General features: G+C 46.1%; 3 protein-coding genes across 3 annotated transcripts in view; 1 reads left to right on the forward strand and 2 right to left on the reverse strand.

The window, feature by feature from the left end:
* LOC144670067 (sorting nexin-24-like) overlaps positions 1–11,516 on the reverse strand; it is a 12,726-nt gene extending 1,210 nt beyond the window's left edge. Inside the window, exons 1-5 of the mRNA XM_078532453.1 lie at positions 11,075–11,516; positions 8,955–9,038; positions 4,726–4,830; positions 3,063–3,157; positions 1,307–1,339 (exon numbers count right to left, since the gene is read on the reverse strand). Coding sequence (XP_078388579.1) covers positions 1,307–1,339; positions 3,063–3,157; positions 4,726–4,830; positions 8,955–9,038; positions 11,075–11,140 — 383 coding nt within the window. The 5' untranslated portion in view covers positions 11,141–11,516. The remainder of the gene's footprint in view (positions 1–1,306; positions 1,340–3,062; positions 3,158–4,725; positions 4,831–8,954; positions 9,039–11,074) is intronic.
* A 10,765-nt stretch (positions 11,517–22,281) lies between these two features.
* On the reverse strand, positions 22,282–53,876 carry LOC144670063 (sorting nexin-1-like). The gene is made up of 15 exons (XM_078532446.1): positions 53,744–53,876; positions 42,078–42,174; positions 40,468–40,595; positions 39,519–39,594; positions 37,209–37,252; positions 36,704–36,845; positions 35,840–35,918; positions 32,229–32,304; positions 30,918–31,031; positions 30,082–30,175; positions 28,249–28,454; positions 27,437–27,580; positions 25,722–25,802; positions 25,498–25,569; positions 22,282–24,189 (listed from the first exon to the last, which is right to left on the reverse strand). The coding sequence occupies exons 1-15, from the start codon at positions 53,831–53,833 to the stop codon at positions 24,139–24,141; spliced, it is 1,494 nt and encodes a 497-aa protein (XP_078388572.1). The 5' UTR covers positions 53,834–53,876; the 3' UTR covers positions 22,282–24,138.
* Positions 53,877–58,932: 5,056 nt separating this feature from the next.
* snx33 (sorting nexin 33) overlaps positions 58,933–71,918 on the forward strand; it is a 22,971-nt gene continuing 9,985 nt past the window's right edge. The window contains exon 1 of the mRNA XM_078532442.1: positions 58,933–60,771. Coding sequence (XP_078388568.1) covers positions 59,319–60,771 — 1,453 coding nt within the window. The 5' untranslated portion in view covers positions 58,933–59,318. The remainder of the gene's footprint in view (positions 60,772–71,918) is intronic.

Raw genomic sequence — 71,918 nt, forward strand, 5'->3', positions numbered from 1 at the left:
CCGTGCTGTACCCGTCCTGGGAGTGTTTGATGGGGACAGTGTAGAGGGAGCTTTACTCTGTATCTAACCCCGTGCTGTACCTGTCCTGAGAGTGTTTGATGGGGACAGTGTAGAGGGAGCTTTACTCTGTATCTAACCCCGTACTGTACCTGTCCTGGGAGTGTTTGATGGGGACAGTGTAGAGGGGGTTTTACTCTGTATCTAACCCTGTGCTGTACCTGTCCTGGGAATGTTTGATGGGGACAGTGTAGAGGGAGCTTTACTCTGTATCTAACCCTGTGCTGTACCTGTCCTGGGAATGTTTGATGGGGGCAGTGTAGAGGGAGCTTTACTCTGTATCTAAACCCGTGCTGTACCTGTCCAGGGAGTGTTTGATGGGGACAGTGTAGAGGGAGCTTTACTCTCTATCTAGCCCTGTGCTGTACCTGTCCTGGGAGTGTTTGATGGGGACAGTGCAGAGGGAGCTTTACTCTGTATCTAACCCTGTGCTGTACCTGTCCTGGGAGTGTTTGATGGGGGACAGTGTAGAGGGAGCTTTACTCTGTATCTAACCCCGTGCTGTACCTGTCCTGGGAGTGTTTGATGGGGACGGTGTAGAGGGAGCTTTACTCTGTATCTAACCCCGTGCTGTACCTGTCCTGGGAGTGTTTGATGGGGGCAGTGTAGAGGGAGCTTTACTCTGTATCTAACCCCATGTTGTACCTGTCCTGGGAGTGTTTGATGGGGACAGTGTAGAGGGAGCTTTACTCTGTATCTAACCCCATGCTGTACCTGTCCTGGGAGTGTTTGATGGGGACAGTGTAGAGGGAGCTTTACTCTGTATCTAACCCCATGCTGTACCTGCCCTGGGAGTGTTTGATGGCGACAGTGTAGAGAGAACTTTAAACTGACAGGGAGCTAAAGTGGTAGATGTTAAGATGGATGACCAAAAGCTCAATCAAAGTAGTTAGTTTTACTCAGTGCTTGATGAGAGCACCGTGAGGTTTCGGAATGAATTCTAGGGTTCGGGGCCGAGGCAGCTAAAGGCACAGTCGCCAATGATGCTCCAATAAAAATGGGAGGCGTACATCAGGCCTGAATTAGAGATCCCAAAGGGTTGTCAAGCCGGAGGAGGTTACAGAGGAGGGGCCACGGGAGGGATTTGAACATTGATAAGAATTTTATAAATTTTAAATGAGGTGTTGCCAAACCAGGAGCCAACGTGAGCAGTGAAGTGACTGGATTGGGTGCAGGTTAGAATACTAGTTCACAGAGGGTGAAATTCAGGAGGTCGGTGAGGAGAGCTGCAGGCCTTTCTGGTGCTCACCTGTAGTTTTGCAAGTCAAGTTGTTCCAGGATACTAAAGAAAAGGAATGACATTAGATCAGAACAAAGCGGGAGAAACAGAGCAAGACTGAAATTTCTATCACACCGCGTCCTCTCGAGCTCCATCAATGTCACCTTAGTTAGTGTGCCCCTCATCGGTTCCTCCATCATGCCTTGATTCTCAAATCCCTATCCTATAAAATCACCTAAAATTAAACAATTGTGCAGTGTAGGCCGAATCAGAGCTTTGTAAAAAGGTTTGGATAGAACTTTTGTTTTGGCATCCAATTCCTCAATTAAAAAAAATAATCACCTGGGATCTTGGACTTTAACCCTGCTAAATTTTAAGTTTTGTTTCCTTACACCCCACCCAGCTCTCTCTGTTCCTGCAATTTGCCTCACCTCCCTTCTTCTGTCCTTTAACTGAGCTTTAGCCCTATCCATCAATCAAAGAACAGGCTCCTGAGAGAACTCCTCAGAACGTGGAAAAACTGCACTCAAAACGCTGGAGCAAAAATGTTCTCATGTATAAATATCAAGCCAGGAAGGAGCAGAGCATCATTCCAACGTGGAGGCTGTTGCCATGGCATTGACCTGTGCGATGGCCGTGGAAGATGCACGGATATATTCATGTTAGGAATCCTAAGACTTTGGCACTGACCCCGACCCATCATTCCAGGGAACTGGGAGCTGCCATTCTTTATCATAACCACCAGGTGGAGGATTCAGACAGAGAGAGACGGGGGACATTTCCCTTGCTAAGAATTTGAATAGCCAGATTCCAAATTAAAGATGTTTAGAGTTATAACATCTGTGACTATCTAACAATCCCTTCCAAAATTTCTCTATGATGGTAAAAGACAAGGACGAAGCCATTCAGCCCCTCAAGCCTGTTCCGTTATTCTAGTAGATTCTGGCTGATCTGATTTTAACTCCATTGACTTATCCCCATGTTACTCAATATCCACAACCCAACCTCTGTCTTGAACATACTCAATGATGGAACGTTCACAAACCTCCGGGATAGAGAATTCCCAAGATTCACAGCCTTCTGGGATAGAAAATTCCCAAGATCCACAGCCCTCCAGGATAGAGAATTCCCAAGACTCTCAGCCCTCCAGGGTAGAGAATTCCCAAGACTCTCAGCCCTCCAGGATAGAGAATTCCCAAGACTCTCAGCCCTCCAGGATAGAGAACTCCCAAGACTCACAGCCCTCCAGGATAGAGAATTCCCAAGACTCACAGCCCTCTGGAATAGAGAATTCCCAAGATTCTCAGCCCTCCGGGATAGAGAATTCCCAAGATTCTCAGCCCTCCGGGATAGAGAATTCCCAAGATTCTCAGCCCTCCGGGATAGAGAATTCCCAAGATTCTCAGCCCTCAAGGATAGAGAATTCCTAAGACTCTCAGCCCTCCGGGATAGAGAATTCCCAAGACTCTCAGCCCTCCGGGATAGAGAATTCCCAAGACTCACAGCCCTCCGGGATAGAGAATTCCCAAGGTTCACAATCCCAGAGTGAAGAAATTTCTCCTTAACTCATTCTGAAATGGACGAGCCCATATCCTGAGACTGGGACCCCCAGTTCGAGACTCCCCATTTCTCCTTGTTTAATCTTGAGAAACACCCCAAATCTTCTAACCTCAGGAATACAAGCTGACTCTCTGTGACTGGTTTACTTGTGACTCCTGCAATCAAAAACAAGCCCAGGAGTAGCGGGGAGTGAAACATAAAGAGCCCCTGAGGATGAGAGACTGACCTCAATGTATTCGTCTGCTTTCCAGCTGGGATATGTTTGATGTTGAGGAAGTCTAGGATTTCCCGGGACAGATGCTGATTGTCACACACGAGACCCTGTGTCAGAAAGAGAGAAAACCCAGTCTGTCTAAAGTGTAAACTCCTGCTCCTCTGCAAACTGTTAAACCCTCAGCCTGGTCACCTTGCTCAAAAGCCCTTTGACCCCAACCCAAACCAAACTATCCAACCTGACCCCTGCCCCCGTGACCCCACACCCCAGCCCCCATGACCCCACACCCCAGACCTCGCCCCCGTGACGCCCCCCCACAAATGATCCCACATCCCAGCCCCCCATACCCGCAACCCCACACCCTCCGACAGTGCAACTCTCCCTCAGTACTGACCCTCCGACAGTGCAGCTCTCCCTCAGTACTGACCCTCCGACAGTGCAGCTCTCCCTCAGTACTGACCCTCCGACAGCGCAACTCTCCCTCAGTACTGACCCTCCGACAGTGCAGCACTCCCTCAGTACTGACCCTCCGACAGCGCAGCTCTCCCTCAGTACTGACCCTCCGACAGTGCAACTCTCCCTCAGTACTGACCCTCCGACAGTGCAACTCTCCCTCAGTACTGACCCTCCGACAGTGCAACTCTCCCTCAGTATTGACCCTCCGACAGTGCAACTCTCCCTCAGTACTGACCCTCCGACAGTGCAGCTCTCCCTCAGTACTGACCCTCCGACAGTGCAGCTCTCCCTCAGTACTGACCCTCCGACAGCGCAACTCTCCCTCAGTACTGACCCTCCGACAGTGCAGCACTCCCTCAGTACTGACCCTCCGACAGCGCAGCTCTCCCTCAGTACTGACCCTCCGACAGTGCAACTCTCCCTCAGTACTGACCCTCCGACAGTGCAACTCTCCCTCAGTACTGACCCTCCGACAGTGCAACTCTCCCTCAGTATTGACCCTCCGACAGTGCAACTCTCCCTCAGTACTGACCCTCCGACAGTGCAACTCTCCCTCAGTACTGACCCTCCGAAAGTGCAACTCTCCCTCAGTACTGACCCTCCGACAGTGCAACTCTCCCTCAGTACTGACCCTCCGACAGTGCAACTCTCCCTCAGTACTGACCCTCCGACAGTGCAACTCTCCCTCAGTAGTGACCCTCCGACAGTGCAACTCTCCCTCAGTACTGACCCTCCGACAGTGCAACTCTCCCTCAGTACTGACCCTCCGACAGTGCAACTCTCCCTCAGTACTGACCCTCCGACAGTGCAACTCTCCCTCAGTACTGACCCTCCGACAGTGCAGCACTCCCTCAGTACTGACCCTCCGACAGTGCAACTCTCCCTCAGTACTGACCCTCCGACAGTGCAACTCTCCCTCAGTACTGACCCTCCGACAGTGCAACTCTCCCTCAGTACTGACCCTCCGACAGTGCAGCACTCCCTCAGTGCTGACCCTCCGACAGTGCAGCACTCCCTTGGTATTGCGTTGAGGCACTCAGACTAGATTCTAGATAATTCTCAGGGTTTCCGGCCAAATCTCGGGGTCAGACACAAGTGGTAGCCACTGATACGACGTTATTAAATCTTATTTAATAATTTTTCATGAAAAGAAACTCAAGATTCTGAAGGATTGCTGTCTAGGTGTAAAACTCAGCTTCAGTCTCTCCTTGTGCCTGACCTGTAAATACGCCTCCAATCCAGTCCTCTTCTGCTCTAGGGCTTTGGGTCTTCGGTTCAGGCCTCGTTTTGGTGGGAAGTCTGGCGTCTTTGTCGTTTTTTTTAACTGTTGGAAAGAAACAAGGGAAACAGGTCAGACCGTGAACTGGGAGCCGGGAAAATCCCCCTCACCCCGGAGTTTGGGAGAGGGTGGAGTGTTCTACATTGTGAGGGGTGGGGGCAGTGATAGGCAGACCGGGTCAAGGACTATATTCCTCCTGCTATTACCCGCGCCAAGTGGGTGGATTGGACGCGACCACAAACCCATCCATTGCCCCTCCACATCTGCACTGATTGGGTGACGGTGGGGACAGTCTGGATGATTCTCTTGTGTCCTGAGATGTCAGCGCTTTCACTGACCGGCTGTGCTGTGTTATCAGGAGCGCTGCAATGTCAAGCACGCATTCAAATCAAGCAGTAACTCAATCTCACTGACATCATCGGACTGTAATTAGCTCTTACTTCCTCGGCGTCCCTTCACTGGCACGAGCCTCCTGCTCAGCCTCGTCAAATATCTGTTGGCAGCAAATGTCAGGATTATTCTAAACAGGATGGGCAGTGACATAGGAGTCTGTCCGGGGACCCCGAGACAGATTACAGACCAGTGACCTCCCGAGAACGCACACACACCAGAAATACCAGCAGCATGTCCAACAAAAGGGATTAGACGGAGAAATGAAGATGGGACACTTCCCCAATTTGGGCACAGTTTCATTACTGAGCATTCCCAGGGCAGGTACAGCACAGGGTTAGATACAGAGTAAAGCTCCCTCTACACTGTCCCCATCAAACACTCCCAGGGCAGGTACAGCACGGGGTTAAATACAGAGTAAAGCTCCCTCTACACTGTCCCCATCAAACACTCCCAGGGCAGGTACAGCATGGGGTAGATACAGAGTAAAGCTCCCTCTACACTGTCCCCATCAAACACTCCAAGGGCAGGTACAGCACAGGGTCAGATACAGAGTAAAGCTCCCTCTACACTGTCCTCATCAAACACTCCCAGGACAGGGACAGCACGGGGTTAGATACAGAGTAAAGCTCCCTCTACACTGTCCCCATCAAACATTCCCAGGACAGGTACAGCACAGGGTTAGATACAGAGTAAAGCTCCCTCTACACTGTCCCCATCAAACACTCCCAGGGCAGGTACAGCACGGGGTTAGATACAGAGTAAAGCTCCCTCTACGCTGTCCCCATCAAACACTCCCAGGACAGGTACAGCACGGAGTTAGATACAGAATAAAGCTCCCTCTACACTGTCCCCATCAAACATTCCCAGGACAGGTACAGCATGGGGTTAGATACAGAGTAAAGCTCCCTCTACACTGTCCCCATCAAACACTCCCAGGACAGGTACAGCACAGGGTTAGATACAGAGTAAAGCTCCCTCTGCACTGTCCCCATCAAACACTACCAGGACAGGTACAGCATGGGGTTAGATACAGAGTAAAGCTCCCTTTACACTGTCCCCATCAAACACTCCCAGGACAGGTACAGCACAGGGTTAGATACAGAATAAAGCTCCCTCTACACTGTCCCCATCAAACACTCCCAAGACAGGTACAGCACGGAGTTAGATACAGAATAAAGCTCCCTCTACACTGTCCCCATCAAACACTCCCAGGACAGGTGCAGCATAGGGTTAGACACAGAGTAAAGCTCCCTCTACACTGTCCCCATCAAACACTCCCAGGACAGGTACAGCATGGGGTTAGATACAGAGTAAAGCTCCCTCTACACTGTCCCCATCAAACACTCCCAGGGCAGGTACAGCCATGATCTATTCTCAGAAACTGTTTCAAATACATTCTATGAACTAATCTTCAAAACTACTTTTGCCAATTTAATTTGTACCGTCGACTTGAAGATTAAAGCCCCCACAATTATTGAATTGATTTTGTTATAAGCCCCTCTTATTTCTTGATTAATGCTCTGTCCAACAGTATAGCTACTGTTAAGGTGCCTATAAACTATTCCCAGCTGCATTTCTGACACTTGCTAATTTTTACATCTACCTGCATTGATTCTATTTCCTGTTCTTCCAAGTCAGGATCCTTCCTCATTACTGCCCGTATGTCATCCTTTAATATCAGGGTTATTGTCTGCTCCATTCACCCTCTTTTCAAAACATCAAGTACTCTGGAATGTTTAATCCCAGCCTTGGTCACTGTGTAACTATGTCTCTGTAACGGAGATTAGACCTAACCCATTTAATTCTATTTGTGTCATTAATTCCCCCGCCGTCCCCACACTGGCTCAGCCATCCCCGCCATTCCTGCACTGGCCCCACTGGCCCTGCACTGGCCCCACTGTCCCTACCGTCCCCACCAACCCCGCACTGGCCCCGCCGTCCCCGCACTGGCCCCGCCGTTCCCGCACTGGCCCCGCCGTCCCCGCACTGGCCCCGCCAGCCCGGCACTGGCCCCGCACTGGCCCCGCCAGCCCTGCAGGTTTATTTCCCTCGAGTGACCATCCAATTTCCTTTTGAAATGACTCTTCCCTGTTTCTGTTTCCACCACCCTCTTTGGCAGTGAGTTCCAGGTCTTTATCATTCACTTTCTAAAAAAAATTCTTCCTCACATTCCCTCTGCACCTCTTACCCCAAAATCTTAACTCTGGTTCCTGGTGTAGTTTTACCATTAAACATTTGGTTCTCTTTCTCAGACTCTGCTTCTCTTTATTACACAGCTTTGGGGGCCTTGACTTTTCTCTGTAGAGTTATGAAATTCCCCCTTCGTGAACACTCTCCCCCTTTTTTCTTTTGGTTTAAATCCCTATCTGCAACCTAGTTATGCCGGGTTATAGGCCCCAGCTTGGTTTAAGTGGAGTCTGTCCCATTGGGACAGCTCCCCCTTTCCTTAGTACTGGTGCTGCATGAATCAAAACTGTTGTCACCTACACCACCCTTTGAGCGATGCATTCCCTCCACCACCAACGCACAGTGGCAGCAGTGTGTGTACCATCTACAGGATGCACTGCAGGAATTCACCAAGGCTCCATAGACAGCACTTTCCAAACCCACAATCCAAGGGCAGCAGGAAGTTGCCCTGGAAGTTCCCCTCCAAGCCACTCACCATCCTGACTTGGAAATATATTGGCCGTTCCTTCACTGTCGCTGGGTCAAAATCCCAGAATTCCCTCCCTAACGGCACTGTGGATGTACCTACACCACATGGACTGCAGCGGTTCAAGAAGGCAGCTCACCACCACCTTCTCAAGGGGCAACTAGGGATGGGCAATAAGTGCTGGCCCAGCCGGCGAAGCCCACATCCCATAAAATAATAAAAAAACAAATCTGAGAGCTGAAGGATCAGTGATGGAGCTGCGATACCCTCAGTCCTCTGAAGCTACCTTAATAGTCATACTGGTGAAGTTATCACAAAGACCCCACCAAAAAGTCATAGAGGTCTACAGCATAGAAAAAGGCCCTTCGGCCCATCGAGTTTGTGCCGGTCAAACAAGACCCTAACTATTCTAATCACATTTTCCAGCACTAGGCCCATAGCCTTGTATGCTATGGCATCGCAAGTGCACATCCAAATACTTCTTAAATGTTATGAGGATTTCTGCCTCTACCACCCTTTCAGGCAGTGATTTCCAGATTCCCACCACCCTCTGGGTGAAAAAAGTCTTCCTCACATCCCCTCTAAACCTATCCTAACCTTCCTGAATGAGCCATGATGGGTCTTTGTTGCTGAATTTTTGTTTGTTGGAATTTATTTTTGTTGAACATTTTGAATTGTTTCTTTAAATGTTTCCCACTGTTTATTTACTGCCACACCTTTTGGTCTATTTATCCCATCAACCCTGGCTAGTTCTCCTCTCATGTCTAAGTAATTGGCTTTGTTTAAATTGAAGATGGTCATGGGACACCCCCCCACCCGCCCCCCCCAGAATGCCAGCAATATCTTCCCAAGGTAAAGATGGGCTTGCCAGGGCAGCCAGTTATTCCACTATTGGGAGCCACACAGAGTCCTGTCCAAAACCCAATCCCATTGGTCACTGCAGGGGTTGGAGCCTGGAACCTGGGCTGGTTTCTCCCATCCCTAGCCCGAGGCCGGAGATCCCAGCAGATGTTAACCACAGCAGCAGGGTCTGGGTATTGGATGTGGATTAACATGAGGCGCACACTGACTCATTGGGGAGAAGGCACCAGGCCAGGGGTCAGCGAGGAGCCAGCGATCTGACCTTTTTGTGCAGAGCTTGGAAGTCTCGGTATCTCCGCTCCACCAAGTGTTTCCTGCCATTGTTGAGAACTTCAATTTGGAAAACCTGTAACAAGAAACAGCGTCAATAGAAACATAGAAACTAGGAGCAGGCCATTCGGCCCTTCGAGCCTTCTCCGACATTCAATATGATCATGGCTGATCATCCAACTCAATAGCCTGCTCCCGCTTTCTCCCCATACCCTTTGATCCCTTTTGCCCCAAGAGCTAAGATTCCAGCCTCGAGGAAACTGACCACCTCCAGCCTTGGACACAGGGAGCCCTCTGACCACCCCCCCACCCCCCACCGCAAGTCCTGGGATCACCCGCAGCCCAAGTCTGAATCTCCTGCACTAATTATCACCTCCCACCTCCCCCCCACACTCCCCAGTGTCACTCCAAGAATGGCTCAAACAGTCAGATAATCAAATCGCCCATCAAATCAGCTCCATTCAAAACACAGGTCCTGCTTTATAACTCAAATACAGCACATCGTGTTGCCATGGTTATTGGCAATGTCTTACAATGTGGTGTTGCTATGGTTACGTGCTATATCTGCGCAAATAGAGATTCTTAACCAAACAAGCTCTATATATCTGTGTGTTCAGGGGGCCATTTGAACATCTGCTGATGATCAGCAGGTTTGTCGGTTTAGTCCTCCATTTGGGTTTTTCAGACCTGTGCAAATTTCACTAAAACATTTCAAACTCTTGAGGACAAGAGCAAATTTCAGGAGCCCAGCCATGAAAAAGCTTGTCCCCTTTAACTGGATCCCCGATTATTCCCTTTCAGTCTCTCTCCTCACAAACAAATCCAATGCTCTCTTTAGCCCATGACCCCTCTCCTTCAACCAACATTTCACAAGGAGCTCTCTTTTTTAATTAATTCATGGGATGTGGACGTCACTGGCCAGGCCAGCATTTATTGCCCTTGTTCAGAGGGCCTTTTAAGAGTCAACCACATTGCTGTGGGTCTGGAGTCACATGTAGGCCAGACCAGGTAAGGACAGCAGATTTCCTTCCTCACCTCCATTTTTAATCTACATCCTCTTGGATTCTGAAGTCTTCATGAACAGGTCGTCTGTAGCAGTGTTGCAAATTATATTAATAATCATAAAAATTTTGATTCGATCCCCTCCTCAGGACCAACAGTGGGAGCCTAGGCACTATGACTATTCCATCACGTGAGGCATCACAACCAACCTGATCAGGTCCTCACCAAATCTCCGCACTTTCTAAAAAGAAGCACTAGATAGAGGTCATTCCTGGCCGATCTTAAAACCCCCTCTCCATCCAGGGCACTGAGGCCAACTCTCCAGTCCCGAGTTCAGGAGCCTCAGCACCAGACAGGGATTGTGATCAGAGTCACAAGGCACATCTCACACTCACACACAGCCCAGAAACTTAGATACAGAATCCAAATCCCACACATGTCACACCACACAACAGAGCACAGCCAACCCTGGGCACACACACACACACATAGAGGGGCAGAGTGGGGTGGGGAATGAGGCAGAGACAGGGGAAGACAAAGAGAGAGAGAGAGAGAGAAACAGAGACACAGGGTCAGGGACACACGGGGAATTCCCTCTCGGATACTGGGGATAAGGGGAGAGGGAGCCCGGGCTCCCCGGGGTGGGGGGGGGGAGGTGCAGAATCAGAGGTGATGCTGTCACAGTTGAATAGGAACAGTGTAGGCTCTCCAGAGAATCTGCACCGTGTTTAAATGGCCAAACCGGACGGCCCCATTAACAGAAGCTGCAGGGAATCAGCCCCAGAATAGAGGCCGGGACGACCCCCCACCCCAGGGGCCTCTCCCCCCCCCCCCCCGGGTCTGTCTCCCCCCCCCCCCGGTCTGTCTCTCCCCCCCCCCCGGGTCTGTCTCTCCCCCCCCCCCCCGGGTCTGTCTCTCCCCCCCCCCCCCGGGTCTGTCTCTCCCCCCCCCCCGGGTCTGTCTCTCCCCCCCCCCCCCGGGTCTGTCTCTCCCCCCCCCCCCCGGGTCTGTCTCTCCCCCCCCCCCCCGGGTCTGTCTCTCCCCCCCCCCCCCGGGTCTGTCTCTCCCCCCCCCCCCCCGGGTCTGTCTCTCCCCCCCCCCCGGACTCACCGTGTGAACTTTCTCCGAGTCTGTAGCCGCCTCTTGGCCGATGGACGGGATCCGGATCTGGATCATCCCGAGCGGCTCCGGGACTCAATGTTTCCAAGTCGGAGAAAGAAAAACCAGCCCCGCCTCCTGGAGCCGGGCCAAACCCGGACTGAATGTGAGCGAGAGCCGGACTGGACTCGGGCTGGAGCCGGACTGGACCCGGGCTGGAGCCGGACTGGAGCCGGGCTGGACCCGGACTGGACCCGGGCTGAACCCGGACTGGACCCGGGCTGAACCCGGACTGGACCCGGGCCAAACCTGGACTGAATGTGAGCGAGAGCCGGACTGGAGCCGGACTGGACTCGGGCTGGAGCCGGACTGGACCCGGGCTAGAGCCGGACTGAACCCGGGCCAAACCCGGACTCAATGTGAGCGAGTGCCGGACTGGAGCCGGACTGGACTCGGGCTGGAGCCGGACTGGAGCCGGACTGGACTCGGGCTGGAGCCGGACTGGACCCGGGCTAGAGCCGGACTGAACCCGGGCCAAACCCGGACTGAATGTGAGCGAGAGCCGGACTGGAGCCGGACTGGACCCGGGCTGGAGCCGGACTGGACCCGGGCTGAACCCGGACTGGACCCGGGCCAAACCCGGACTCAATGTGAGCTAGAGCCGGACTGGAGCCGGACTGGACCCGGGCCAAACCCGGACTGAATGTGAGCGAGAGCCGGACTGGACCCGGACTGGACTCGGGCTGGAGCCGGACTGGACCCGGGCTAGAGCCGGACTGGAGCCGGACTGGACTCGGGCTGGAGCCGGACTGGACCCGGGCTAGAGCCGGACTGGAGCCGGACTGGACTCGGGCTGGAGCCGGACTGGACCCGGGCTAGAGCCGGACTGGAGCTGGGCTAGAGCCGGACTGGACCCGGACTGGACCTGGGCTAGAGCCGGACTGGACCCGGACTGGACCCGGACTAGAGCTGGACTGGACCCGGACTGGACCCGGACTGGAGCCGGGCTAGAGCCGGACTGGAGCCGGGCTAGAGCCGGACTGGACCCGGGCTGGAGCCGGACTGAACCCGGACTGGACCCGGACTGAACCCGGACTGGACCCGGGCTAGAGCCGGACTGGACCCGGACTGGACCCGGGCTGGAGCCGGACTGGACCCGGGCTAGAGCCGGACTGGACCCGGACTGAACCCGGACTGGACCCGGGCTAGAGCCGGACTGGAGCCGGACTAGAACCGGACTGGAACCGGGCTAGAGCCGGACTGAACCCGGACTGAACCCGGACTGGACCCGGACTGGACCCGGGCTAGAGCCGGACTGGACCCGGACTGAACCCGGACTGGACCTGGGCTAGAGCCGGACTGAACCCGGACTGGATCCGGACTAGAGCCGGACTGAACCCGGGCTAGAGCCGGACTGGACCCGGACTGGACCCGGGCTAGAGCCGGACTGAACCCGGACTGGACCCGGACTAGAGCCGGACTGAACCCGGGCTAGAGCCGGACTGGACCCGGGCTAGAGCCGGACTGAACCCGGACTGGACCCGGGCTAGAGCCGGACTGGACCCGGACTAGAGCCGGACTGGACCCGGGCTAGAGCCGGACTGGACCCAGACTGGACCCGGACTAGAGCCGGACTGGACCCGGACTGGACCCGGGCTAGAGCCGGACTGAACCCAGACTGAACCCGGGCTAGAGCCGGACTGAACCCGGGCTAGAGCCGGACTGAACCCAAACCCGGACTGGACCCGGGCTAGAGCCGGACTGAACCCGGACTGAACCTGGGCTAGAGCCGGACTGAACCCGGACTGAACCCGGACTGGAGCCGGACTGAACCCGGACTGAACCCGGACTGAACCCGGACTGGAGCCGGACTGAACCCGGACCCGGACCCGGACCAGGCTGGTATCCAGCAGCGCAGAAAGTTTCCAAACTCCAGGCAAAAATTGATTGGAAGTTGCAGGATCCAGTCTCCTGCTGTGAAATTTCAGCCTCTGGTGGTTCAAAACTTTAAATATTCTGGCTCACCAAAACCGGGTCCATTACATTATTGAAGAGAGAGAGCAGCAATGTTTATGCTGAGGGTCAGTTCAAACTGTCCAGACTGGCAGAGATTGATGGTGGGAAGGAGCGTGGTGGTGGGGTACAGTAGTTGCTCGAATAGAAAGCCTGAATGGTCTCCCCCTTGTTCCTGTGAATGTCTCTGCTCCTGTCTCTGTCCTGTGGTCAAATCACTGCCCAAATCTACTCATCATGTGACGCCTGTGTCCTGGTCAAGTATCCTGCAAACACTTGCTACCACATCTGAGACTGGAAGAACTTTGATCGGAGGAGGAGTGTCTGCTGTTTGTACAAGGAACCCAACGAGAGTCAATGTGTTCCGGAGAAACAGAAGTTCCCTTCTTAAAACTAAAGACAGGTGAAACTTACAGGGGGCGCGAACGCTGTGTTTTCTGGGAATAAGAGGATGGGGTGGAGATAGGGAAAGGCTTCACTATTATTTCTAAGAATCAATATAAAGTGTTTTCACACAGTGATCAGCGAGTATATCCCTATATGCCTTAATACCTTTGTTAACAAAAATCTATCAATCACAGATTTAAAATTAACAGATGATTTAGCATCAATTGCTATTAACTGATAAGAGTTCCAAACTACCACCCTTCATGGGAAGATTTCACTCCTGAAAGTCTGGCTCTAATTCTTAGGCTGTACCCCTTTTCCCCTTAGTCCTAGACTCCCCAACCAGCAGAAGTTTGTTTCTCTCTAGCTATCAGTTTCCCTCAGTATCTTGAAAACTTTGATCAAATCACCCCCTTAACCTTCTAAATTTCCTGGGAATATAATCCTAGTTTATGTAATCGCTGCTCATAATTTAATCCTTGGTCTCCAGGTATCATTCTGATAAATCTGCACTGCACTGCACTGCACTGCACTCCAAGGCCACTTTATATCCTTCCTAAAATGTGACCCTATGCTTGCTCTAACCACAGTTTTGTATAAGTTCATCATGATTTCTACTCACTTGTATTACAATGCCCCAGGTATAAAAACAAGCATTCAATTATCCTTTTTGATTTTTTTTCCCCCCTGTATCTGTTCATCACATTTTAATGGTCTCCTGTTCTACCCTTTTTAGTTCCAAACTGGATGACCTCGCAATTGCTCACACTGAAATCCATTTGCCACAGTTTTGCCCATTCATTTAATCTATCACTGTCCCTTTGGAATCCCGAGCTTCCATCTACAATGCCGCCTATCTTTTTGTCATTAGCAAATTGGATATGTGGCTTTCTATCCCCATCATCTAAGATGGTTGTTAATAAATATGGAAAACAGTTGAGGTCATTGTGGGACAACACATGCTACCCATTAGAATACCTGCCAATTATCCTTACTCTGCAGCAGCCGGTGAAACATGGCCAATTTGGCTGTGTCTCAATCACCTCAGGACTGGTGTCCACTTCTACAAAGCCCTTATACAGAAGTGGGGATATAGTCACGAGAAATTCTGTTGACTGTGCCCGTGCAGTGGCATCCCAAATGATGAAACAGCCCCTAGAATTACCAGAGCCACGTAGCCCTGAAGATCTCAACTCTCAGCCAGAGCCTGTGTGGAACAATAGCGAGGGAGGTGGAGCGACATGACAAGGAGACTCTCCTTCTGCTCAGCCAATTTCCTAACTAGGTCAATAATTTTCTTCAATTCTGTGACCTTTAACTAACAGTCTCTTTTGGGGGGTTTTGTCAACTGCCTTCTGGGCATCCACATAAATAGCGTCCATAGTCATTTAGTTCTGATGAAGAGTCATATGGACCCGAAACGTTAACTCTGTCTTCCTCCTCACAGATGCTGTCAGACCTGCTGAGTTTTTCAGGCAATTTTTGTTTTTGTTTCAGATTTCCAGCATCCACAGTATTTTGCTTTTATTTTTTTTCCATAGTCATTTCCCTGTCCACTACTTTAATCACCTCTCCAAAAATTCAGCCACATTCATTAAGCATGAGCTACCCAAATCTGCACTGGCTCTCTCAGATCAGCTAAAAAAATTTAAAGATGTTCAGTCACCCTATCCTAATCAATCCTTAAGCTGCCTGAGGCCCAAGCTCTGGAATTCCCTCCCTAAACCTCCACCTCTCTACTTTCCTCCTTTTAACACACTCCTTAAAAACATTACTCCTTGACCAGGCTTTTGGTCATCTACCTTAATATCTGCTCATGTGGCTCAGTGTCATATCTTGTTTTATAATGCTCCTGTGAAGCACCTTGGGGTACTTCATTCTATTAAAGGCACTATATAAATACAAGTTGTTGTTGATTATACACTCCAGTAGTTTCCCTAAAACAGATGTTAGCTTTACTGGTTTATAATTCCCTGGTTTCCCTCCCTCACTTCTGTCGCCAACTGTCTGCTTTTGTTTCTGCTTTGACTTGTTTGAAGGGGGAGAAATGAGGGGATGGCAATAGGGCTTGGTACTATAGGCAGAAGGGAGAGAGAGAGAGAGAGAGAGAGAGGAGGGGGGGACAGCGCAAAAAACAGACTGCAGAAGTGGAGAGAGGGTATATCTTTTTTTATTCATTCACGGGATGTGGGCTTCACTGAGAAGGTGGTGGTGAGCTGCATTCTTGAACCGCTGCTGTCCAAGTGGTGTACATCTCCACAGAGATGTTAGGGAGGGAGTTCCAGGATTTTGACCCAACAACAGTGAAGGAACGGCGATATATTTCCAAGTCAGGATGGTGAATGACTTGAGGGGAACTTCCAGGTGGTGGTGTTCCTATCTATCTGCTGCCCTTGTCCTTCTAGATGGTAGTGGTTGTGGGTTTGGAAGGTGCTGTCGAAGGACCCTTGGTGAATTCCTGCAGTGCATTTTGTAGATGGTACACACTACTGCTACTGTGCGTCGGTGGTGGAGGAAGTGAATGTTTGTGGATGTGGTGCCAATCAAGCAGGCTGTTTTGTCCTGGACGGTGTCAAACTTCTTGAGTGTTGTGGGAGCTGCACTCATCCAGGCAAGTGGGGACTATTCCATCACACTCCTGACTTGTGCCTTGTAGATGGTGGATGGGCTTTGGGGAGTCAGGAAGTGAGTTACTCATCGCATGATTCCTAGGCTCTGACCTGCTCTTGTAGCCACAGCATTTGTATGGCTAGTCCAGCTCAGTTTCTGGTCAATGGTAACCTTCAGGATGTTGATAGTGGGGGATTCAGTGATGGTAATGCCATTGAACATCAAGGGGTGATGACTGGATTCTCTCTTGATGGAGATGGTCATTGCCTGACACTTGTATGGTGCAAATGTTACTTGCCACTTGTCAGCCCAAGCCTCCAGGTCTCGTTACATTTGGACATAGACTACTTCAGTATCTGAGGAGTCGCAAATGGTGCTGAACATTGTGCAATCATCAGCAAACATCCCCATTCTGACTTTATGATGGAAGGAAGGTCACTGATGAAGCAGCTGAAGATTGCTGGGCCAAGGACACTACCCTGAGGAACTCCTGCAGTGATGTCCTGGAGCTGAGATGACTGACCTCCAACAACCACAGCTATCTTCCTTTGTGCTAGGTATGATTCCAAACAGCAGAGAGTTTCCCCCATATTCCTATTGACTCCAGTTTTGCTAGGGCTCCTTGATGCTACACTTGGACAAATGCTGCCTTGATGTCAAGGGAGTCACCTCAGGAGTTCAGCTCTTTTGTCCATGTTTGAACCAAGGCTGTAATGAGGTCAGGAGCTGAGTGGCCCTGGCGGAACCCAAACTGGGCGTCAGTGAGCAGATTATTGCTAAGTAAGTGCCGCTTGATAGCACTGTTGATGATCCCTTCCATTACTTTACTGATGATCGAGAGTAGACTGATGGGGCAATAATTGGCCAGGTTGGATTTGTCCTGCTTTTTGTGTATGGGACATACCTGGGCAATTTTCCACATAGCCAGGTAGATGCCAGTGTTGTAGCTGTACTGGAACAGCTTGGCTAGGGGCACGGCAAGTTCTGGAGCACAAGTCTTCAGTACTATTGCTGGAATATGGTCAGGGCCCATAGCCTTTGTAGTATCCAGTGCCTTCAGCTGTTACTTGAAATCACGTGGAATGAATCGAATTGGCTGAAGACTGGCATCTGTGATGCTGGGGACCTCCGGAGGAGGCCGAGATGGATCATCCACTCAGCACTTCTGGCTGAATATTGTAGCAAATGCTTCAGCCTTACCCTCTGCACTGATGTGCTGGGCTCCTCCATCATTGAAGATGGGGATACTCCTCCAGTGAGTTGTTTAATTGTCTACCACCATTCACGACTGCAGATCTTAGATCTGATCCATTAGTTGTGGGATTGCTTAGCCCTTAGCAATGGTAATGCCATTGAACATCAAGGGGTGATGCCAAACAGCATAAGCATCAAGTAGTCCTGTGTTATAACTTCACCAGGTTGATACCTCATTTTTAGGTGTGCTGCTCCTAGCTTGCCCTCCTGCATTCTTCATTGAACCAGGGTTGATCCCCTGGCTTGATGGTAATGGTAGAGTGGGGGATATGCGGGGCCATGAGGTTACAGATTGTGTTGGGAGTATAATTCTGCTGCTGCTGATGGCCCACAGTGCCTCAAGGATGCCCAGTCTTGAGTTATTAGATCTGTTCGAAATCTATCCCATTTAGCACGGCGGTAGTGCCACAAAACACAATGGAGAGTAAAATCAATGTGAAGGCGGGACATCATCTCCACAATGACTGTGCGGCGGTCACTACCACCAATATTGTCATGGACAGATGCATCTGCAGCAGGCAGGTTGGTGAAGATGAGGTCAAGTATGTTTTTCCCTCTTGTTGGTTCCCTCCCCACCTGCTGCAGACCTAGTCTAGCAGCTATGTCATTTAGGACTCGGCCAGCTCGGTCAGTGGTGGTGCTACTGAGCCACTCTTATTGATGGACATTGAAGTCCCCCACCCAGAGTACATTCTGCACCCTTGCCACCCTCAGTGCTTCCTCCAAGTGGTATTTGACGTGGAGGAACACTGATTCATCAGCTGAGGGAGGGCGGTATGTGGTAATCAGCAGGATGTTTTCTTGCCCATGTTTGACCTGATGCCAAGAGACTTCATGGAGTCCGGAGTCGATGTTGAGGACTCCCTCCTGACTGTATACCACTGTGCCACCAGCTCTGCTGGATCTGTCCTGCTGGTGTCACAGGACATACCCAGGGATGGTGACGGTGGTGTCTGGGACATTATCTGTAAGGTATGATTCCGTGAGGATGACTATGTCAGGCTGTTGCTTGACTAGTCTGAGACAGCTCTCCCAATTTAGGCGCTAGCCCCCAGATGTTAGTAAGGAGGACTTTGCAGGATCGACAGGGCTGAGTTTGCTGTTGTCACTTGCAGTGCCTAGGCCGATACCAGGTGATCCGTCCAGTTTCATTCCTATTTTGTGACTTTGTAGTGGTTCGATACAACTGAGTGCCTTGCTAGGCCATGCCAGAGGGCATGTAAAAGTCAATCACATACCCTATCTATATTTTGAGAAGCAGACTGTGGAAGGAGAATGCAGAAAAAGACAGAAGGGACAGGGAGAGGCAGAAATACAGACAGGCCAGAGGAGGCAGTTGAGAAGGATCTGATTCAGCTTTTCATCAACAATATAAGATATATAATTCTACTATTCTACTTTGAGAAAATAAGAAGCATTCATCCAGCATTAATAATAATTTAAATACAAAAAAACACTTTCAATCAGAGAGTCCAATTTAGAATGTAATTAAACTATTTCTATAAAGGTTACATGCATTTTTCAATTTGCATGTCCAACTTACAAATGAAACAATAAGATTAATGGGGACAGTTCTAAAGCTGAAAAAGCTTTGTTTGTTTGTCTGAAAGACTTGATGTTACACCAGTGTCACAATTAAAAGGATAAAATTCTTCTAGGATCAGCTGTCTGAACCCCAACACCCCATCCGGGCTCCGTGTAGGTTCGCCCAACCCCAACACCCCATTCGGACTGTGTGTGCATCTGTCCAATCCGGCAGTTTATGAATATCATTCAAGACAAATTTTTTTTAAGGTCAGTAAAAAGAGAAGACATCAAACGATGTAGACAAATAAAAGGGAGATCACTGGACACCAGTCAATTTTTATTAGCCAGCAATTAAGTATATTAGGGGGCAGTTAGAGGGAGATTTTTAAATAGCACGAAGGTTATTGCAGAATGGATGTCAATATTTAAGATTAGATTGGGGAGGTGAATGGACACAGAAACAGGGTGGGTAAATATTATAAATATTTGCTATTGTGGAAGGTAAACACCAAACTGATTGGACCAAAAATTTCAGTATTGTATCTTTTAAGTATTTCTATGAAAGTAAATAACAAGGGACATTGAAAGGTGCCCTATATAAGCAACTAGTGTTTCACCCAGTATTTTCCTGTCAACATGTAGCAGCTCAGTATCCTGGCAACAGCCAGACTGATTTTAAACACTATTTGTGAGCCATTACTCAGTCTGTGGCAGAGAGTTCGTAGCAGGCGTCAGCAACATGGGGATAATCATTAGTCTCAGCACTTGAGGAAAGGGTATGAGGCAAAATTCACCCAGGGTTCCTGATCACTATACAGCAACTCCTGCAACAATCCAAGTACAGGGGCACCCAGTGAGTTACAGGCTGGGGCTGGGTGATGGCTTCTCCACCTTATCCAATGATCTGCCAAATCTAGGATGAGGTTTAAATGACCCAAGGTGAGGTAACCAAGAACTGGCAGTTCCCTCAAGGAACCTCAGTGCAGTATCATGGAGGAGGAGAAAAATGTATTTTTGGAAAGGGCAAGTGTTCATAAACTTACTGAGTAAATCAGCATTTGATTGTGATTTCGGGTGAATCGATCGGTGGTGAATGAGTAGTCGTAATGAATCAGAGAAAGCGAGGCACTCAGTATCAACTTCAGACAGCTTCTCTTTGAAGGGAAGAGAGACAAATCTTCCTTTTCTCCTTACAACTCGGGAATGGAATCTCATGGATCACTGGTTGCACAGAAACTGCTACAAGAAATTGCAGTACAAAATGGAAATCTGCATGGTGTGTAGCCAATTACTGCCCCTCTTTCTCCAAATAACTGTATCCCTGAGACATTAGCAGCAAAGTGTTTGTACTATATTAGTTGCCGAGTGCTTAGGTTTCAGACAAGTCTTTGTGAAAAAGCATTTGTAAAATATTTTGAGTAAAAACCAGAGCAGTAAAAAATGTATCAATGACATCAATCTGGCTCTCATAATTGAGCTGGCTCTATGCAAATAAAACACTAGGTTAGTGTACACAGGAAAAAGCCCAGAACAAGCTCATGTGTACAGGACAATGGGGTTACTGTACACCCCAGTGACTACACTGCATACTCCATAGTGTAGCGGAGGGGGAAAATGCACAGATGGGAGGGGGCTGCAGAGGGCTGGACACACAGGAAGTCTCTGCGCTCATCTAACATTATTTCCAGAAGGAATGTTTAAAAAACTCTTATCCTAGTTCCCTTAGCCAGAGGGAAGTTGGGTGTCTAGTGATTAAACAGATTACTGCAATGGGTAACCAGACTGTCACATCAGCAAACTCCACTTCCCTTTTCCAATCTTGTTAAAATCACCAACTCGATAAAAATACATCATTGGTACTTATGATGCTGCACACACACCATTCCCTACCCCCTCCATCCACATTCCCACCCATCTCTCAATTCCCTAAGAGCTTTGCACACTTAACTGAGGATTAAGCATTGACCAATTGTAATGATGACTAATTATGAGCATCTCAATCCACAGACATCTACTGGAGGCATCAGAGAGGTGTCAGCTGTGGCTCAGTTCATAGCACCCACGCCTTTGAATCAGAAGGTTGTGGGTTCATGTCCCACTCCCGGAAACCAAGAACTGTGAATGTACTCGAAAGAGTTGAAAAAGACCCTACTAGAGGCATCAATAGTGCCGTGGGTGCCAGAAAAATTAAATGCTTCCAATTCAAAGGGGTCTTGAATGTATTTCCTTTGTGGGAACAGGAACAGCATGTCCCAATGAGAGTAGGCAGCTGCAGGCTGCATCAGCCCCCTTAAACCTTGGCTGCAATAAATGTTTGAGAGAGAGAGAGAGAGAGATGGAAAAACACTGCATGCAAAATGCAATCAAAAAGACTTTTCAGACAAGCAAACTTTGAAGCCAGAACACCACAAACTTCTGAGAACCAGGGCTCATTGGAAAACCAAACAAATCTGTTGGAACATGCTTTTGATAGCCAATTTACATTGCCTGGAGTTCATACCTCTGGACAAGTAGGCAGGCTTCAACAGGTACAACCAGTTTTCCCAGATAGAAAAATAGTTGAAATTTGCTCAAGTTTAATTTGCTTTGTGAATAGGATGCTCAAAAGTTGAGGGTGTGGTGACGTGATCAAAATTCACTCTTCCTCCCACACTTGCTGTCAGACTATTTTCCTTTATTCATCCAGCAGAAAAAAATCCCTTCCATAGTTAGTCAAACATTCCTCCTCAGCAGTCAGGGAACTGCTGCAAACCAAACAATGCCTTTATACGTTTTCTTTATTCATTGTGGTATTGCCGATTCCAGTTGCTCTTTAGTTTGTGGTGAGCTAGCTTCTTGAACTGCTGCAGTCCATATTCTGAACCACGCGGCACCGTCAGATAGGCAATCCCAGATTTTAATGCAGCATTGCCAATATATGCCTAATTCAGAAGGGTGAGAGATTGCTGCCCTTGTCCTCCTAGGTCACTGGTTTGGAAGGAGCTGAACTCACCATGTGCCGCTGTGAAGAGAGTGGATGGGTTATCAATCCACAGAATTAAATGAACTCTTTCAAACCAGGCAGGTGAAAATAAATCTTGCTAGGAATTCTACCTCTTCCAATGAATGTAATGAATTGCACTGGTGGAGCAGATTCAGCCGTACTCTCACTCATTCTTCATGTACAGCCTACAACCATTACCTCATATTGGATGGAAAAACCCCAGCTGATTTCCTCTCACTGGTCCAGGGCTGAAAAGACAGATTGTTGGATTCCAAAGATCAGTGAGCTCAGCACTGGCCGAGATCAGGGATTTTCTGCTTTGTCATGTACATATACTGCATAGCATTATGGAGTAACCAAGCAATCGCCAGTCTGTGCTTACGTTGGTTACTATACAGATTCACTGCATTGACATCAATAATAGGACAAGAAAAACTAGAAAGGATCTGGTAAATCATTTATGAACTTTATTTTGAAAGTGGAGATCACAAAAGCAGACACAGGAACTGAACTGTTTCTTTCTACTGGTTCTTGAATGCAGTGAAGAGAGACAATCTCAGTTCCTCTGAAAGTACATTAAACGAAAAGTCAAAAAGAATTTAGTGCATAATGAGTAAAGATTACTGACTGCGTGCACAAGGACACGAGTATCTTTATCCAGAATACTAACTGAGCTTAAGCCTATGAGGGCAGGCCACGAGCATGGTAACAGGAATGTAAACAGAACAGAAGATTCTTGTTGCCTTCCAATCAGCTTTGACTGTCAATCAGGAAAGCAGACAAGGTTACTTGGCGCCATTAGGTCACAGTTTCAGGGCAAGGTTCTCTGCCAGCAGTCTCTCTCTCTCACACACACACACAGACACACTATTAGGTGGTTATGGGAGCTCAATAACAATGGAGGGGGAAGGTGGGGGGAGGAGTTTTGTTCTGGCATCATGGTAGGACTGGAGTCAAATACACTAGTGTTTATTATAATATTGTTCCATGCCACTAATAAAATCAATCTCATTGGTAACAAAAGGCAAGCAAAATGGAAGCCCAATCTCAACCCTCTTATTTTCCACCCCCCAAAATTCTAAATGGCTTTGTATTTAGGCCCCACAATTAGTCCATAAAACAAACAGTACTGATCAAGGTAAAGTGAAGCCACCGCCATTCTTTTGTACATGGACACAGAGTTAGTGTTAGTAGGCTAAGTTAGGTCACAATAGATGCAAGGTTATGGTTGGATTAAGCTACCCGTTCCAGTTATGGCATTTATTTTGGCATTTATAAAGTCTGATCTCCGAAGCCACTGCAAGAGGGAAAATTAAAAATGGAGCGTAGGACTGGAAAGTCAACCCAGATAAACAGTACCTGGGGAGACATCTCAGCCAGAGAGAGAGAGAAAACCACATCATGGAGTTCTCTTAAGCAAACAGAGCAGCTCATTGTCATGCAGAGTTCTCGTGAAATGGGTGGGATTCTTTATCCAACCACATCACAGTCCATATTCACAATACTCCTATAATCACCTGTATTTGATGAGAACGTCCTACAAACCTATTTTGCTGGAGAACTTTGCCTCCTTCCCAATGTACCAGCCCTGTAACTGCAATGATAATCACGTTAAAAATAGAAACGCACACAGTGCAATGTAGTTTCAGCAAAGAGGGCGTGCGTTCCAACATTAATCCCTATTCGTGAATTGGCAATTTATCATGGTTTGGCCACAAGTACCAGCAGCTTGGAATTCCCAGGCCAACCATTACTTTTTCTTTGAAAGCTCAATTTCCGGTGTGATGTTGTACAGCTGGGTGGAGCACCTGGTCCTGACTGTGGTGCTCCCATCACTCGGATCCCCAACAAATCTTCCTTTGGTCCTTGCATAGACCTGTAGAAATCAGGTAGTCGAAGGAAAGACAGTTTTTTTGTTTTTTTTTAAAAAAAGAGTAACATGTCAAAATAGCAGTTCTGTCACAGAGGAGAGCAGGAGTTTGTCATCAGGAGAGAGGGGTGGATGCTGTAGTAACAAGTTCAGATAATCCTCCCACTCACCTTCCTCCTCTCCCCCTCCCAAACCCACATATACAACGGGCAAAAAAATCTCAAATCCATCAACTAAATGTGGTTTTCCCACCAATCAATTCATAAGAAAATATATGGAAACTAAAGATTATACTTCAAGATTTATCATAGGAAGAGCAAGAATGAACTGCAGCCATTGAAGAGTGTCCCCTTTCATAGATGATACTGCAGATTCACTTATAGGCTGGAGGTATATAAAAGGCAGCAAGTGTCCACTCAACCCTCAATTCCACTATGCAATGGCTTTTGCTTCTGGTAGGAAAGCTTCCCAGTATTTGATGAGCTGCCAAAAGAAAGTGTTGGTTAGAGGTACAGTATTTCCAAAATAAATTCCCATTTGCAAAAAACTAGAAATTGCAAGGCAGTGAATCCCAGCTCTAAAATACATTGATGTTTCCGCCTGTTCCACAGTTTTCAGTGTCCCCTCCAAGCTGTGCAGCAACCTAAGAAATCCCACTGAGACCACACAAATTGGCCCTTTAGCTAACCACATACGCACAGCATGAAAAAAGCACAAAAGACCTACGCACAGAGGGAAAAAACAAGGTATTTGGTTCTCAGTCTTGTCTTCAAAATTCCCCTACTCTGCTTACAACCTAGTGGGGCTCACCTAGAGTTTGCTATTTAACTTGCAAAATGGCAAACAAGCCAAATTAAATGCGTCAGCTTGCTACTTTCCTTGGCTGCCAGTGTAAATCACGTCATAAAGGGATGGACACGACTCATAGCAAAATTAACATCCTAGCAGATAGGAGCAGGAATAGCCCACATGAGCCTGCTCTGCCTTTCAATATGGTCATGGCTGATTTTCTACTTCAACTCCACATTCCTGCCCTATACCCATATCTCTTGATTTGCTTACAGCCCAAAACAAACTATCAATCTCCTTTATGTATATTCTTAACAAGTGAACACACACAGCCCTGGGTTACAGAATCCCAAAGATTACCAACCAGAAGAGTAATTTCTCATCACAGTCCTAAAATGGCTGACCCCTTATCCTGACACTGTGACCCTAATTCTAGACAGTTCAATAAGAGGCTCAGTTATTGGCAAAGCAGTCTTTCCAGGACAGTGATTGTTTGAACCAGCCAGAAAGTTACTGCAAAGGATCAAGGGTGGAGGAGAGCAAGGCAGGTGTTCGATTCAGAGAAAGCTCATTCACTTGGGTAAAAGTAAACAATTTTCTGCAGACTTTCACTGATTGGCCATCACCATTAAACAGCACTATAACTATCGACTCATTGAGCTCATCTCCAGTGTTGCCCCTTAGTTCAACATCCAATTACATCTTCAATTCCTTTGATTTTATTCCCTGATCTGGTGTATTATGTCAGATGTTTATTTCCATTTGCTCATCCTATTCATCTGACTGTTCTTTAACAACTAGCATATTGAAGAAGCTGTGCTCCAAGTCAGGTAGAGCTCAATGTAGTTTCTGAAAATCGGCAGTCATTTCAGCTCCCTCCTGTCTCTTACCCTCCTATAATAACCACATTCCAGTTTCTCACAATAAGCAGTATCCAGAATAGGATACAAGTAGCAAGCTGTTTTAAGATATGAATTTCTAACCCAGGTCAAGGTAGCTCACCTGTTGCTGAGAGTTTTGAAGAGTTTCCAAATACACAATTATCCGACTTTTGAAGTCTTTGATTTGTTCTTTCTGAAAGTGTACAAAAGACAGGAGAATTAAAATATATAAAAAGTACAACTGTAACCAAGATAACAGCCCCAGTGTCCCCAGCTGACATGGCGTATGGATGAAAACTGTAGCCAGGTTTAACAGAGTCCGCTCAAACCCCTAACGCTGCTTACCTCAAACCGAGCAACCTCCTTCCGAATGGTGATCGAGATCCGCTCAAACTCTCTCTCATATTGTAGAACTTTGGGCTCCCACTAAAAACAGACAGTAGCTAATTAGCATCACTCCAATAATCCACTGACTCTCCCTAGAGGGAGACAGACTCATGATGCACATTGATCCAGAAGCAACAATTGGCAAAGAGATTTTCCTGTACTCAATAAAGCAAGGTTGGGTACTAACTTTCTCTCAGTCCTCTATTCAGTTAGTACTACAGCTACACAGATGATTTCACCTTTGCACAGATTTAGCTGTGGTGGTGGTGGAGCTGTGACTGGTCTTAGCACCCTGTTATTGAAGGTGGAGAAGAGAATAAACCAGATTTCTGCCCAGGGATAACTATCTAGCATTGTCTTGAGAGAACATGCTGGCAAGGACAGGGTTGGGTCTACACCCAGTGCTTGAATAGCCTGACCTCACCTGCCTTAGATGAGAACATGCATTTATACAGCACAGTTTATTATAGTAAACATTGAGTCACTTCACAGGAGCAAACAAAATTTGATTCTAAGCCACCCAAGGAGATATTAGAACAGATGACTAAAATCTTAGTCAGAGGTTGGTTTTAAGGGGCATTTTAAGAGGAGGGAAGCAAGATCAAGAGGTTCAAAGAGGGAATTCCAGAACCTAGGGTCCAGGAAGCTGCAAACACGGCTGCTTATGGTGAAGTGATGAAAATCGGGGCATGCTCAAGAGGTCAGAATTAGAGGAGCGCGGAGTTCTAAGGGCTGGAGGAGATTACAGAGATGGAGGGGGGGTGGGAGGGGCAAAGGGATTTGATACAAGGTTGAGAACTTTAAAAATTGAGGCACTGCTTAACTGACAGCCAATGCAGGTCAATGAACAGAGGGATGATGGCTGAATGGGACTTGGTGCCAGTTAGGATATGGAGGAGCAGAGTTTTGGATGAGCTGAAGTTTAATGAACCGGGAAGCTGTTAACCCCCCTTTCACAATGGAATTGATCTGCTGCACCCAAACAATTGTAGTCTTTCATACTTGGTCAATTATTCCTGCTATGAAGGTAAACTCCTGATGCTGCACAACTCCACTGGTGCAGGTGGACCTCTGGTATCCTGCCCAATTCTTCCCATTAGGGAAACTGGACACCAGCAGGCTATTGAACTGTGGTAGCTGTCACAAGCCAAACCAATCTCACACTCAAGACACTGAACCTCTCACATTCCAGCTGAGTTATTGGGTCGTTATCAGGGATGCTGAGGTTGGTTTCACACTTTAATCTAGTGGCACCAATTTTAACAGCATATGACTGTGGTCAGCTCACTCAACACAGATCAACGATGAAACATGGCACTTTTCTGTTCTCTGTAGTTCAGCTCAAAATTCATCTTTATTTAAAATTCATCTTTTTGCCAGAAGTTACCTGTGGACATTTACAGATTGGAAATAATCCATTATATACTGATCGAGTGTTATTGAGGGCAATGGTGCGATCAAGACCTGTGCCCTGTCCTCAGCAGGTACCTTATGCAAGCTATATTGACAGGTACCCGAAAGCTGCACTAACATTACCCACGCATCAAAAGTTCGACAGGTTATGTAAATATTCCCAAATGCAGATGGCTGAGCATTAAAAGAGTGTCTGCTCATTGGTCAGTAAAAATACAGAATTAACAGACCGATGCCTGCTCCCCCTGTGTGCCCCATACCTCCGTTATCTCATCTTTGGCTTGTTGTAGCTTGTCGGGTTTGTTGGCCCATATGAGTCGAGCTTCGTTCTCTCGTTTCTTCTGTAGTGTAGTCTGAGCATCCTGCCAACGTTGCCATGCTTTCATCCTCTGGTCAAATACTCCCTGCACCAGGACAGCCATATCACAGCACTCAACATCCAGGTTAAAACCACACAAAACTAGCAAACCTTCAATTAGTAAAGCAAGTTCACAACTGGACTGATCAACGCAAGAAGTCCAAGGATCAATTATCAATTACTTCAATGAGGGGTCCAGGGCTCCTTATTCTGATCACTACCCAATGATGCTGAAAAGAGACAGGCTCATGGACCAGTTATAATTATCCCCTATTCTTAAACAGCTTGTTAATGCTCCCTGTGTAGGCAGATGAATAATATACCTTTGGGCAAAGTACTGAAGGGCAGCTTCCAAGTGTGGAGCCATCTTTTTTCAAGAGGGGATAGCAGGTTGGGAGAGAGAGAAAATGGAGAACTTGCACTTAACTGCTATGTCCCCCAAAGACAAGGACTCCCCACATTATTCCTCCAGCAGATGGTTTGGTAATCTCCTCGGATGGTCTCTACCATCAGAGGTACTTTCACCTCCCAAAATAAAGGGGAGGTGAGAAAAAAATCTTAAGTAGACAATTAATTTCTCAGCTGATGAGGCAGATTATACAAACAAAATATCCCAACATGAAAAACCGCTGAGTAATAACCCAGCTACCAGAAAATGCACTAGAGGCTTGGGTTGTTGAGTAGTAAAGCGGCACCATTAGCACCTTCTGATACCCTCACTGCAGAAATCAGGCGGATATAGTCACTCAGCAACTCAGCAAACAGGAAGAAGTCGTTGTTGGCTTGATCCTGGTAAAGTTGCTCAATCTTCTCCTCGACCTCTGCAAGCTGCGACAGTGCACGGGATAAAGCGGTGTGGTCCTCCGAGCTCCCCAGCATGGCAGCACTCTTCGCAAAAATGGCCGTGTTCATCGCTAGCTCTGATGATCAAAACAGAATACAGTCTAAATACAAGCCAGTTTACTGCCTTCACTGACCGCACAGAATGGGGGGGACTGACGTCTGTTTAAATGCTCATCCGCTAAGACTTAGGGACTTAACATCTTCCCCCCACCCCCATCCCCCAACTCCAGTATTAAAATTCACTTCATTAATAGCTCACTTTCATCTACAAAACGAGAAGTGGAACAATCCAGTCTCAAAAACTTCCAAGTTCCTTACTCACTTCTCACGTTTCCTTCCTGCACCAAAAAGGTTATTTCCTTTGGCCTCACAAGAACAACATTTGTGCTGGGGCATAGGGAACTTTCGATTTTAGATAGCTCACCCAAGCATTTTTAAAATAGTTTCTTTTCGCCTGGCCTGGCATAAACAGTTTGCTTACTGCTATGTTTCCGTTACTATGAGAAAGGTCAGAAGTGAGATTACTACCAGCCACTTGATTGTTGCAGTATGAGATTGTACAATAACATTACTACCCATTCTGTCTATACATAGGTCAGAATTCCTTCGCCCATGGTCGACTGAGTGATGGAGTCACAACATTTAGTGATACTATTGACACTGTCTACTGGACGCAGGTTGGTGTGCTGTGCCCTGGGGTAACTGAGCAAGATACAGTTCTACTCTTGTGGTTGAGGAATGGACAGTTGAGGAGCAGCATGAAGGAGGCTGAGTAAAGCCTACATTGTTCCATCAAATACTCCTAGGGCAAGTACAACAAAGTAATGCTCTTCAACTGACCCAAGTGCCTAAACCACAGTCTCCTACTATACTCGAGTACTTTTCCCACAGTTTAACACTCTGTAACCAGCTGTATGCCAATATGATTAGGTTAGTTTTTAAAACTGAACAAACCTATTCATTGCTTAAGTACCTCTGTTCACTGCTTAGGTTCTCTATTCTAAAGAAGAAATAGTTTCAACATGATTCTCATGGTATCTTTTACTTTCAAAACTCCAGATGTTACAATATCCTGAATTTAGGCTGATGAGCAAGTTGCACTTAGTCATATTGCACTGGGGAGGGCGCCATGCTAAACCTGGGTCATGATAAGCATGTTCTTCCAGCTCTCCTTTAGGCTTCAGTGCTCAGGCATAATCACACTTGCTAATGCTGCAACTGAAAAGAAACATTGAGCTCAGTCCGTTAGCATCAATGCATTTGGAGTTTTTGATTAACTTCCTGATGGCAACTAACCAGCCATTCTAACAGCTTCAGGCAATCTTAAACAAAATGCAAATCAGCAACCCTTGTCCACACCCAGCAATGAGGTGGGAGCAGAAACGCGTAATTAACTCCACCCCTCTAATCCATCAAAACAGCACAGTATATTGCGTGCAAGCCACGAGCTACTCAGCCTAGCTAAGGTTATCTACCGGAGCCCTTACAAAACCACAGATCCTACTGCTTCTATAGATGAGCTTTGTCATTCTGACCCATGACACCTCCCAGTTCTCTCCACACAGAAGTTACTTGATGTGTTCATCAAGGGGAAATGTGAACCGACATCATGTACAATACAGATTAGTTTGCAAAATTACGGGATTGCTTTGTGCAGTGTCAAGTTTATGCCAATCCTCCTTTGGTCAAACTCTCTAGCCTCACCTTTTCTGTGATTGACTAGTGTTTCAACAACAACGTGGAGTTTGCGTAACTGCTGGTCTTCATTCTCAATCTCCTGAAACTTCTCTTCAAACCACTGGAAACGGAACAGACAAATATCACATATTGCAAAAGGAAGGAGGTACAAAGATTGAAATAAAGCAGACTCAGCCCACATTCCTCATGCAGAAGCTTTTCAACTGGTCATTGAAAGGCTAGGAAATTATATAAAAACCGCACCAAACAAAGCACGCAACCCCATGTGCAAAAGCCCCCTTATGTATATCACATTAGCAGATAATTTTGCAGTTTTTAAGAATCAAATAGCAAAGATTCTGAGAAACAGAAGCAACAAGCACTCACTTCCTTTAACACAATGCATCGTCAACAATCGACAGATCATGGACAGGACTTGGAGGCTCAGAGAGTCGCTGGTGACAGAAGAATCCTCCCCGCCATCCCCTCACATTGAGAGTCAGGCTGTGTGTGGAGATCAGGAGTAGGACCCTGGAGAATTTTCTCTCCTTGACCCACAGATTCAGCAATCAATGCAGCAAGCTCCACTGTCTCTGTCCCTCCACACTCATTACCATGACTGGAATGGGCCAACTCAGCACAAACCACAAGCAGGACATGGAACTTTCTGATCACCATCTGTACTTACGAGCTCAACTATTTTCTGCAGCTCTTGTTCTGACCATTATTCAACAGTTTTTTTGAACTCAAGTCATGCTTCAGCTCATCAGACACCAGAATTAAATTGCTCACTCACACATATGCAACATTAAACAGCAAAATGAAGCCCATTGCTCATTCCACAGTAGCCATGAAACACTTACTATATCCGACTCATTCATCTTAATGGTCATCTTGCTGACTGCATCAGCAGCCTTGTTCACCATCCGAAGGAGGCCAGCACCACTCAGAGCCTGAGTGTTTACTGCTCGTGGCAACTGTAAATCAGATTGAAATGTCAATGTTATACACAACACTGCTCACCAAAAACCATTTGCTTTAATATTTTTCACCCACAGACACAACGGCTAGACAGAGAGTTTTCAGTAGGTTTCTAATTGTAAAAAGTTAACTGTTGGCACACATGACCAATGTCAGATCAACTTTTTATCCTAGCATGTTAAAAAAAAAGTGCAATGATATACACAGTGCCACGACAGTCACCAAGTGCCAAATATGGCCAATTAGAACATCTGGCATGTTAACAGGCAATGGGACTGCTATTCATGTGAGCTGGGTCCACAGTGCAGAATAAATGCCAGTTCTTAGCTGCTCTTTATCAAATTCCCCTGCTGCCTGAGACAGCAGATTCAGTAGCTTATTACATTAGTGACAGCTAAAGAACATGCAGGGCTTGATAGAACAGGGGTACTCCAGGGTACAGAAAAATGGTGACCAGACATCTTTACAAAAGGTCGTGCAAGACTGCATCAGTTTTGGCCCAGTTTGGTTCACCTCTGCAAATAGCTTATTAACAGGCTTGATGGATTAGATGATCTCAGGAAATTCAGTTTTAAACATTTCAGTAAATCACCACTGTACATCATCGCTGCATGCAGCCACAGGAAAGGACAACATCAGTTTGGATAAGCTATACAAATACATGGTGGTGAAGAGAGGTGGAAAAAGAAAAGGAGGTTGGGCCGGAGACTGAGGTTTAATATCCCTGTTCTTCACTGACAAGAGAAGAAAACTAGTTCTATAAAAAGGTGCCGGTGATTGGTCAATATCTGTGGGCAAAAAGACAAGTGATATGTGGACAGAAATTTGACGAGGGTTACAGTGGAAACTGGAAAGAAAGGAAGGGGAACAATATTCCAATATGAGGAGAGGAAGTGAATGTGATGAATCACCAGCAAACTCAATGAAGCAGAAAATGATTAGATACAAGAGATCATCACGAGACGACAATGGAAAGACATTAACAAACAAATGAAGGCACAAATAGACAAGATGGCGATGAGTCACTAACAAAAAAAAGAGGGAACTGTGAACTGGTGAGAAGAAAAAAGGTCAACAGGTAGTCAAACATTAAACATTGAAATGTTCGAAACAGTGGACGCTATCTTTTGATGGAAGGATGGAGCACTAGCAAAAGGTAGCAAACCCTCTTTCACCAAAATGGAGGGCTTTACCTCATCTTTTTCCAAGAATTCTCTCACATCAGGATCCTGTAAGAGTGTGGGGTGCTTGATGATTCTCTGTAGATATCTGGAATAATAACCAGAGGGTTCAGTTCTCTCTGGAGTTAATTCTTTTGAGATTTTGAGAAAGCGACTAAATGTGACCAGGCATCTGTGCACACTTGACTACACTTTCCAGAGTTTACAGATAGACACTTACAATTAACTGCGCGCACAGTCATTACAATACTGTTAACATAATGGACAGCAGTCTGTATTAACCTTTTACAGAAACACACCCTCATTTTAAATGTCAATCTCAAACTCAACAATGCATGGGCCAGAAAGCAGCTGAAGCAAAGCTTCACACTCCCATGTAAATTGTGGATCAGGTGCCACCTAGTGCATAATATGCAGAACTGGTCAGAAACCTGGACCTTCAGGGATACATAAGAAATAGGAGTAGGCCATTTGGCCCTTCCAGCCTGCCCTGCCCAAGATCCTGGCTGATCTTCTATCTCAACTTCACCTTCCTGCACTATCCTCTTAGTGCCCAAAAAATCCCAGTCTTGAATATACTCCATGATTGATCATCTACCACCCTCTGGTAGAGAATCCCAAAGATTCACAACTGTTTGAATGAAAAAATTTCTCATCTCAGTCTTAAATGGCCGACCCGAGACTGTTCTAGATTCCCCAACCAGGTGGTAAATTTCTCAGCATCTAACCTGTCAAACTGCTCAAGAATTTTATATGTTTCAGTGCGATCATCTCTCATTCTTCTAAACTCCAGGGAACATAGGCCTAGTCTACTCAATCTCTTCTCATGGGACAATCCCCATGTCATTGGAACCAGTCTAGTGAAGCTTCATTGCACTCCCTCTAGGGCAAGTATGTTCTTCTTTACGTGAGGAGATCAAAACTACACACACTACTCCAGGAGAGGCTTCATCAATGTCCTGTATAATCATAGTAAGACTTATTTAATCTTATACTCCAATCCCTTTATAATATAAGCTAACACACTATTTATGTTCCTGATTGCATCAACATGGTACAGCAAGCATAGTTCAAGAGTCTCACAGAGGCAAGGAAAAATAATTTCAATGCCTCCATTTTACTAATCTGTTCAACATTGGACACTCTCCACCCCTTTCTCTCTCTGCACCACCCGCACCAGGGAGGCAGAGGAAGTAACCAGCTATAGAATTCCTTAGATATTTTGGGAAGAATGGCAGAATCCCAAGTAGAACTGGACAGTGAATGTAGTGGGCCAATTGGCTTAATGGCAGCCTTTAAGCCATTGAAACCTGCTCTGTGTCAGATGGAACTGCTGAGTTCAAAGATAAAGGTGGCAGTTTATGACTACTAATCTTTCAAGGAAAAACACTGCAGAAACAGGTGGGGCACTAACTCACTATCACCACCATAAAGCTCACTTACAGTGTAGATAAGATACACGACAAAAGGCAAGTGATACTTGGCCATGACAGACTACATCCTAGCAAGCACGGATTTGACTCACACCACTTCAGTTATTAAATGAATTTGAAGTTCTTTTTTAAAGGCTTAAAGGCACATACTGAAGTGGGATGGGGAAAGTTGAAGACAGTAGGAGATTTAATGAGACCAGGAGCTGCATATTTATTTAATTCAGTATACGATTTTACATCAAGCCATCAAAAATCATTGACAGCTGTAAAAGTGAGCTGAATATGCAACCTATCTCTGAAAAAGATTACAAACTCAAAAGCAGCTGAACATGGCCACAGAAAATGGCTTTGGCAATTTTCAGACACTAAACTAGCTTCCATTGGAGAACATAATTTCGTGGCCTGAAGCCTTACTCAGTTCCCAAGGCAGCTAAATAAGTAATGCCATTTTCAACAGCTCCCTGTTCTTCCCCCTTGGCCTTCACCATTGGATCTCTGTGAACAGACATACACAACTGAAGTTGGGTCATCAACACAATTCCCGCAAGTATCCAAAAAAATGGCCCATGATGAATAAGGAAAATCTTTAGAGCTGGCACTGCAACTAACCAGTGCCAATTAAACAACTGTGAAAAGCTTGGATGCAGTGCGTTCACAAAGGGCTGAAGTTGAAAAGTAGCAGTGCATTGCAAAACTGGACACCAACCAATGACGGAGCTGCTGCTGTTTTGAACAAGTAGCCAAGGAAGTTTACAAAAAGCTTTGTAAAAGAAAGCAAACCAATACCATCAGAAACAAGAGCTGAACACCATTAGGTAAAAGGAAAAATATTCCCCTGTGTGCAGCAACAAATTGAGGGGAGAAAAAAACAGGAACAAATCCTTTTACACACTGGGCTGGGGCCAATGGCCAACCCAAAGCATCAAGCTGAACAGGCCTTGTACTACAGAAAGCATCAAAGCCACTGCCAGCATTCCCTTTAAGGTTTAATGGTTGTGCATAACAGTTTTTTTTTTAAGAACAGTATGTGGTTCCTTTAAGTTTTTTGCATGGTCTCACACACACATCGTGCATCCTGGAACAAGGCCTGAATGGAACCTTCCAGGCTGCTGTGCACCCAGTCAGCTTAGCAGCAACATTGGTCACTCACATGCTGCTGAAATTCATTGGATGGTTACAGCACACGATGCGGCCATTCGGCCTGTTGTGTCTGTGCTAGCTCTGTCAGCTCATTTTGAGTGCTCCTATAAAATGTACACAGATTCAACCTAGATTGCAACATCAGCAGATAAAGTGCAAAACTAGGAACTGGGTGTGTTTCTCTTTGTCAATAAGTTTTCACACAAAGGTGGTTAAATGTGGTCACCCCAGCCAGCCAAAACCTGAACATACATACAATCCAGACATGTACAAAGCTATTTCAGCCCAGCACTTTAGCTGAGATTTCTGGGGACCCATGTCTAGCAGTAGGCCCCTGTCATCTGCATTGTTAAATCCGGCAGCAGAATCATGTGGCCCATGGAGTACATTCTATTTTTAGCACCAGAACAAGACCACCAACTTCCATTCCTGCAGCAACCACCTCCGACCTCAATTCAGGCTATCTGCTGCATGAAGGAGCATTTCAACCCCTCACCTCCACTCAACTACTCCAACTCTCACCTGAGCAGCCTCCCAACATCACTTCATCCGCTGCCTGTAATCTATTCCACATCAAACCCCACTCGCCCATAAGCTCCCTTGTCACCAGCTCCTAGGGACCCCCCAAAACCAAAATTCTCAAAAGTTTCACCCCTCTTCAAGTTGCACAACTTCTGTCCGAACTTTCAATTCTTTGACTCCAGGAACCATGCTATTTCCACCTTCAAGTCTCCTTTAAAGCCCTGGTCTCTGACCAAGCTTTTGGTCACCTTTCCTAATCTTTCTGGCTTAACATCACTTGTCCTGAGCTGTAAGGAAAAGATCATAGGATCTTAAGAAATAGGAGAAGTTGGCCCCTTTGAGCCTGCTCTGACATTCAAGATCATGGCTGATGTGGCCTTAACTCCGCTTTCCTGCCTACTCCCCATAACACTGGATTTCCCTGTCGATCATAAACCTTTCAACATTAAAAAAGGTGCTATATGAATGCAGGCTGTTGAAGCTATACTGTGCCTTCTTTGGTTTCCACCAGTTCCATTCAGTGCTCACCTTTCTAATGCAGCTCGCCTCCGTTCGAGGAACTCAGTAGAGGAGGAATCTTCCTTCCCAACTTTCACCTTGGTCATACCTAACCCAAGAGAATCCAGATTAGAAATTTATATCGAGAAAACCAGAGAGATGGTGGAGAAATTGCTTAAGTTGGTTGGCTACATTGTGGTTCTTGTTGTTCAGGGAAAGGGATTTTATTAAAGAGATTCCCCGACACCATTAAATTTGGTTATTACCAAGGATAACATTCCAATTTGACAGTAAGAAGGTTTCCAATTCAAAAGGCCTGGATTTCACTGACAAGTAAATAAGCCTATTACCAAGGCTTGCTGCTAGAAGTTATGAGCATAATGCAGCTTTAGAGCCTGTAGGAAAACATTATGGTCAATTAGAAGTGTCTTTACAACCCTCCCTGCAATTCACCCCCTTCTCTGGAAGACTCGTGTAGAGCAACATTTCTATAGCACACTCATCTGTGGGAAGAGCTACTCTTTGCCTACAAGGGAAGAGGGAAGTAAAGTCACATGCAAACCATTCCCATGGCTCAGCATCAGACCTTGAAATAGATATTTAAGGTTGTTGGAATGGCAGTAGGTGCATGATGGAAAACAACTATGCACTTGAAGAAAACTGCTAGTGTCTTACATTTTTGTATGTGAAATACGGAGGAGGTTTCAAACAGCATGAACTACTCCATTAAATAAAAAGTATCATTCTTCTTTAATCCCTCCTTTCAAAACTGTGATTCTTAAAGAGCCATTTGAAACAGATTTCAGTAAACTCTGAGCCTAGTGCTCTACACCAAACAGTCAGAAGGATGGAAATAAAATGGAATCCCACTTAAACCTGTAATTATGGTCATACCTATTAAGCTCTTCTCAGGAGGTGGAGGGACAATGAAGCCATTCTGTGAATGCTTTTCTGAGAGTCTGTCGTACAATCCAAGAAAATCACTAAATCTTCGCTTTACACTGAAGTCCTTCCTCTTGAACATCGTTAAGCTGGTCTGCAAAGTAAAACACAAAACAATATTAACCACCGCAACATACCAGTTCGAGACTCTGTTCCCAAGATCCAGCATTACCATATGCTGTTAAAGAACCCACACTCTTACCTCAAAAAAACCCCAAAAAGTCAGATAGTTGAGCACTCTCATTGCCCATGTTGTACACTTTTCAGACTATTTACACATACATTACATCACAATGTAATTTAAAATACACAGCAAGCCTTGTATCCTAAACATGTGAACAGAGAACCTTTACTTCAATGGATCAGAGTAGCTACATGATTCACCATGAGTCATATACAGGTATACCACAAAAAGTTATCCAATATGGCAAGTTATCCAAACACTGCTGACACATACCAAAGTGGAGACTTTGTAGGCCATGTATGCAGCCATCCCATCACCTAGTGAAATTAAAAATACAATTATTCCAGGTACATTGTTGCTGCATTATCTCCAAATATCAAACCATCAATATATAATAATGCCAGCAGAGCAGTTCTGCAGGTTAGGCAACAGCAGCAGGGTCCAGCAGGCTGAATACCAATTCACTGATTGCAGGTTTGGACTAAGCAGCTGCAACCTGCCAAATGAAGCCATAAATGTGTTGACCAAGGCAATTTCGCCAGAACTGTGGAGACACCATAGATAAACTCTCAGTTCCACATCCTGACTGATTTACCAGGTCAGCAAGATGCAATACAGCCACTGATCACAGAAATAGGGATAGCACCTGCTCTCTACAATGAGATAGCTACCCTCTTGAAAAGAGGGTAACTAACTAATGTATGCAAACCCTACAGGTTTGACTAGGGGAGGAAAGGACAGGAGCACCAAGATTGGGGTTAATTTGCCCCTTTCTAACTCCCATTTCCATGTTGATTCTTTCCCTGTCACTGCTTGTTTAATGCTGACAGGAATCCCTCAATTACTATGTCAAATTCCAGACTTGTTGGTCTAGAGCTCCTAGATTTACATTCTTAATCCAAGAGCCAGAACTCCCGACTGGAATTTCACACTGGAAAAGGTGAGGCTAATGACAAACACACAGTTTGCTTTCCTTTCACCAGATTCTGGTAGCAGAGACCAAAGGTTGAGGAGGCAACAGGGTGATGGAGAATACCATCAGGCTAAAGTCAAACAGCACCATGAGACCAATACAACACCTGGTCCCAAGGTCAGCACCAGCTTAAAACTGGTCATGTCTCTGCAAAATGTCCACAGTGAGAACTAAGGGACGTAGTCCAAAGTTAAGGAGGTCCAAAGAACATAAGCTCCCATGCTTCAAAATACAAGGAGGTGATAGAATCATGGAAAGGATTATCATTAGAAAAGCGATGGCAAAACAGTAAGCCATGGCAATTGCTCTAAAAAGGACTGGATGGATTTCTGTTAATCAGGGTACAGGACTACCAGTTTCAGAATCACAGCAAATACACAGACTTGGCATGGTAGGTTAAATGGTCCCATAGACTTCATTTCAACTCATTACATTGTTAAATAATCCTTCCTATCACTTGATCAGAGATCATTTGCTGCAAATAGTTTACATTCATCAGGTTGGCATAAACTACGTGAACTGCAACCTACAATGCAAGGTGGTCACATTGAGCAGCCACATTAATTGCCAACATGATAAAAACGTCACAGATGTTGGGCTCTGGACTGAAATACAGGAAGTGCTCTCACTCACTCTAGTCACCCAATCACTTATTCTCAGATAATTCTCAAATTAGGGACTGGCATGTTTGGTATTTAGACACACCCACTGACATGTCATCACTGCGCTCCATACTTCATAGCATCGCAAGTAGTTACTGACCTCCCCTAATCAAGAGGTCCCATCTTTCAACCCAAGCAGCCTTTAATGAAATTGCACATATTTAAAACTTCTGTAGAAGTTCTGTCCAAGAAGCACCTGAGTGACAAATTTCCAGGCAGATACAGTTTCTGATCCATGAAAGATTAAATTAGTGGCAAATATTGAATCACATAGGTGAATCCCATAGGTGCAGCCAGCCTCCTCTTATGCTGCCATTAGTACTATGCTGTGTGTGAAGGAGAACTCTGCCCTGATTTTTCCCCCCATGTTCCATTTCTTGGGACGAGCCTGGCCTCTGCTCAGAGCCTCCCCATAGTCATAGCTCTGATTAGGAACTCAATGGAGAAGCTCACCCCACAGCAAGTCAGCATTATGTCCCTGTATAGTCAGTGCCATCACCCCAAGTTTTAAAAATTAAGACAAGTGGAGCCCTCAATCTACAGGAGTACCAAAGTCAGTGTCATTAGGATCTGACTGATGCTTATACTGCAGGAAGGGAAAGAGAAATAAAAGACAGTGCATTGGTACATGGCATGGATGGCTAATATCAGAACGTGGACTGGCCTCTCTTTTGGACAGGCAGTGAGGGCAGCAGAGAATAGAAATCAGCGGAGAAAGATTGTTCACAGTGTGGCCAATCCTTAGAATGAGGACAGATGAAAGACAAGACAAGCATTCACCACTGGCTACCAGTCGTTTACAGAGACCATTAGAATTAGAGAAAGCAGCACAAAGTGTATTAACCTACACTAGAAACACGTGATCTCAAACAGTTAAGCTGACCACAGGCACATCACTTTCCCTGAACCTAAACTAATCTTGGGACAGAAACAGGATCATTGACTTACCCACTTTCTCTGGCTCAGTAACTGTAACTTTCATGTCAAATTGATCCTCCTCCTCTTCTACTTCTTCCTCCTCCAGCTGCCAAGGGAATGAAACAAATGCATTACAGTCAGTATCCCAGCCAAAAGACATACAAATCTAGAAGAACAGACAATTTCAAGTGTCCTTTTAAACTGCCTCAGGAAAGTACAACTGAGATGAGGGAAAAGAATAAAATGCTTAGTTCATCAGAGCACCCAATGAACCTGTTAACAGTCTCCACATAATGCCCCAAAGGGCCAACTAGTGGCAAGCTGAGCTGCACAGACCTGAAAGCTCCAATTTAACACACTAGCCTATACGGAATTAACTCCTGGTAAAGAAAATAATGTTGGGTTCAACACTCCATTAGGAAGGGAGGGGAAAAAAAGCCCATGGTTTCAGCTGCTCACTATCCAGTAAATCCAGTGAATGTAGCATTAGGGGTAGCTGTAGCAACCCTCTCTAATCTGTCTTGCCATAAATTTACTAACACAACTGTAAAAATGCAGAAGACAGAGGGATTAGCATGCGAGCTCCAGCAAATGCTGACCCTGGCCCATTTGTATGGGTGATTGGTGCAGGTTCTGAAACACCTTGTGCTATTGCCATAGTGAATAGCTCAGGGTGCCTGTCTATCCATTTAGTGCCACTGGAACTTGGATCAGGAGCCAGAACTCAAGAACGCTGTAAAATGATGCACTGTCCTATACTGATGAGCAACATGTAGTATTTGGCTCATTAAAGCGAAATTACCTTTCACTTAAAGCAGAGAAAAACAAGGATACATTCAACTGTGGGAGGAAGTGTGGGGAAAGGAGAAGTGGGATGATATTTAAAAGCCAATTTTCTCAAAAGTTAAGTTAAAGGTGCAACTCCTACTCCAAGGTCTAGAGTTCATAACATTTAAAAGACTTCAAACTGAATCCTTACCTCTTGGTATATTTTAGTCTGGGATTGTATAGCAGAACCAGGTGGAACTGTTACTGTCAGACCAGCAGCGGATGGTTTAGTTTGATTGTCATTTTGAGGGCTGTCCAGAGATAACTCCACAGTGGCTTCTGCAATGAGACAGCTTTCAATATAACATGCTACTGCCACACACATCGCCCTCACTATGTTTTACTACAATGAAAGGACCTATATCTTTTACAAGTTGAAGCGGCATTGCCATTACACCAAAGATACCTGATCTCCTGCTACAGGCTGGGACTCTCAATCCCAATAGAACAGTTCTCGTTGTGTAGCCCAGAAGCACCTGTATACCCTGTGACTCCAACAGATGTGCTGCTCTGTATATTTCTGGGCTTTAATTCACAACTGTGATGCTTCCTGAACTGGAACAACAGTAATCTCGTCCTATAGTTTTAATAGATTTCTCAACCTTGTAACTCTTCACCTCACCATGCAGCTTGGGCAAAAAGCAGCTGGTTCCCACTCAACAAATGTTCAGCATGGCACAAGTTCAGATGTTCAACATTGGGTCACAACTACAGATCCTGCTCCTTTAGTGATCGTGTACTGCAACTTGTGAACATTTCTGGCCACACCTGTCATGGGAGGCACTGCATGGGATTGCAGTGCTCAGAGAAGATTTATTAAGTATAATCTTACCCTAGAGAATATCACTTGAGACAAACTTTGGGGTTGAGGTTTGCAGGTGCCTGAAGCCCTTCTTGAATAGAAATTTCAATGCAAGATCTCCTAAATGTTAAAAGTAAGCTGGCTTTTAATATACAAAACACAACAGCCTATCCAAAGCAAGGCAGTTGTTAAGTGGCCCATTGTCAGCCCCAGGGCTGCTCTGTAAGAGTTCCTCAAGGCAGTTTCCTAGACCCAACCATCTTCAACTGCTCCAATGACCTTCCCTCCATAAAGTCAGGAGTGGGGACATTCACTGATGATTGCCTTGTTTTCAGTGCTTAGATAATGAAGTAGTCCATGCCCACAAGCAGCAAGATGTGGCAAGTAATAGTCATGCCAGGCAATGACCATCTCCAACGAGAAAGTCCAACTAATTTCCCTAAACACTCAATGGTATTACCATCAACAACCTGGAGTTACCACTGACCAGAAGCTGAACTGGACCAGACACGTAGATACTGTGGCTACAAGAGCAGCTCAGAGGCTGGGTAACCCAAGTAGAGAACTCTCAACATTTATATACCGAAAATATGGCACAGCCATGGCCTGTATTATTGCCACCAGAAAATCAATATGAAGGAAGCAAACTGCATGCCAGTAAGGTGGTTCTCAAGATTAGCAAGAGCCAGAGGGAGGGATGGAGCCCATTCACTCATGGTCAGGACTGATGACACAATTAATAATAGGAAACCAACATTTTGATTGCAAATTTGAAATGTAGCCAATATAAAAAACACGTCATCCACAAGCATCTGCTTACGTCAAGTGCAAAGTAATTCCAAGAGAGTCCTCTCTGTACCAGTCAGGTGCCAGAGTCCCCACAGGGCTGGTTGGCTGTCCTGGATGTTAAAGAGATTTTACAAGAAGAAACAAAATTACTGGAATTTTAAACCCATTACCTGCAAAAATATCTTGCTCGTCATCATCAGAGTGGATACCATTCGTCTTGGAGTTGCTGCAGGGAGTCTTTCTGGAATCCATCTCCGAAGGGCAGGTCTAAAAAAATACATTAAAATTCACTTAACGGAAGTTAGAAGCACTAGAACATGAACAAACAGCTTTTTAAAAAGTGACAACAGAGGTTAATACAAGCACACACACTTGACCAGCAAAATCACGGATCAGCTTTGCTGTTTGAGGCCCACAAATTGCCCATTTATATCCCAACAGGGCACCTGCTATCTGGTATTGCCCCTCAGCGTACACTTCCAAGCACTTATCCCACTCAGAGGAAATATAAAGAAGGGCTTCCTGTAAACCTCACTATTCCCTCAATTCATCTCATGGATAAACACTGACATTCATCACAGACACTTTACTCGAGGCCTCAATTTACTGAATCAGGTTTCCAGGCGAGCAACTCTTAATTGGCTGCCTTGTTCAATTAAAGAAACTTCCGATTAAAGGATTCAACCCTCTCTATCCAAAAAATTCACTTTTTATTAAAAGCTATTTTGCAAGGGGGCAAGAAAAAGGAGAAGAGGACAGGTGGTAAGGATGGAAAAGGGAAGCTCAAGTGGTTTGCACACTGCAGTGAGCTTAAAAAGCAACTAGAGAAATAATATTACTAACAAAACAAAAACAGAATTACCTGGAAAAACTCAGCAGGTCTGGCAGCATCGGTGGAGAATAAATCAGTTAACGTTTCGAGTCTTCATGACCCTTCGGCAGAACTGAGTATAGTTAGGAGAAAGGTGAAATATAAGCTGGTCTAAGGTGGGGGGGGCGGGGGGAGAGAGAAGTTGAGGGTGGGATGATTGTGGAGATAAGCAAGCAGTGATAGGAGCAGATAATCAAAAGATGTCACAGACAAAAGGATCAAAGAGGTGTTGAAGGTGGTGATAATAATATGATCAATAAACAGAGGTTAGAGAGTAGGAAGAGAATGAAAGCAAAATAGATCAAAACTCCAGGCACACCATTCTGCCACTAAACACCAGGAGTTTGAAGTGGCTGAGGTCATACAGACATACCAAGCTCCAATTACCGCCATAACCTTGCTCAGGATATCTTCAAGTGATCCACCTAAAATGTGGGCAATCCTGCTAGAAACTCAATCTGCGAGATTAGGGGGAAGCATCAAGGTTCTCTCCATTCCCACTACAAGCCTACACCCACAGGAATGGCAGAATAAAACACAAACTAAACCTGCCTTCAGCAGCAGAGGGAATCATGATTAAGGCGCCCTACTACCATACTTGACAAAAATGGCGAGACTTAGCTGCCGTATACCAACCTCTCCTCCCTCACTTCAATTCTAAATCAGTTGGAGTGGAACTGTTCCCTACTGATCTTACAATTAACAATCCACTCAATTCAAAACATCATTTAAGTCAAATCACATGAATGTACAGGACTATCAAACCATAAGATGTAGGAGTAGGCCATTTGGCCCATCGAGTCCGCTCTGCCATTCAATGAGATGATGGCTGATCTGATAACCCTCAACACCAACCTCCTGCCTTTTCCCCATAGCCCTCGATTCCCTTACTGATTAAAAATCTGTCTATCTCAGCCTTCAACATACTTAACGACGCAGCCTCTACAGCCCTCTGCTGTAAAGGATTCCACAGATTGACTACCCTCAGAAGAAATTCCTCCTCATCTCTGTCTTAAATGGGTGAAACATATAACCCTTACTCTGAGATTATGCTCTCTGGTCCTAGACTCTCCCACAAGGGGAAACAACCTCTCAGCATCTACCCTGTCAAGCCCCCTAAGAATCTTATATGTTTCAATAAGGTTGCCTCTCATTCTTCTAAACTCTAATAAGTACAGGCCCAACCTACTCAACCTCTCCTCATAAGAAAATCCCTCCATACCCAGGATCAACCTAGTGAACCTTCTCTGGACTGCCTCTAATGCCAGTATATATTTCCTTAGATAAGGGGACCAAAACTTTTCACAGTATTCTACATGTGGTGTACAGTATTCTACATGTGGTGTACAGTATTCTACGTGGTGTACAGTATTCTACGTGGTGTACAGTATTCTACGTGGTGTACAGTATTCTACGTGGTGTACAGTATTCTACATGTGGTGTACAGTTATAGCAAGACTTCCCTATTTTTGTACTCCATTGCCTTTGAAATGAAGGCCAACATTTCATTTGCCTTACCTATTACCTGCTGCTTGTATGCTAGCTTTTTGCGATTCATGCACAAGGACCCCCAAATCCCTCTGTGCTGCAGCCTTCTGCAGGCTCTCTATTTAAATAATATTCAGCTCCTCTATTCTTCCAGCCAAAGTGCATAACCTCACATTTTCCCACATATTCCATCTGCCAAGTTTTTGTCCACTCACTTAACCTGTCTATATCCCTCTGCAGGGATCATCCTCATCACTTGCCTCCCCACCTATTTTAGTGTCATCCGCAAACTTGGCGGTAGTACATTCACTTCCCTCATCCAAGTCATTAATATATATTGTAAATAATCGTGGCCCTAGCACTGATCCCTGTGGCACTCCACTAGTTACAGATTGCCATCCTGAAAATGACCCTTTATCCCAGCTCTCTGTCCTCTATTGGTTAGCCAATCCTCTATCCATGCTAATATACCACCCCCCAATACCATGGGCTCTTATCTTAAGTAGCCTTTTGGAAATCCAAATATATTACATCTACTAGTTCCCCTTTATCTATCCTGCTTGTTACCACCTCAAAGAATTCCAATAAAATTGTCAGGCATGATTTCCCCTTCATGAAGACATGCTGACTCTGCTTGATTATATTATGCATTTCTAAATGCTCTGCTACTACATCCTTTATAATTTTTTGTTTTATTCATTCATGGGATGTGGGCTTCACTGGCTGTGTCGGTGAGCAGGTTATTGCTAAGCAAGTGCCGCTTGATAGCACTGCCCATGACCTCTTCCATTACTTTGCTGATGATGGAGAGTAGACTGATGGGGCAGTAACTGGCCGGGTTGGATTTGTCCTGCTTTCTGTGTGCAGGACGTACCTGGGCAATTTTCCACATAGCCAGGTAGATGCCAGTGTTGTAGTTGTACTGAAACAGCTTGGCTAGGGGCATGGCAAGTTCTGGAGCACAAGTCTTCAGTACTAATAGACTAATATTTTCCCAATGAGAGATGTTAAGCTAACTGACCAATAGTTACCTAATTTTTGTCTTCCTCCCTTTATGAATAAGGGTGTTACATTGGCAGTTTTCCAATCCTCTGGGACTTTTCCAGAATCTAAGGATTCTTGGAAGATGTACTACCAGTGCATCCACTATCTCTGTAGCTACTTCCTTTAATATCCTAGGATGCAACCCATCAGGTCCCTTTAGCCCCAGTAATTTTCCCTAGTGCCTTTTCTCTAGTGATATTTATTGTATTTATTTCCTCTCCCACCTTTTGCCCCTTGATTATTTAGTATCTTTGGAATGCTATTAGTATCTTCTACCGTGAAGACTGATACAAAGTATTTATTCAACTCCTCTGCCATTTCCTGGTTCCCCATTATTTCCCCTGCCTCATTCTCTAAGAGGCCAATGTTCACTTTGGCTTCTCTCTTCCTTATTATATACTTAAAGAATATATATCACCTCTTTGCTTAAGGGCAACAAATTCAGCACCTTAAATCAGTGCTCTTTGTTAATGATTTTCCTACCATTGAAAACAGTTTCTCCTTTATTACTATAACTAAACCATTCATAACTTTTAAGGCCTCAAATCTCCTCTTAACCTTATCTGCTCCAAGGAGAACAACCCCTTACTTACCACCTCACTGTCCAATTTTATATTACTTACTCGTTTACCCTGAAAATTTAATTCCCTCCTTCTTTATTATTTTTGGTCATCTTTTATTGGCTTTTAAAACTTTCCCAATCATCTGGTTTACCACTAATCTTTGCCACATCGTATGTTTCTTCTTTCACTTTGATACTATCCTTAACTTCCTTGGTTAATCCCCTTCCTAGAATCCTTCTTCCTCACTGGGATCTCTTTATTGTGAGTCATGAATTATTTTCTTAAACGTCTGCCATTGCTCATCAACCATCTTTTCTGCTAAGCTCCTTTCCCAGTCCACTCTAGCCAACTCTGCCCTCATTCCATTGTAATTACCCTTATTTAAGTTTAGCACAGTTGTTTCTGACCCAAGTTTCTCACACAAACTAAATGCTAGATTCTACCACGCTATGGTCGCTGTTTCCTTTTACTCTGAGGTCATTTATTAAACTTGCCTCATTACATTCAAAATAGCCTGATCCCTGGTTGGATCCTCAACATATTGTTCTAGGAAACTGTCCCGAATACACTCTGAATTCTTGCTCGTGGCTACCTCTGCCAATTTGATTTTCCCAATATACATGAAGATTAAAGTCACCCATGATTAATGTGCTGCCTTTTTTACATGCCCTCATTGTCTCCTGATTTATTCTCTGTCCTACAGTATAGCTACTGTTAGGGGGTCTATAGACCACTCCCACCAGTGTCTTCTTCCCCTTGCTATTTCTTACCTCCACCCACATGGATTCTACATCTTACGATCCAAGATCATTTCTTGCTATCTACATCCCCACTTGTTTAATTAAATTCATTACAAAAGTTGATTGGTTTCAAATGCAAATATTGGCTGAGTTTCCATACTATTCTCAAAAAAAAACTTCAATGTTCAAATTATGGAATAACCAAAATACTGAGTCTGGAGTTTGATACCTGAAAGTCTACAAAGGGTCTCTACCATGAAAAAAGCTTTTCTTCTTCTATTGGATTTTGGATGTCCTACATTGTATATTTATTTAACTGATTGCTAACTACTTAGAAGGTTCAGGGAAAGAAGTCAAATCACCTATGGTGAGACTTTGGATATCAACAGCAGTATCAAGATAGGAAGATACACAGAAGTGATGCTGTAACTGAATGACAGAACAGGTTCAAGTGGTTAATTGGCCTATCTGATTTGTATGGGATATGGGATGTTAAGGATGGAGAATGGGAATTCAGACACACAGTATCCAGGTTACAGATTTGGAATTTTTAACAAGAAGAATAGAATGTGATCTGAGTCTGCACAAACAGTGGCCTTGCTCACTGCTGTGTCGTATAGCCTCTCAGTACACCCAAATGTAAAGCTTCACTAATGTACTCAGGACACTAACTGGTAAACTCACTCGTACCAAAGATGGCTGGCAGGGAGATATCCCACACTGGTATGGTATTATTTGTAAGGTTAGTGCTGAGGTACTTTATTAGGGCAAAGTAGCTGACTGTTATATTTGACAGAATGGTTGGAGGCAGATAGAGCAGGAAGACCTCAGGTTCAATCCTGAGCCTGTGCTGAACTTGCTAACCTTAAGCAAAGAGGTGGTGGGCAGGGTGCAACTGGTTTGCTTTTGTTCCCCTCCTCCCATACCTGCTTGCAACCTGATCATTTGGTAGCCAACTCATACTGGAGGTGTGAATCATACAGCACGGAAAGAGTCCACTCAGCCCACTGTGTCCTACGTAGACCTATCCTATTGATTTCACTTCTCAGTTCTTTCCCAATAGTTCCGTAAAAAATTATTTTCAAATACATATTTAATTCCCTCTTGAACCTGTTTCCACCATCCTTTCAGATCACAAATCACTTTATATAAAAAAACATTTCCTCATCTCCTCTCTGGTTCTTTTAATAATCACCTTAAAATCGGTGCCCTCTGTTACTGATTTTCCTACCATTGGAAACAGTTTCTCCTTAATTACTCCAAACCATTCATAACTTTAAAGGCCTCAAATCTCCTCTTAACCTTCTCTGCTCCAAGGAGAACAACCCCAGCTTCTCCAGTCTATCCACATCACAGAAGTCTCTAGTACCACTCTAGCAAATCTCTTCTGAACCCTTACCAAGACTTTGACATCCTCCCTAAAGTGTACTGCCCAGAACTGAATATAGGATTTGATCTGCTGTGATGTCTACTGCGGTCAAACAGCTCATCAACAATCATCAGCAACGCTCACAAATTAAAGGCCATTTGAGAAAGATAGAGTATGACTATAGCCCGACTATAGCTCATCAACAATCATCAGCAATGCTCACAAATTAAAGGCCATTTGAGTAAGATAGAGTACAACTATAGCCCACGAAACCTGACTCCAGCAAGGAAAGAGAGAAACAAGGAATGTATATGACTTTTTAAAAGTAGTCAACTTTTACATTAGTCACATACCCACAACAGCTTCCCCTACATTACACCAAGATTCACAGTTGTTTCAAGTGCAATTAAAACCCAAAACATCTGTACAAGTCATACCTGACAGGAGGGAATGTTAAACAAGTCAACATCAGCACTGTAAAATCTCCTATGCCTTGGTGCCTAGATTCAGCCCCTTCAGCACAACTACTAGCTTATTTTGAATGAACAGCAAGGAAAAATTCCTGTTACAGATGATCTTTGGATCATTTTAAAGTACAATCACACAGGAAGGGCCCCAAGGGGCCCAGTATGTAGCGCAGCTTTAGCTATTAGTAAGATTGGGACCCTAGCAGCCATGGTTAAACTACAAGGCTCCATTGAGTGGATTGACATCAAGTCCAGTAAAACAAAACCTCCAAACTGACCTAAATATACCCATACTCTATTGTATGAAGCAACCAGCCCTGACAAGTAGAATTCATCTCCCCACTTTACCAGCTACACCCAAACCCTGCAATTTGATCTCCTTTGCAGTCTGGAGTGAAATATAGCATGTCTGTATCATAATTCTCACAAATTTCCACAATGGGAAGCATGCAGCATGGAATACAAAAGGATATTTTCAAAAGCAGTGCATGGATTTTCTGCAAAGCCAAGTATAACTGTGAATATAGGGGTTTTCTCTCAGTAATGGATACAGGGCTATGTTCAAAGAGAAAGTGGGGAAGGAACACATTCCTTCCAACTCTCAACTCCAGTGTCTGATAAATTTCCTTCCTTATAGAGTAGCATTGTTCAAAAAACCTGGAACTCCCCTCCTAACAGCACTGTGAGGGTACCTACACATGGGCTGCAGTGGTTCAAGAAGGCAGCTCACCGCCACCTTCTCAAGGTCAATTAGGGATGGGCACAGTACATGTTGGCCTAGCCAGTGATGCCTACATCCCATGAAAGAATAATTACCAGAAGTAGAGAGCCAATATTTGAGTGTTATTCATAGGACAAGTTACACAGTTTTCTTGAATTTCTTAGAGAGGGAGGGGAGGCAGAGGCAGCTGTGACGTAGTAGTAATATTACTGGATTAATAATCCAAAGGCCCAGGCTAATACCCTGGGGACACAGGTTCAAATCTCACCACAGCAGCTGGTGTTCAATTAATAAATCTGGAATATAACCCTAGTTATAGTATAAAGCATATGCTGCTTCATATACTATATGCTTTATTAACTGCTCTCTCAACATACCCTGCCATCTTCAATGACCTATGTACGTATGCACCCAGGTGTCTCTGTTCCTGCAGCTCCTTTTGAGGCTCTCCCTTTATTTTATATTGTCTCACCATATTTTTCCTGCCAAAAGGAATAACCTCACACTTCTCTGCATTGAACTTCATCTGCCACTTGTCTTCCCAATCCACCAACATGTCTTTGTCCTTATGAAGTTCAGGACTATCCCCATCACAGTTGACAATATTTCCAACCTTCGTGTCATCTGCAAATTTTGAAATCGTGCCTTGAACATCACAGTCTAGGTCGTTAATATATACCAGAAAGAGCAAGGGTCCCAACACTGACCCCTGGGGAAGTCCACCACAAACCTTCCTCCAAAGTTAAAAACAACCATTGATCACTACTCTCTGTTTCCTGTCACTCAGCCAATTTCTTATCCAAGTGCTTACTTTCCCTTTTATTCCATGACCTAGAACTTTGCTCAAGTCTGTTTTGTGGCACCATATCAAACGCCTTTTCAAAATCCATATACACATCAACAGCATTTCTCTTATCAACATTCTCTGTTACCTCCTCAAAAAAACTCCAGCAAGTTAGTTAAACCTGATTTTCCCTTAATGAATCCATGTTGGCTTTCCATAATTATCCTGTACTTGTCTAAGTGACTACTGATTTGATCTCGTACTATAGTACCCAAAGGTTCCCTACCACTGAGTCAAACTGATGGTCTGCAGTTGCCAGCTTAATCCTTGCACCCCTGAATGTCATTGCCATTGACTGTCATAACATTCCATCTGGTTCACTGGTGCCCTTTCATGAAGGAAATCTGCCATGCTAACTGGATGGCCCACGTCACTCCAGACCCTCAGCAATATGACTGACTCTTAACTACCCCCTAAAAAGGCCTAATAAGCCACTTAGTTCAAGGGCAATTCCCTCCCCACCCCCAAACTTCCCCTCTCCACACCATCCCTCCCCGCCCCCTCCCTTTCTCCCCCCAATCCCTCCCTCCCCCTACCCACTCCTCCGCTGCCCCCTCCCCTCCTCTCTCCTCCCCTGCTGCCCCCTCCGCTCCCCCCTGCCCCCTCCTCCTCTCCCCACTCCCCCTGCCCCCTCCTCTCGCCCTGCCACCTCCTCTCTCCCATCGCCCTCTCCTCTCCTCTTCTCTCCCCCTGCCCCCTCCTCTTCCCCTGCTCCCTCTCCTCCCCTCTGCCCCATCCTCTCCCCCCCTCCCCTCCCCCCTCCTCCCCTCTGCCCCCTCCCCTCCTCCCCTCCTCTCCCCTCTCCCCTCCCCCCTCTCCCCTCCCTCCTGCCCCCTCCTCTCCCCTCCCCCCTCTCCCCTCCCTCCCGCCCCCCTCCTCTCCCCTCTCTGCCCCCCTCCTCTCCCCTCTCCGCCCCCCTCCTCTCCCCTCTCCGCCCCCCTCCTCTCCCCTCTCCGCCCCCCTCCTCTCCCCTCTCTGCCCCCCTCCTCTCCCCTCTCCGCCCCCCTCCTCTCCCCTCTCCGCCCCCCTCCTCTCCCCTCTCCGCCCCCCTCCTCTCCCCTCTCCGCCCCCCTCCTCTCCCCTCTCCGCCCCCCTCCTCTCCCCTCTCCGCCCCCCTCCTCTCCCCTCTCCGCCCCCCTCCTCTCCCCTCTCCGCCCCCCTCCTCTCCCCTCTCCGCCCCCCTCCTCTCCCCTCTCCGCCCCCCTCCTCTCCCCTCTCCGCCCCCCTCCTCTCCCCTCTCCGCCCCCCTCCTCTCCCCTCTCCGCCCCCCGCCCCCTCCTCCTCCTCCCCCCCACCCCCTCCTCCTCCTCCTCCTCCTCCCCCCCGCCCCCTTCCACTGTGAAGACTGACGCAAATAACCTATTCAGTTCCTCCGCCACTTCTTTGTTCCCCACTACTGCATCTCCAGCATTATTTTCCAGCAGCCCAATGTCCACTTTTGCCTCACTCTTACCCTTTATATATCTAAAAAAACTCTTGCAATCTTCTTTTATATTACTGGCTAGTTTACCCTCATATTTAATCTTCTCCCTCCTTATTTCTTTTTTAGTTGTAGGCTTCCCAATCACCTGGTTTCCCCACTACTCTTCGCCACATTGTATGCTTTCTCTTTAGCTTTTATGCTGTCCCTGACTTCCCTTGTCAGCCATGGTTGCCTCGTCCTCCCTTTAGTATGCTTCTTCTTCCTAGGGATGAATTTTTGCTGTGTCTCCCAAATTACTCCCAGAAACTCCTGCCATTGCTGTTCCATTGTCTTTCCTGTTAGGCTCATCTCCCAGTCAATTCTGGCCAGCTCCTCCCTCATGCCTCTGTGGTTGCCTTTATTCAACTGTAATACCATTACATCTGATTCCAGCTTTTTCCTCTCAAATTGCAGGGTAAATTCTATCATATTATGGTCACTTCCTCCTAAGGGTTCCTTCACCTTAAGCTCCCTTATCAAATCTGCCTCATTACACATCACTAAATCTAGAATTGCCTGTTCCCTAGTGAGCTCAACCACAAGCTGCTCCAAAAAGCCATCTCGTAGACATTCTACAAATTCCTTTTCTTGGGATCCACTACCAACCTGATTTTCCCAGTCTACCTGCATATTGAAATCCCCCCACGATCACTGTAACCTTGCCTCTCCCCCTGCTCTCTCCTCTCCCCCTGCCCCTCCTCCTCCCCCCTCCCCTCCGCCCCCTCCCCATGCACTCCTCCCCCCCGCCCCCCTCCCCATGCCCCCCTCCCCCCTGCCCCCTCCCCATGCCCCTCCGCCCCCTCCCCTCCTCCCCCCTGCCCCCTCCCCATGCCCCTCCACCCCCTCCCCTCCTCCCCCTGCCCCCCTCCCCTCCTCCGCCCCTCCCCTCCTCCTATGCCCCCCTCCCCTCCTCCTATGGCCCCCTCCCCCCTGCCCTCCTCCTATGCCCCCCCTCCTTATGCCCCCCTGCCCTCCTCCCCCCCTGCCCTCCTCCTCCCCCCCCACCCTCCTCCTCCCGCCCCCCACCCTGCCCTCCTCCTCCCGCCCCCCACCCTGCCCTCCTCCTCCCCCCCCCCACCCTGCCCTCCTCCTCCCCCCGCCCCACCTGCCCTCCCTCCTCCCCCCGCCCACCCTGCCCTCCTCCTCCCCCCCCCCCACCCTGCCCTCCTCCTCCCCCCCCCCCCACCCTGCCCTCCTCCTCCCCCCCCCCCACCCTGCCCCTCCTCCTCCCCCCCCCCACCCTGCCCTCCTCCTCCCCCCCCCACCCTGCCCCCTCCTCCCCCCCCCCCCCACCCTGCCCTCCTCCTCCTCCTCCCCCCCCACCCTGCCCTCCTCCCCCCCCCACCCTCCCCTCCTCCCCCCCCCACCCTCCCCTCCCCTCCCCCCACCCTCCCCTCCTCCTTATGCCCCCCTCCCCTCCTCCTTATGCCCCCCTCCTCCTTATGCCCCCCTCCCCTCCTCCTTATGTCCCCCTCCCCTCCTCCTTATGCCCCCCTCCCCTCCTCCTTATGCCCCCCTCCCCTCCCCCTTATGCCCCCTCCCCTCCTCCTTATGCCCCCCTCCCTCCTCCTTATGCCCCCCCTCCCTCCTCCTTATGCCCCCCTCCCCTCCTCCTTATGCCCCCCTCCCCTCCTCCTTATGCCCCCCTCCCCTCCTCCTTATGCCCCCCTCCCCTCCTCCTTATGCCCCCCTCCCCTCCTCCTTATGCCCCCCTCCCCTCCTCCTTATGCCCCCCTCCCCTCCTCCTTATGCCCCCCTCCCCTCCTCCTTATGCCCCCCTCCCCTCCTCCTTATGCCCCCCTCCCCTCCTCCTTACCCTCCCCTCCTCCTTATGCCCCCCTCCCCTCCTCCTTATGCCCCCCTCCCCTCCTCCTTATGCCCCCCTCCCCTCCTCCTTATGCCCCCCTCCCCTCCTCCTTATGCCCCCCTCCCCTCCTCCTTATGCCCCCCTCCCCTCCTCCTTATGCCCCCCTCCCCTCCTCCTTATGCCCCCCTCCCCTCCTCCTTATGCCCCCCTCCCCTCCTCCTTATGCCCGTTGACCCCTCCTCCTTATGCCCGTTGACCCCTCCTCCTTATGCCCGTTGACCCCTCCTCCTTATGCCCGTTGACCCCTCCTCCTATGCCCGTTGACCCCTCCTCCTATGCCCGTTGACCCCTCCTCCTATGCCCGTTGACCCCTCCTCTGACTCTGCCCCCGGTCACACCCCGCGCTCCAGCTCCTTATCCGCCGCTTGTCAGTGAAGCTGTCCCGGTCCAACACACTCACGCTGCCGGTGAAGATGTCTTCTCCTTCTCCGTCTCCGTCTCCCTCTGGCTCGGGCTCCAGGATCGCTGGCTGCCGCTGCTCCGCCGCCATCTTGTGCCTAACAACCACAACAAAACTTTATTGTTCCCGCGGCCCCGCCCCCTCAACAAGACTTTATTGTTCCCAAGCCCGCGGACAGGCGGGAAGGAGCGGCCTAGGGGGCGAGTGCGGCCTTTCGCTGTCTGCTCAGCCAGAATAACCTCCACATCCCTACACACTGAGGTAAATCACCAGTTTTAACAGTCCCTACACACTGAGGTAAATCTCCCAGGGAATTTCCTCTTCAAAATATACCCCTGTTTATTCAATCCTCATCATCAAATACTATTTACAATCCATATTGGTACGTGTCCTGTTACCTTTGCATATTGTCCTTAATCCTCATCATCTTACTTTGTGACATGAATTTACTTCATAAACTTCATTAATGATGTGACCTCATAAGGAACCCCATTACACTATTAATGTCTTGTGGTCCATACATTGGTTGATGCCCAATCTTGTGCATTCATTAAGGAGATGGCGATGCAGCGGTTATGTTTCTGGACAGAGAGCCTAGTTTTATAAACCACCCGTAACAGTTTGAGAATTTAAATTCTCTTCCTTAAAAATATGGAAATACCAGGCCATGACACTACCAGATTTTTTTATTTTTAAAAAACATCTAGTTCACTAATGCCCTTATCCCGGTCTGACCTATATGCAATTCTAGATCAACAGCAGTGTTGTCCTGGTTGGCTTTTAACTACTCTTTTTGGACTAGCAAAGATGGGCACTAAAAGTTGGCCTTACATCCAAAAATTAGTTTTGTTTTGATACATCTCATTCTTGACAATATTTGCCTGTCAGGAAAGGCAAGGCTATTAACTCCAATCTATGTAGCTTTGCTCCATTACTTTAATTTTAAAACCAAATACAGGTAATACAGTTTTTAAGAATTACATAAGAAAGAAAGACTTTCATTAATATAGCCGAATTCACAAACTAGGGACGTTCAAAGTGCCAACAAAGTATTTTGAAGCATAGTCACTATAGTCAGGAAATAAAAGTGCAGAATATCATGAAGAGAATGACAACACAGAAATATTACAAACATATTCTTAATATTTGCTGCCTGAATGGATATTAGAAGTGTGTTTACAAGTACACTGTAACCTGTCCTGTCCAGAACGCTTGGCACTAAGTCAGTTCTGGATTTTGGAATTTTCTGGATTATAGAATGACTAACCACAAGTGTGTGAACCAGAAAATACCTGGACATAAATAATTACCTCAAACATAAAACTGGGATAAAATATTAGAAAGCAGTAATAAAAATTGTTTTACTTATCCAAATACTGTATTTTCCATGTTTCTGCTCCCAAAGTACTGTACTAAAATGATGCCAATGATGTTGAGGGAATGCTTGGTCTGCTCAAAAAAAGTTCCAGACACATGGTGTTTCCAAACAATAGATTTCAAGACCAGAGTGGTTAGAGTGTATCCATTATTACCAACTTCTGATCCAGTGGCAAACAGGGTTTTGTATTCAGCAGGAGTTGCGTACGCTCAAACCAATGCATGGCTTCTGGGGATAAGCATTTGGGGGGTTGTTCACATTCTGAGGTCCTTAGCCTACAGTTTCAATTATTTTACCAAATAGCGAAAGAAGGCCAAAGTGTAGAAGAGAAGGATACATTGGGGTCCCACAGGGTTCGATATTAGGACCATTGCTTTTCTTGTTATATATAAATAACCTGGACTTGGATATAGAGAGGTCAATTTTGAAGTTTGTTGATGACACACAACTTGACAGCATAGGAAATGGTGAACAGGATATTAGCATACTTCAGGTAGATGAAGACAGACTGGTGAAAAAGGCAGATACATGACAGAAGCTGTTTAATGTGGATAAGTTTTTTAAAAATTCTTCCCTGGGATGCTGCGGCATTCCTAATTGCCCTTGAGAAGGTGGTGGTGAGCTGCCTTCTTTGAACCACTGCAGTCCATGTGGTGTAGGGACACCCACAGTGTGGTTAGGGAGGGAGTTCCAGGATTTTGACCCAGCGGCAGTGAAGGAATGGCAATATATTTCCAAGCCAGGATGGTGTGCGGCTTGGAAGGGAACTTTCAGATGACGGTGTTCCCATGTATCTGCTGCTCTTGACCTTCTAGATGGTAGCGGTTGAGGGGTTTGGGAGTGTGAAGTGAAGCACTTTGGCAGGAACAACATGAAGAGGCAGTATGATCTAAATAGGACTATTTTGAAGTGCAAGAGCAGAGGGGTCAGACTGTATATTCACAAATCCTTATAGTCAGCAGAGCAAATTGATAAGGCAGTTAAGAAAGCAGATGGGATACTTGGTTTTGTAAATAGGGGAACTGAAATACAGTGTCACAGTAATTCTATCCTTATATAGAAATTGAAAATACTCAACAGGTCAGGCAGCATCTGTGAAATGAGAAACAGTTAACTCTGCAGTTTACCTCTAGACTTGACTATTTCAACTCACTCCTGATTCTACCTTCTGTAAACTCAATGTCTTCCAAAACTCTGCTGCCTCTGTCCTAAGTCATGCCAAGTTCTATTCACCTTTGTGCTCGCTGACCTATGTCAACTCTTGGTTAAGTCATGCCTCAATCTTAAAATTCTCATCCCTGTTTTTAAATTCCTTCATGGCCTCGCCCCTTCCTATCTCAGTTATATCCTCCAGTCCCACTACCCCCTGAGATAACTGTAACCCTAATTCAGGCTTCTTGAAGATCCCAAATTTTAATTGCTACACTGTTGGCGGCCATGCCTTCAGCTGCCTGGGTGCTAAGTTCTGGAATTCCTTCCATAAACTTTTATGCCTCTCTCCCTCTCTCTCTCTCTCTCTTCCTGTAAGACATTCCTTAAAACCTACTTGCTGTCCTAATATCTCCTTATGTGACTCACTGTCATAATTTGTTCTATAATGCTGCTGTGTAGCGCTTGGGATATTTTATTTCCTAGAAGGTGCTATATAAATACAAGTTATTTAAGTGTTGATGTTGCTGACATTGGCCTGTCCGTGAGTTGGTAGGTGTTGCTGAGCTGCCACACTCTGCCAGTAGATGGTGCTTTCATTCCTTCCTTGTTAAAAGAAAACAGTTAACTATTTTACGTCAGAACATGCCACAGCCAAAACATTGGAAAAACATTTACAAAGCATTTAAAGCAATTGCTGTGGATACAAGCAACCAATTAACTGGAGACGGGATGGGTTGGAAAAGCAGAAGTTCTAACATTTGAAGAATGAAATGAAAGAGTTGTAATTAGTGCTTATGGCAGGATGATGAGGAAGGGCCAAACTGTGTTGAGTCTGAGCTCCTGTACGACTCCAGACTTAGCCCATTAATTTGTCTAACTCCTACACAGGTATATTTATAGCACGAGGAATGAGTGGAAGAGAAAGTGCTTTAACCAGGTTCCTGCCAAATCCACAATCTTGATGAACGTGGCATCTTCAGTTTTGCCATCAAAAGCCCAGTACAGCTGAGTATGTAATGGAAAATTCACCAACTACTTTGGAATGACGTGTTCTGCTCTCGCCTGTGAATCTCACTGAAATTTCAGTGCTGAAGACTAAAATGCAAGTCAATAGGTTCAGAATGATCTCCAGATTACCCAGCATCAGATTACTATTAAGCATTGAATGGCCTAGTGTTGGGAGAGTTTCTGTACCAGATGGGTGATCATCTGTTTTCTTCAATTCTCCCCAAGCCCCTTCCATCCTCATCCTCCAGGAACTATGCCCCAGAGAGGGCATTGGTGACCATGGACTTCCATTGGATTGGTCCATGATTATGCTTGGCAAAGTACTGCAGTGGTTTGCTGTTGCCTTCTGCAGTTTGGCTGACCAGGAAACTCTCCTGCTCTTACTGCCTTCCATCAGGTGTGTTGGAAGGATTTATAGGCTGATAATCAACCCGTTTGGCCACGTTATGAATGCACCTTCCATAGCCATCAAGACCTGAAGTGGGACTTGAACCAGAGCTTCTGGCTCAGAGGCAGGAACACTACCACTGCACCACAAGACTTCCCGTTCCCTTTCTATAACACTGTCATTTCTGAAAATGATTCCATAGCCATTATTTTTGGTCTAATTGTTATTTTCATATTTCCTATCGAGAACTATTGAATTACAACAGATTTGCTGCATGTTCCATCCTCCAGATTCTAATTACTATTAGTAGCTCGAGAATTCTATTGATGAAAATGATAACAGGTTTTCAGATCCCTATTAATCCAAGTTCACTTTGCAATGTAGAATTTGATTGATCCAAGTTATTATTTACTGCCAATTCTGCTTCTCCACATGAACTTAATTTGTAAAAATTATATTTCCTTTACTAGAATTTGCAGCTTACTGATGATTACATCAATTTTAAATCCTTGATAATGAACTATTATCAGCTCAAATGCTATAAAGTGACAAAACCTAAATTTATCACAGTCATGGAAACCAAACCAATTGGATTTCTGTTTCATTGCACACCTTCAATTATTGTTTAAAATTACGAACAACTTTTCTGTAAAAGTTCAACAATATAGAACTTCACAGAAACAAAATCTGAAAGCAATCATTTTTCTGTTGTGAAAATGATTTGGGATGAAAAAGGACAGATTAGGGATGATTATAGGACCCAGTGTTTTGTCAAAAGGCCAGGAGGAAATGGACATTTTTACCCTCACAGTTTGTTCCAAGCTCTGACACCAGTTGCATGGCATAAGGTAAATATTTGATGGAGGTAACATCATTGCCAAGCTGCAGACACGTTGGGCCGAATGGCCTCCTTGTACACTGTAATGATTCTGTGAAAAACTGTGACACGTCCTCTAGAAAATAAAACCCAGAAAAGGAGAATGCTCCAGACTCCTGGGAATTACCTACTGCTGCCCTCAACAGGTCAGCCGGATCACATTGAACAGGCTCTCGAGGGACTGAATGGCCTCCTCCTGTTCCTGTGATATGCTCTGGCTTTGCCTAATGTCAAATTGCCCAAAAACCCTTACACATGAAGGGCCACGATGTTAGCGGGCGATGGGGGCAGGCTGGGACGTAACCCAACCAGTTATGTTGTCAGCCTGTTTGACTGAGGGCAGTTTAGGAGGATCACTGGGATGCTGCTCCTGTTTCCTTGAAGTGCCAGCCTAAGATCCAATACCTAGAGGGCAGTCGCGAACTTCCTTTGCAATTAGCAAAACTTTTGCTGCGCTTCAAAGTACGAGAGCTCATCACAACAAAGAGGAGTTTGGCCGCGGCCATCGTTTGGGAGACTGCAGGCTCCCGGGACAGAGCTTGTGCCCGGGAGGACACCAGGAGCGAAGTGCCGAGCAGGGCAATGCACCCGGAGCTGTAGGCGTTCACGGTAGGAGCTGTAGACCGGCCGACACTTCCTTCCTTTCCCCGGCTTGAGGGAGCCGAGCTGGAGAGGGAGAGTTGCAGCGACAGCCCGCACCCTTCCAGACCCATCTCCAGCTGCTAGATACCCAAGGAGACACTGCAATTCTCTTCTACCCTAAGCCTAGATCATGGCTTCCATCAAAGCCAAGGCTCTCTACAGCTTCCAGAGTGAGAACCCCGAGGAGATCAGCATCCAGGAGAATGAGCAGCTGCTGGTTTTTAACGAGAAGTCTTTGGATGGCTGGCTGGAAGGCCAGAATAGTCGGGGGGACAAAGGACTCTTTCCAGCTTCTTATGTGGAAATTCTCAAACCCAGTACACCCTCACCCTCCACTTCCAATTCCTCTTTCACTCACTACTCCAGCCCTGCAAGCTCACCAGGGAATCACTCTGCATTCTATTCCCCGAGCTATGCAACCCCGTACCAACAGGGCAGTTATGAGGAAGATGATGATGATGATTGGGATGACTGGGATGACTCTTCCACAGTGGTTGATGAACCTGGCGTGACCAGTAACACCAATGGCCACAACCACCTCCACCCGTATACAGTCTCCCCTTATCCCAGTGTGATTTACAGGCAAAAACCATCCGTGGAAAGGCAGGACAGCACTGCCAGTAGGCTCAGCACTAAAAGTAGTGCCGTGGGCAAGAACTTCAATCGTTTCTCAAGCTTTGTAAGGTCTGGTGGGGAGGCGTTTATCCTGGGTGAGGTACCCTCTGTCTTTAAAACCTCAGAAACCTATTGTGTGGTGATGAGTCCCGATGGGCCTCAGTGGAGCGAGAGCCCTCACCCCTTCGCCTGCACCATTGAGGAACCCACCAAGCAAACCAAGTTTAAAGGCATCAAGAGTTACATCTCCTACAAGCTGACCCCTAGTCATACCAACTACCCCGTGTATCGTCGCTACAAACACTTTGACTGGCTACACAACAGGCTGCTGCACAAGTTCTCTGTTATCTCAGTGCCACATCTTCCCGAGAAACAGGCCACAGGCCGATTTGAAGATGATTTCATTGAGAAACGCAAGAGGCGCTTGATTCTGTGGATGGACCACATGACAAGCCACCCAGTGCTCTCCCAATACGAAGGATTCCAACACTTCCTGACTTGCACCGACGACAGGGCTTGGAAACAGGGGAAGAGGCGGATGGAGAAAGACGAGTTGGTCGGCGCCAATTCATTCCTCACCATACAAATTCCACAGGAGCATCAGGATCTTCAGGATGTGGAGGAGAGGGTGGACACGTTTAAAACCTTCTCCAAGAGGATGGATGACAGCGTGCTACAGCTGACCAATGTGGCTACTGATCTCTGCCGCAAACACACTGGGGGCTTCAGGAAGGAATTTCAGAAATTAGGCAATGCATTCAATTCGATAAGTCAGGCATTTGAGTTGGATCAACCACACCTAGCGATCCCTCTGAACAAGGCCATTTCTAACACGGGCAAAACATATGAGGCCATTGGAGAGTTGTTTGCAGAGCAGCCCAAGAATGATCTGTTCCACATGTTGGATACACTTTCCCTGTACCAGGGTTTACTGTCCAATTTCCCAGATATCATTCATGTTCAGAAAGGTAAGCTTTTTATATTACAGCGGGTTATCTCTTTCTTGCTTTATGGCGGGTATCAGGTGTAAGATTCATCTCCTCCAATCCTGCAAGATGTACTCGATCTCTGAGATGTTTTAGTTCTCCTTGGAGTGATCAACCTTTGTTGGTCCTCTTGATTTGGGAGCTCACTGCAGATGAGTTTGTTTCAGCTCACAAGTGCCAGATACAAAAAAGAAACAATCTTAACCCTCAATCTTTTCTTATCTCTCTAGCTCCCATTGGTATATATCTGTTATTTGTACAGGTCAAGGTCTAAGGACGTTCATTGTAATCTGTGATGATCTTGTCTTGTTTTGCTCCCTTGTGCATGACAAGCAAGATAGCTGTACAAACCGAACCTAGGATTATATCGGATAAGCTATATGGACTGAATAGTAAGGATCTGTATGGACTGAAGACTGCTAGTCAAGAGCAGTTGTATAGAAGGAGCAGAGGCACACAGTGAGTGCTGTGCAAACTGACCAGTGTGTTACATTGGAGGAGGTGTATGGACTGGACAACTCATAACATAAAGAGAATAGCACATTAAACGGATGGAGGTAACTGACTGAATATATGTTGAACGGGAGGAACTGTAAGGGTTTGCTGTATCAGAGGAAAAGTTGGGGCTGAGGGAGGCTGTGGTGCATCACGTGGGAAACTGTGTGATAATGAGGTAGCTACACAGATTGTTATCAAATTTACTGCACTCGTTACTCCATCTCTGTTGACCAGAGTGAAGAAGATTTGTGGCTTAGGGCCCATTTCAGTGAGACACCCAAATCTTGTTGGTTCTGATCTTCTGTGGAATATATTGAAAAGGGATTTCAATGGAGCTTGAAATTTGAAAATATTTATTGCTGTGGTGTGTGGATGTTACCTGCCTTCATCTTCAAGGGAAACAGGCCCTTCCAACTATTGGAGATTGACATATTAGGCCAATGATCTAGAGTGTTAGATTGAGTTCTATTATTAAATAAACTGTAGCCTAATCAAATTTCAGCATTTTCAATCCCTTTCCCTCATTTGTGGCATCCATTTACAGCCCAGAAGTGTCAGACAGTGCTGAGGTGAAGCTCAGTGCTGGGGGTGTGTGACAGGTAATGGCAATACAACTGACACAGAGAGCTCACACTCCTTGATAGGCTGAATTGTTGCACCTTTATGCTTGATGTCCTCTGTTAACAGCACATCATCCAGAGCCTGGGTAGAGCAGTGCGGTGCTAGACCATCAGTATTGTGTCAGCCATGGATAAACTCAACCAGAGCCTGGGTAGAGCAGTGCTGTGCTAGACCATCAGTATTCTGCGTCAGCCATGGATAAACTCATCCAGAGTCTGGGTAGAGCAGTGCTGTGCTAGACCATCAATGTATTGCGTCAGCCATGGGTAAACCCATCCAAAGCTTCGGTAGAGCAGTGCAGTGCTAGACCATCAGTATACTGCGTCAGCCATGGATAAACTCATCCAGAGCCTGGGTAGAGCAGTGCTGTGCTGGACCTTCAGTGTACTGCGCAGCCATGGGGAAACCCATCCAGAGCCTGGGTAAAGCAGTGCAGTGCTAAACCATCAGTATACTGTGTCAGTCATGGGTAAACCCATCCAAAGCTTGGGTAGAGCGGTGCTGTGCTGGACGTTCAGTGTACTGCGTCAGCCATGGATAAACTCATCCAGAGCCTGGGTAGAGTAGTGCAGTGCTAGACCATCAGTATACTGCGTCAGCCATTGGTAAACCCATCCAGAGCCTGGGTAAAGCAGTGCAGTGCTATACCATCAGTATACTGCGTCAGCCATGGGTAGAATTCTTGCCTTTGAGTACAAAGGTTGTGGGTTCAAGCCCCACTCCTGAGACTTGAACAAAAAAATCTATGCTGACACTTCAGCTCACAACCAAGGGAGTGCTGCACCGTTGGAGGTTCCATTTTTTCAATGAGATGTTGAACGGTGACAAGAAGAAGAACTGAGGAGTCCTCCCTGGTGTCAACCAACGTTACTAAAACATTATCTGGTTATTATCACGTCACTATTTGTGGGAGCTTGCTGTGCACAAATTGGCTGTTATGGTTTCCACATTACAACAGTGACTACACTTCAAAGTGTGAGCACTTTGGGATATCCTGAGGCTCTGAAAGGCGCTATAGAAAATGCAGATCTTTATTTGTTGAGATGGAGAGAGAAAGGAACCGCCAACCCCATCTAGCTGATAAACTCACCTGATCGTGGCTGTTCAGCTGTGGGGAGGAACTGAATGGACATTCGGCATCTACTCATGGGTATCAATCCAAAGAAGATGACTGTTCCTGAGCAGATTGTTTTGTTTCTCTGAGTGACAGGTTTTGTTGCATTAGGATGTAAATGTACCTCATCCCTCTACCCCTTAAGTGCCCCACCTGACCAGTATCCAGGAAAATAGACAGTTGTGTGGGTGGTGGGGGTATATGGAATCTGAGTTCACAGGGGAATGGAAATGTGGGTGAAACAGACTGATTGTCTCAACAAAACCCAGGCAATAATGTGTGTCAATGGTGGAATTGGAGAGTGGTGTTTGACTCAGGCGCTGAGGGATTTGCAATTCTGAGCTCTCAGAAAATGATTTATCACCTTTGTGCCACACACTCATCATTGCAATAAGCCCATGAGCACTTTTCATTTCTGGACAGACTGGTTTGCATGGTTAAACAAAAATGAAAGAGTGACAAATGACTGTGACAGAAGTAAACGTTCTGTCCTCATTCTTCTCGACCTGTCTGCAGCCTTTGACATGGTTGACTACATTATCCTCCTCCTGTGCCATTCCGCTGTTGTCCAGCTGGGTGGGACTGCTCTCACCAGGTTCCATTCTCATCTATCTAATCATAGCCACAGTATCACTTTCAATGGCTTCTCTTCCTGCTCCCACACCATTAGTTATGGTGTCCCCCAAGCATCTGTCCTTGGCCCTTCTATTAAACATCTATGTGCTGCCCCTCGGCATCATCCGAAAGTGCAGTGTTAGTTTTCAGATATACGCTGATGACACTCAGCTCTACCTCACCACCACCTCCCTCAGTTCCTCCAGTGTTGCTAAATTATCACACTGCTTATCCCCTATCCAGTACTGGAGGAGCAGAAATGTCCTTCAGTTAAATATTGGGAAGACTGAAGACATTGTTGTTAGTCCCCACTCCAAACTCCGTTCCCTAGCTACCATCCCTCTCCCTGGTAACAGTCTGAAATCAAGCCAGTCTGTTCGCAACCTTGGTGTCACATTTGATCCTGAGATGAGTTTCCAATGCATATCCACACCACCACTAAGACCACTTAGTTCAAACTACTTAACATCAACTGATTCTGCCCCTACCTCAGCTCATCTACTGAAATCCTCATCCATGCCTCTGTTACCTCTAAACTTGACTATTCCAATGCACTGTTGGCTGGTCCGCCACATTCTACCCTCCATTAACTTGAGGTCATCCAAAACTCTGCTGTCTTTGCGCTAACTCACAGCAAGTCCCATTCCCTTATCACCCCTGTGCTCACTGACCTACATTGGCTCCCATTCAAGCAACATCTTAATTTTATGCTTGTTTCCAAAACCTTCCATGGCCTCGCTCCTCCCTACCTCTGTAATCTCTTCCCTACCTCTGTTATATCCTCCCTACCTCTGTAATCTCCTCCCTACCTCTGTAATCTCCTCCCTACCTCTGTAACTCTTCCCTACCTCTGTAATCTCTTCCCTACCTCTGTAATCTTTTCCCTACCTCTGTAATCTTTTCCCTACCTCTGTAATCTCCTCCCTACCTCTGTGATCTCCTCCCTACCTCTGTAATCTCTTCCCTATCTCTGTAATCTCTTCCCTACCTCTGTAATCTCTTCCCTACCTCTGTAATCTCTTCCCTACCTCTGTAAATCTTCCCTACTTCTGTAATCTGCTTCAGCCCCACCACAAAACTCTTGAGATATCTGTGCATCCTCAAATGTAATTGCTCCACTTTTGGTGGCCATGCCTTTAATTGCCTAGGTCCCAAGCTCTGGAATACCCTCTCTGACCTGTTTGAATAAGCTTTTGGTCACCTATCAATCTCCTTATGATGTCATACTTAGTTTTGTAATACTCCTGTGAAGCATCTTGGGATGTTTCACTGTGCTGAAGGTGCTCTATAAATATAAGTTGTTTTATTTCAGGAGGTGAACCAGCCCTGCTTTCAGTTTCTTGCCCAGTTTTCCTCTGTACTTCAGCTAGGATCTAATCAGTAGCAGCCTTTGCTTGCCTGTATGTCACCTAAGTGAGCCAAGCAGCTCATGACAGGCTACTTGACTGTGAAGGGTATCACACCCTCTCAAAACATCCACTGTATCCCAGTGTATAAAGTGACCTCCAGTACCGGACCCAGTGTTAGAAAAGAACAGACCTACTTCACAAAGCATTGTATACCAGGGATGATGTGATGAGCTCCCTCAATTACTCATCTGACCTTGACAGAAAATAAATAACTGCACAAACCAGAAAGGTCCCAAGTTTGATCCCTGATCAGTTACCTGATCTCGGAGAGCAGCAAACACTCAATGAAACGTAACGCCAGTGTGTGAGGAGGGATATTTGAAACAAAATACAAGCCTCACTGCTGGGCCCTTTGCAAATAACTTTGAAGGAAAGAAACAGTGAGTTAACATGGTGCAAAGTCTAATCTGGGGAAACAGCACAGTGGGCACACTTGTGCTGAGGAGAGGGAGTCAGGTTCCATCATTAACAATGTGATGTGACCACCATCTGTGATGTGCCACGTTCAGAGAGCAGAGACTGCACTCAGAGACTGGCACCACCAACGGTTCTTACTGGCCTTGAGTGTTTTTTCCGTCCAGCATTCAGAAGTTTGATCGTTTGTAGAGTGCGACTCATGACGGGGCCAATTCCATAATTGGTGACCTACAGGAGGAGCACTGATAGGAACACTGACTTTCAGTCACAGTCTCCTTGACCGGTCTGCCAGCGAAACTCAACGGCAATCTCTGGTTCTATAGATGTTAGTTTGGAGGCAAATTCTTCACTAGCTCCCCTGCTATCATAAATAAATACAAACCATAGAGAGGAAAACAGTACAAATGACAGGCAGGGCAACAACCAAACCAATGCCAACAAAAAAGTACTGTTATCTCACAGTCAAGGTGCATTGGGATCTCAGTTGCACCATAGTGTGTTCAGATGTGAAAGGAGTCCCAAATTTCTGAGCCATGAGTTTAGGGACAATCCCCCTACATCAGGATCTTTCCAGGTGATTAGTGAGTTGGTGTGTGTGAGCTGAGAATTGTGGTAAATGGCCCATAACAGTGGCTTATACGATTGGGGAAAGGGGAACAGTACATGAGATGCCGGTGAGTAACATGATGGATGAGGCGGTACACTTGGAGGTCATCATGCTTTGTTACTGCTCTGTTCCCTCAATCCAGAACCCTGATGACAAACACAGAGATGTAAATTAGGTTCAGAATGAAGTAAACATGATAAAATCAGAGGGTCTGAGTCAAACATATTCCTGTTTATTCTTCAAACTTTCCTTTTGATGCGTTATTTTTGCCAAAAATCTTCTGAAGTTCCTGTAAATGTTGGAGGTAGGAATCAAGGCTTGAGGTAACCACTCGAGCAGCTTGCTGGCTAGGGAAGATTTTTCCTGTCCGTTGTTCTGAGATCGAAATACGTGAACATGTTTGGAAATTCAGCACAACTGATGCCTGGAGGAAATCCTCATGCTGTTTGTCCAGTGATCATTACACAGTAATGGGAGTTGCCGACTCATTGGACAGATTCCAGGAGATTTCATCAATGATTGCAAACTGTCCCACCCTCACACTCCTGCCATTGGCCAGCTGGCACGAGCCCAATCATCCCACGGCCAATTGGAAAGCCAATCTCTATTACCTGATTGGCTGAATCTTGATTGTCAAGTCAAACAACCTTTCTTCCCATCTCAGTAATTTCATATATAATAAACAAAAATTTTCAAAGTAAATGAGAAAGAACGTACATTGTTTTTTAATGACTTATGATTTTTCTCCTGGGTTTTGGTTGCATCAGTGTTCTGCAGATTAATCTTTAATTCCTGGAGTTTCCAAGACAATCCTGGAGGGTTGGCAACCCAACCCGGTGACCGAGTGACCCATTGGGCATACATTCTCATATCACTGGTCACCTTTAACAATCAGGTTTTTAGTTATATTTTTAAGAACACTGAGTAAAACCTTTTCATGCAGCAAGTGGTTAGGAAATGGAATGTACTGCCTGAGACAAAAACAGAATTACCTGGAAAAACTCAGCAGGTCTGGCAGCATCGGTGGAGAAGAAAAGAGCTGACATTTCGGGTCCACATGACCCTTCAACAGAACTGAAGTATAGTTAGGAGAGGGGTGAAATATAAGCTGGTTTAAGGTGGGGGGCGGGGGGAGAGAGAAGTTGAGGGTGGGGTGGTTGTGGGGACAAGCAAGCAGTGATAGGAGCAGATAATCAAAAGATGTCACAGACAAAAGGATCAAAGAGGTGTTGAAGGTGGTGATATTATCTAAGAAAAGTGCTAATTAAGAATGGATGGCAGGATACCCCACCTTAAACCAGCTTATATTTCACCTCTCTCCTAACTATACTTCAGTTCTGTTGAAGGGTCATGTGGACCCAAAACGTCAGCTCTTTTCTTCTCCACCGATGCTGCCAGACCTGCTGAGTTTTTCCAGGTAATTCTGTTTTTGTTTTGGATTTCCAGCATCCGCAGCAGCTTTTTGTTTTTATCTCTGTACTGCCTGAGAGTGTGGTGGAGGAAGATTCAATCCTGCATCATTACCTGAAGAGAAAAATTTGCAAGACAATGGGGAAAAGGTGGGAGAGTGGTGGGACTAGCTGAGTTGCTCTTGCAGAGAGAGAGAGAGAGCGCGGACATGACGGGCAGATTGGCCTCCTGTGCTGTAACCATTCTCTGATTTTATAGTTTAAAATGTTTTAAGTCCTAAAATAGAATTGTTTCATGCTGCACCCATTCCAGCATCCATCACAGCTCCTGTACTCACAAGACGTGCAACATAATCGCAGTATGTTCTGCTTGGAACGTTTGTCCCAAGCAAGTAACAGCCATGGCTCACTGATGCACTCTTGCCTCCGAGACAGAAGTCATGGGTTCAAGGACATAATCCAGGCTGACACTCCAATGCAATACTGTGGGAGTGCTGCTCTGTCAGAGGTACCTTCATTTAAATGAGACTTTGTACTGCGGCCCTGTCTGCTCCCTCAGGTGAATGTAAAAGATCCTATGGCATTATTTCAAAGAAGATCAGGGGAATTCTCCCTGGTTTCCTGACCAATATTTACCCCTCCTCCAACACCACTAAAATAGGTCAACAGGCCATTATCACATTACTGTTTGTGGGAGCTTGCTGTATACAAATTCACTGCCATGCTTCCTACATTGCTGCAGTGACTACACTTCAAGAAGTACTTCATTGACTGTAAAGTGCTTTGGGAACCCTGATGCCATGAAAAGCGTAACAGAAATGCAAGTCTTTCTTCTTTCTTTAACGTGAGTTCCAAAGGCAACTGTAGAATGTGTCTGTATATCGGTCAGGTGGGTCTGTATATCAGTCGGGTGGGTCTGTATTATCAGTCAGGTGGGTCTGTATTATCAGTCGGGTGGGTCTGTATTATCAGTCTGGGGGGGGTCTGTTTCTCAGTCGGGGGGGTCTACACTGGGTCTGTATATCAGTTGGTGATGTCTGTATATCAGTACGTTGGGTATGTATATCAATTGGGTGGGTCAGTATATCAGTCGGGTAGGTCTGTATATCAGTCAAGTGGTTCTGCATATAAATTCAAGGGTCTGTATGTTAGCTGAGTGAGTCTGTATATTGGTCAGGTGGGTCTGCAAATCAGTTCAGTGGGTTTGCATTCCTGTTGAGTGGGTTTATATGTCTGTCGAGTGGGTTTGTATTCCTGTCGAGCGGGTTTGCATTCCTGTCGAGCGGGTTTGCATTCCTGTCGAGCGGGTTTGCATTCCTGTCGAGCGGGTTTGCATTCCTGTCGAGCGGGTATGCATTCCTGTCGAGCGGGTATGCATTCCTGTCGAGCGGGTTTGCATTCCTGTCGAGCGGGTTTGCATTCCTGTCGAGCGGGTATGCATTCCTGTCGAGCGGGTTTGCATTCCTGTCGAGCGGGTTTGCATTCCTGTCGAGCGGGTTTGCATTCCTGACGAGCGGGTTTGCATTCCTGTCGAGCGGGTATGCATTCCTGTCGAGCGGGTATGCATTCCTGTCGAGCGGGTTTGCATTCCTGTCGAGCGGGTTTGCATTCCTGTCGAGCGGGTTTGCATTCCTGACGAGCGGGTTTGCATTCCTGACGAGCGGGTTTGTATTCCTGTCGAATGGGCTTGTATTCCTAGAGCGGGTTTACATTTCTGTAGGACAGGTTTTTCCAATCCAAGGAAGAAATTCATTTTCAGATGCAAAATGAAGTCTGGAGGTTAGACCATAAGATGTAGAAGCAGAAATAGGCCATTCGGCCCATCAAGTCTTCTCCGCCATTCAATGAGATCATGGTTGATCTGATAATCCTCAACTCCACTTTCCTGCCTTTTCCCCATAACCCTTGCTTCCCTTACTGATTGAAAATCTGTCTATCTCAGCCTTGAATATACTTAATGACCAAGCCTCTACAGCCCTCTGCGGTAAAGAATTCCACAGATTGACTACCTTCTGAGAGAAGAAATTCCTCCTCGTCTCTGTTTTAAGTGGGCGACCCCTTACTCTGAGATTATGCTCTCTGGTCCTAGACTCTCCCACAAGGAGAAACAACCTCTCAGCATCTACCCTGTCAAGCCCCCTAAGAATCTTATATGTTTCAATAAGGTCACCTTTCATTCTTCTAAACTCCAATGAGTACAGGCCCAACCTACTCAACTTCTCCTCATAAGAAAATCCCTCCATACCCAGGATCAACCTTGCGAACCTTCTCTGGACTGGCTCCAATGCCAGTATATCTTTCCTTAGATAAGGGGACCAAAACTGTTCACAGTATTCTAGGTGCGGTCTAACTAGTGCCTTGTATAGTTTTAGCAAGACTTCCCTATTTTTATACTCCATTCCCTTTGAAATAAAGGCCAACATTCCATTTGCCTTCCCTATTACCTGATGAACTTGTATGCTAGCTCTTTGGGGTTCATGCACGAGGACCCCCAAATCCCTCTGTGCTGCAGCTTTCTTCAGTCTTTCTCCATTTAAATAATATTCAGCTGCACTATTCTTTCTGTGTCATCCTCACCACTTGCCTTCCCACCTATTTTTGTGTCATCCACAAATTTGGTGATAGTACATTAATTTCCCTCATCCAAGTCATTAATTTATATTGTAAATAACTGTGGCCCCAGCACTGATCCCTGTGGCACTCCACTAGTAACAGGTTGCCATCCTGCAAATGCCCCCCGTATCCCAACTCTCTGTCTTCTATTAGTTAGCCAGTCCTCTATCCATGCTAATATACTACACCCAACACCATGGGCTCTTATCTTATAAAGTAGCCTTATGTGTGGTACCTTATCAAACGCCTTTTGGAAATCCAAAAATATTACATCTACTGGTTCCCCTTTATCTATCCTGCTTGTTACCTCCTCAAAGAATTCTAATAAATTTGTCAGACATGATTTCCCCTTCTTGAAGCCATGCTGACTCTGCGTGATTAGATTACGCATTTCTAAATGCTCTGCTATTACATCCTTTATAATAGACTCCAACATTTTCCCACTGACAGATGTTAAGTTACCTGGCCTATAGTTATCTGTTTTTTGTCTCCCTCCCTTTTTGAATAAGGGTGTTACATTGGCAGGTTTCCAATCCTGTGGAACTTTTCCAGAATCTAAGGATTCTTGGAAGATTACTACCAGTGCATCCACTATCTCTGCAGCTATTTCCTTTAATATCCTAGGATGCAACCCATCAGGTCCAAGCCTTTAGCCCCATTAGCTTCCCTAGTACCTTTTCTCTAGTGATAGTTATTGTATTCATTTCCTCCCCCCTGCTTTTGCCCCATGATTATTTAGTATTTTTGGTCTGCTATAAGTGTCTTCGACCATGAAAGTGCTCAACCATGATGCAAAGTATTTATTCAACTCCTCTGCCATTTCCTGGTTCCCCATTATTATTTCCCCAGCCTCATTCTCTAAGGGGCCTATGTTCACTTTGGCCTCTCTCTCCCTTTTTATATACTTAAAGAAGCTCTTACTGTCCGTTTTTATATTACTTGCTAGTTTACCCTCAAAGTTTATTTTCTCCCTCTTTATTATTTTTTTGGTCATCTTTTGTTGGTTTTTAAAACTTCCCAATCCTCTGGCTTACCACTAATTTTTGCCACATTGTATGTTTTATCTTTCACTTTGATACGATCCTTAACTTCCTTGGTTAACCATGGTTGGTTTATCTCCTTCCTACAATCCTTCTTCCTCACTGGGATATATCTTTGTTGTGAATCATGAACTATTTTCTTAAACGTCCGCCATTGTTCATCAACCGTCTTTTCTGCTAAACTCCTTTCCCAGCCCACCGCAGCCAACTCTGCCCTCATTCCTTTGTGAATACCCTTATTTAAGTTTAGCACAGATGTTTCCACACAAAATTTCTCACCCTCAAACTGAATGCTAAATTCCACCATGTTATGGTCACTGTTTCCTAGGGGATCTTTTACTCTGAGATCATTTATTGAACCTGCCTGGTTCTGGAAGGTGTATGGAACCTTTTGAAAATTCACATCTGAGAAAACTGATGCTCACCTGAAAGGCTCCATTCACACCTTGCAGTCCTGGTGGCTTTGAACCAAGCGTTCGAACATATCGACTTGAGTATTGAAGTGAGAAAGTCTGTAAAAGGGAAGTTGCCAAAGGGTGAATGAGCTGTTTAGCAAATATTTGCTGGCAGTGTAGAGGAACTGGTGTAAGAGCAGCACACCCAGCCAAAGGTCACTCTTTGCTGGCAATTTATTAAAGGGATTGGAACTATCTGTATCGGCTGCTGAAGTCAGCCAGCACATTGGATTAACTTTCTTTTCTTTGTTGCACTTCTAAACTCATACGAATCCAGCCTACTGATGCTGTGGCAGTTTTGGTAACCTAACCCATGGAATCATATGGAATA

This window comes from Cetorhinus maximus, chromosome 30 (genome assembly GCF_964194155.1).
Source record: "Cetorhinus maximus chromosome 30, sCetMax3.hap1.1, whole genome shotgun sequence".
Lineage (NCBI taxonomy): Eukaryota > Metazoa > Chordata > Chondrichthyes > Lamniformes > Cetorhinidae > Cetorhinus > Cetorhinus maximus.

Bases quoted from the DNA above. Each gene is read 5' to 3' on its own strand.
- LOC144670063 (XM_078532446.1), bottom strand. From the start codon at position 53,833: ATGGCGGCGGAGCAGCGGCAGCCAGCGATCCTGGAGCCCGAGCCAGAG. The intron at 35,919-36,703 runs GTATGACCATAA...CTCTTGGGTTAG, and splicing joins TCCTGAGAAGAGCTTAATAG to GTATGACCAAGGTGAAAGTT. The intron at 31,032-32,228 runs GTAAAGCCCTCC...TCTGATTTACAG, and splicing joins AATTCTTGGAAAAAGATGAG to TTGCCACGAGCAGTAAACAC.